Consider the following 60,948-nt stretch of genomic DNA (forward strand, 5'->3'; position numbering starts at 1 on the left):
AGAGCATGTGTTACACTTGCTCAGTTTGATGTGCTCTGCCCTCGCACAGGCACCACTGTGGGTGGCATAGCTATGTGTCATAATCACCATCATCCTTTGCTTTGTCGGATTTCTCCTCATGTGTGCCTGCCTGTTTGTGTGTGTGTGTGTGTGTTTGTTTATGCGTTGCTATACTGGAGGTCCATTTGTGGAGGTGCCGCGCAGTGGGCTCATTCACAGTGTGGGAGCCGCTGTTTTACAGTGGCACTGATTCATTTTTTCCTGACCTGTGTGTGCCATTGTGGCAGTTTGACGGCTCGTGTTTGACATCATGCAAGTCCTCAACGAATACTCTGTGCATTCTAATGGGATTTACTGTGTGCGGTGTATATTCAGTAAAGCTCATTTAAGAATATCGATAATAGAATAACCCACAGAAATCACAAGGTTGTCTCTCTAGCTTTAAAATGCAGTTCCTGGTCTTCTTCAGTGGCTGGAGGGGACCATGGATAACTAGATAAATCCATCTGCTGAAGAAGACAGTGAGGAGGAGTTGACAGCCCTGGAAAGCCACTCTTGCAAACTTGAGGTCAGCCCCAGTTAACCCACTGCCAACCAGCCAATTTTCCCTCCATTAGTTGCAATTGCACAATGTTATAAAGTGGCAATAATGAGCCGATGAACAGTCACATCATAACAATATAAAGATGTATAAAAATTACCTAAAAGTTTGAGTAGCTTTATGCAGAGAAGATCTCAATGCTCAATGATCTCAATCAAAGAACTTTAACGATCCTTTAAGTTTTCCTGTAGCACCACTAGAAGGTAGATTTGACTATGTCTAATTCTTCATGACCAAATACCTGCAAAACTAGTGATATTCCCATCAGCCTCTTCTGCACTTTGTGTACTTTATGTTCAGTGCTAATTAGCAAATGTTAGCATACTATCACACCAAACTAAGACTGTGAACACCGTAAACATTATACTTGCTAAACATCATAACATTAGCACTGTCATTGTGAGCATATTAGCATGCTGACATTAGCATTTGGCTCAAAGCACCACTGTGCTCAAATGCGTGCAATCTCACAGAGCCGCTAGCACGGTTGTAAATTTTTATTTTTGCACTGCAGACTGTTAGGGTCACATTATCTGAAACTCTTCAGTGTGTACAGCTGGTTGAAACACTAAACGGGTGGAAACAAAAATGTCATTGTTAACTCGTGCCTAAGACGGCCTGCAGCCGGTGTTGTACTTGCACTTGGGCGTTCTGGATAAAAAAACGAAATACTGATTAAATACATTTTTCTGTACGTTCTCATGATGTTTTGGTCAGCATGAGAGGAGCTTTAAATCAGTGAACAAAATAAAAGTCATCATCTGCAAGACTGTGGGGAAGAGAGGAGGTGTGAGTGTTATTATGGAGGGCTTCTCTGGGCAGTGGGAGCTCTGGGTGATGTGTCATTCAGGGGGCGGGCGGCATCCCTGCTGTGCCTACTGTTGGTGTGTGTTCGTGTGTGTGTGTTTCTGAGTGACGTTCAGATCCCTTAACACTGTTGTGATGAAGGAATGGAGGAGGCACTTGTACTAAATGACTGTCACATCCTTATCGCTCCTGAAGCGCTCTGATGTTAATTTCCATGGAGTGTCGGCATCCTGCCTTCATTCAGGTTTTTGGCATTTTATTGACAAGGTGAAGGCAGAGGGAACGACAGCAAAGATAAGAGGAGGCGGATAAGAGAACCGCGCCGCTGAAACATTCAACATATCCACACTCACACCGCGGCATATTTGCGTGATGCTGATTATGCCATTGTTGTGGATTTAGCCTGAAGCGCTAAATTGTAAACACTTAATTGAAACTGAATAGCTGACAGGAAGTCAAAGAACAGCTTTAGCACAAAATGAGAGTTGCGGAGCTAAAGCTTTAGGAAGCATGCCTTGCTGCAGACAGTTGTTTCTTTTTTCTTCATGTACCTTGAAAGTGATTGTCACTGGCATGGCAAGACCAAATCCAACTTCAGTCTATTCAAAGAAAGCTGTTGCACGAATGTAACATTGATTAATTTTGTGTTTTCTCAAAAGGACTTCTGCTAAAGTATTAACAGCTATTAAGAGAAACAAGCAGAATAAAATTTTGTCAAAGGATTGAAAACAGAGGCGTTGTCCTTATCTTACCTGCCGTGAAATCGACAGAGATGTCTTTTGATTTGTGCGAGACTTTATACAGCCAAACTGCAGTGGCAGAGAATAAGTAACAACAAAGAGAAACCGAAAACCTGGCTGAAAAGTAGCATTATTGGTTAAAAGTAGCGATACAGACGGGAGACATGGGGGGAGATAGAGGGGTATGACATGCAGCAAAGGTCCCTAGCTGGAATCAAACCAGGAAGTTATATGGTGTGTGTCATATAACCACCAGGCTATCAGAATGCACTGACACGATAATTTATTCATCATTTGATTATGAAGCAAACATGGCAAACAATCACCAATTCCAGCTCTTCAGGTGTGAAAATGTGCTGCTTTTCTCTCTGTTATATAATTAAAAATTGAATTTTTGACTGTTCGTCAGACCAAAAAATCACTAAAAAGACATCAGCAGGGAAACTGTGATGGGCATTTTTCACTATTTCTTGACATATTTAAACATCATCAGTTAACAAAACTAAAATTTAAGAAAATAAGCAGTCATTGAAACCCTGCTGTAATGCATGTTGAAATGTTAATTAACATTTCTGCACTGTTATGGACCCCCCCTTACAAATAACTGACAGGTTTTCTAACTTGTTACTTGATGTGATCATTAAGAGGCACTTCAAACAAATCCAGGCCTGAGAGTGACCAGCTGTATTATTTGCAGGGACCAGACTAAAATAAATACGCGAGATCATTTTCCAAAATGAAGTGAGTTCCTCCTGCCTGAATAATTTTCTCACTGAGCACTTATGCACTTTACACCAATGCTCTCTCCATGTGTGGCTTAGGTGGAGGGCTGGAGGTCGACAGGTGAGGCAACAGTGGCTTATACTGACATGCAAAACACACAGCGCTGTAACCTGCACAACAAAACACACACGCACTGCTGCTCAGGGAGGGAAACCAGATCTGTCTAGTGGCACTTCACCGCTGGCACTGTCTCTCACTGGCACCAAACACACACACACACACCCACCCCCCCACACACACACGCACACACACACACACACGCACTGGCAGCGTTCCTGGTTAAACTGACAGCTGGCATTCTGTCTTCTCGTACCACTGACACAGCAAGGCCTTATTTGTAGCCAATTCCACCTTTACTGGGGTTCGTCCAAAGCCAGTAGAATTGTGTTAACTGACTCCTCACCTAACCAGATATGTTGCTCTCCAGTTACCCGCTTCATGCCATAGTGTGCTTTTACAGTCACGGAGAGCGACTTCACGGGCGTCATTTCCAAGATCAAGCGTTTAGTGCTCCAACAGTGGCACGCAGAAAGTTATGATGCCCATCAGTGCCACAGCAAGTAATTTGCTCCCCTCCAATAATAACTATCTGGAGAGACCATGACATTTTGACTCAGTGCTGTTACATAGCAACAACATTTGATCCAAGATACGTACTTGTGATTATCTAATTTTGGAATGAAAAAGAGAAATAACAGCTCTTTGGAGAGTTTAGCTTCCTGAAAAGAAACAATCACATGAATATGTGCAGTATGGAAGAAGCACAACATGTCAGAAAGCTACATAGGAGATCTAGTAAGTGGCCTTTGAGCTGAGATTTTAGTATATCCAAGGTCAAGAATGAACCTTATAGCTCATCCAGAGGCGAGATTACAAATAAAAAATTGTTTTTTTTTTGGGTGAATTACAAAAGTATGAACAGTTAAATGTACTTAAAATGTCAAACGTAAAAGTACTTCAAATGTGTCCTGAAGTACTTGAGTAAATATACATCGTCACACTCTGCCACTGATTATTGAATTTTAGAAATATATCAACATCAACAAAAGATATCCAACATTTTGAAAAAGAACAAATGCTACACATCTATGCGACGACACAGCAGCACAGATCTACCCGAGTCACCCTGGTGATAGGATCACATGCTCACCACCGCCGTCCGTGACTCAACTCGGAGGTGGGTGTCTGAAAGCTGTCACACTTACACACTCCAGCATCCTACCTAATCATCCACCTACTGTGCCACACAGCAGGGGGGAGCAGGAGCGAGGGAGAGGGAGACAGACTGAAGGAGAGGCAGCTAACAAGAGAGGGGGGGACGATGAACCGGAGGAGGAGGAGGCCGGAGACAACAAAACAGTCAGACAGAGAGACAAACATGCACTTGTGGTTGAGAGGAGAAGGCCGAACGTATGCGATGCTGTTTGTCAATGAGCAGATGTCCTGCTGAATCAGCTGAGAGAAAATAAACGGAGGGAGGGATGAAGATGATGTGGCTCCTCTTCTCCCACCCCGACGAGTCTGCTGGCTGAGAACTTCTTTGCAGGGTGTGCGGACACAGGATGCGTGCAGGATCTCGACTCCTCAGGCATGACATTTTGTGGCTTTTCCTGGTCTTGCATCATAGTACCGTGAAGAGCTTTGGGCTTTTGACTGCTGATCAGACAATACAAAGACAAATCAGTCACCATGGGATGTAGGAAGCTGTTTACTGTTTTAAAATTTTGTGTAGACCAAATCACCAAATGATAATCGAATAATTGGAAAAATAATTGTCAGATTGATCATTAGTTAATAATAGATACAGTGTCAGACAGGAGCTCAAGTTTTACCTTTAAACTCTCAGAAGTTTATTGTACAAGAATACAAAGGAATAGATTATAACAGTTTGTAACCAGTGGTTATTTTCCTTATCAAATAATCTGCTTATTATTTTTCTGATTAATCGACTAATAATTAGATCTATAAAACATCAGAAAACAGTAAAAGACAAACACACACACCCATGCAATTTCCTGTTGCCCAAAGCGACATCATCGAACGCCTTGTTTTGATAATAAGATAATTAGTTTACTACAATGCAAGACAAGAAAAAGAGACAAATTCTCACATTTTAGAAGCTGGATGTTTTGCTTTTTACTTGAAAAATGACCTAAATAATAAACTAATCATACAGTAGTTGCTAATTAATAGATCAATCGATTAATGGTTGCAGCTCCAAACCATGGCTTGATTAAATAAGCCAACAGTAATATGAGAAAACACTCCTGACGTCTGTCAAACCAACCCATTGTCATCACTGTAGTGATCCACTTTTGGCCCGGTTATCTCAACACTTCCATCAGAGCTTTTGACTCATTCATGTTGAATATGGATTAGAGTATGGAGGACCACAAGTGTCATGAAGATAGTCACAAATGAAGTGATATCCAACTGGACAGTACAGACTGAATTTACATACAATACAGAAAATTAATGCATTTAAATGAATTCAGTCTACGAGTTCAATTATTCATTTTCTCTTTTAAAACTTCATTTGCATCTTGAAATTGCATTATTTACTTGGGGTATTAATTCGCACCTATTTCAAATGATGCACTTATTCACTGTTATATTCATTATTTAATTTAATAGATACATTTTTTATGGATTAAATCACCAATTTGTAAAACCTTTTATAATTGATTCCTGCTTTTATTGTCCAATTGGACATTTTTAGATGCATCTCCTTGACCCTTGTTGTTCTCCACAACTGTGCAGGTCAACAGCAAAAGAAGCATCAGTCAAGAGTGGGAGTTGATGTGGCCTCTGTAGGGAAAGATATTAAGTCTAACAGCGCCCTCCTCTGGTTAAATATCAGCATGACATGTTGAGGTAGGTTTCCTGTTTCGGATGTGAGGTTTCTGCAAACCAAATGAAACCTGAGGTTCAAGATGAAAATGGAGAGAAATATGAAAGAACAGAGAAGAGAGTGCGATGAAAGAAGACAAGAGGCAGCGGGAGGATCATCTGTACAGTTTTTGTCTCCTGTTTTATTTGGATGAATGAAACACTTTCAGTTACAAAAATGACTTAAAATGAACAACACTGTACAATGAACAAGTAGAGTTATTTTTCTTCTTTTTTTTCCTTTTTTTTTTGGTTTTCAAGATAAATACACTAAAAGGCTAACTTGCTACCACAAGGGAGAAGAAGGGGGGAGACAGAAAGGGAACTGGGGATTTTGGGCGGGGGCGCTGCTCACAGGATGGAAGACACACAGGGAGAAGTGATGGCAATACAACCGTACCTGCATGCGCGCATACACACACACGCACACACCCACACGCACACACACACACACACACACACACACACACACACACACACACAAACTGACTGTTGTGACGGGGAATTAAAGCTACATGTACTAGGAAGTTGGCAAACAGTATGTTACAGTTGACAGGACACACCACATGTGTGTGGGGGGGCCTGCCTGTTGTTGTCCACAGAACAAGGAATCTATTTGTCTTTTTTGCAGACTGCTGCAGTGAACCACGCCCGTCCCGCTTCCCAGCAACCCCCACCCTGTCACGCACACACTCGCTCGCTGACTGGCTCACAGGTGGAAATGTAGCAGACTGAAGCCCTCCCCTCTTCAACAGCTAACGACGAGAAACCACTTTCCAGAGAAAATCTTGAACTTCCCCTCGTCAATGTTTGACAACTCACGCTTTCACAAACACATGCACGTGTGCGCGCACACACACACACACACACACACACACACACACACACACACACACACACACACACACACACACACACAAGCACAGGCATAGACAAACACCCAGGGGTAAAGGCCAGACAGGTAGACGTTAGGACCAAACATCAGGTAAACCAAATGAAAGGGGCGGGAGGGGTGGGGTGGGGTGAGAGAGAGGGCTGATGGGAGTCAAGCAGAACTCTCTGGCAGCACGAGCAGAAAAGACAAGAACTCAAGAAGGATCAGAACAGCTACAAAGATACCAAGAGAAACTTCATTATCATCATCATCATCATCGTCGTCCTCATCATGATCATCATAATTATGAGAAGCTTAAGATTATTTTTCCAATGACAAATACTTAAAAATATACATTTCATCATCATCATCTTAATTATCATCATTATCATCATTATTATCATTCCCCTTTGGATAGCTGAGGTTAACGCTTCAAAGACCGGCTCGCTAGGTGACAGAGGAGTTAAAGGAGTGCGGACAGGAAGGGATGGATAGGGAGAGGTGAAGGGTGCAGTGGAGGCTTTGTGTTGAAGAGAAGGTCAAGTTAGAGCTCTTTGGTTTTATTCTTTAACATCTGACTCGCTTTGCTGTGTTGCTGGAGAAACCTTTGGACTAAAGCTGTATTGTAGAAGAGAGAAAGAAGGAGGGGATGGAAGAGAGGAAGAGCGTGTTCGTGTGGATGAGAGTGGGCGGAGGAAGAAGTAGCAGCTTGTTTTTCTCTTTTCTTGTTTGTTTGTTTGTTGTTGTTTTCTTTGCTCTGCTCTGCTCGCCATGTCTCCCGTTCTCCAACAGCAGTTGCATCTCTCATGCCTTCATGTCCAGAGATATTTCTTCTTCTAACATTCCAAACACTACTTCAGACATTTTAAAGAAATAGGAAGGCATTCAGGAAATATGCTCATTTTCTTTCTTGCTGGGAGCTAGATAAGAGGACCGACACCACTCTCATATCAGTGCAGTAAATGTGCAGCTACAGCCAAGGAGGTGGCTAGCTTAGCTTAGCATACAGACTGGAAACAGGGGGAAACTGCTAGCATAGCGCCGTCCAAGTGAGGTGGAAAATATGAATCACTTTGCTGATTCGTATGGTTTTGTTCAGTTCAGTTCATTCAATGCTTTTCTGAGTTAAGTGAATGCATCATAGTACAAATGCACTTCAGGGACACACAGCATTAAACACACACATCGCCATTGGTGACTGTGTTTGTTCAGTTAGTTGCTGGTTAAAGTCGTTACTTTCACTTCAGTGCAAAACAAGGCCTAAACGGGCTGTTTTTCAGCTTAACAGCTCAGAAGAAGACGCTTCTTTGCAACAGAGCAATCAAATCTGAGTCATTAAGTGACTTTCAGCGAACTAGGCAGTAACGTACTGTGAATCCGAGCTGAGCTGAAAACACTGCTATCAGTCAGCAGTGAGACGAGCCCCACAGCTAAGAGCTGTCTAGTTAGGTTTGGTTTGAATGTGCTGTTACAGCTTCATGCACTTGTCCACAGGTATCAGAATCCAACTAGCAGCACCTCTAATGCTCAGTAATTTTGATGCTACAGAATATATTTACACCGTTCAAATAACTAAGTGCCCCCGCTGGCTGCCGGCTGTAGCTTCATATTTACCATAAGACCTTCGAGTGGTATCAATCCTCTCATCTAACCTTCAGAAAGAAAATGAACAACTGTATTTCTCAAAAAGATAAGCTTCAAAGCTTCTTTTATAGGAGTACATCTCCGAGTCTGTCTGTCTTGCCTGTGGAGACTCTGATGGCGCGGAGAGAGAATGAATCTGCTGGTTATATGGAGGAAAGTGGAGTTTCTGAACACCCGGGTGAACATCAGGGTTTGAGGGAGCGTGTATGTCATGCTGGATCTCATGGCAGGGCATTGACTTTGGTATCATTCACTAAGGGGGTATCCCCACCACAGAGACCTACACTTCACACCCGGTCCCTCAAACCCTGAGGTTCACAAAAAAAAGTGCCTCGTCAGAGGCTTTAGTTTCCTCTGAATACACAGAGCGAGCAAAACAAGACATGCACACCTCTCCCTCCAACTTCCAACGTCTCAACACACGCCGAGATCATGAGAAGTGTCTGTGTGTGTCACCTAGCAACCCCGGTCGCAGCCCTTCCCCGGCTACCTGCCCCGCGGCACTCCCTGGATACACATGGACCTCAACTGGTCTATATGCCCCATCATCAGGCAATGAAGACCTAAAGGCGAGAGAGGGCTTTGCGACCTTGGTGATAAAGTTGCTCTGAGGCGCGAAGCTTTTTTAAGCCAAAAAATTGATCCAGATTTGATCCTTGATCTGCGCCAAAGAGCAGCTTTAAAGCCACAGTCTGTGTTTGACAGGGAGGAAGCAGAGAGGGTCAGATATGAGGAGAGGGCTGTGTTCAAAGCTCAACACAGACAGCGGGGGGTGTTTCCAGGGGGACAGGGTCTGTGTGTGTGTGTGTGTGAGTGTGTGAGTGCAGGCCGGAGCATGAACCAGTACGGCCCTTTGACCTTAAATGGCACCTTCTGAATCCCATGGAGAAAAACTGCAATCTATTCGATGATCTGTTACTTCCCAGATCAATCCCAAACCTCTGTGTTTACCTCCATTAGGACAACGACCTTTGACCTTCGACCAAGCCTTACTGTGTCTGCTCCCGGCCGCACGAGCACACCGTCCACACGTACCGTCCCGGCACCCTGATCCCCACTCGAACCCCGCATTTTAAAGCATTCATCTATTTGGTTTATCATCAAAGAATATGAGGTATATGATGAACTATCTCTCTTTTACATCCTACAGTGGATGAAGAAAAAAGTTTAAACCAACTCATAGAAAAGTGGAAACAAAAAGAAATTTTAAAAAAAGAGACAAAGGGAGAAGTTCTTGGGCGATTTACGGCTGGGAATCCAAAATCACCCACTTTTCTCTTGCCTCCTTGTTTCCTCTCTATCATGTAAAAAACTTTAGCCTTTGCCCCAGTTGATCTTCTTCTTTTGTGTTTTTGGTTGTGTAGCTGTAAAGCTTTCAGTGTGTTCTCCCTGTGGAGAAAATATAGAGAACAGAAGCAGCGCTGTGTCTCAAAGAACACCTCATGCTGTAGCTTTTCACACATAAATCATATTTATGCGTTCTCCACTGAAACAGGATTTCAGCTTTTTTCGTCTTATTATCAGGAGACACCGAGGCATGTGTCTGTCCGGAAAGCCTAAACCAAATTCATCTTCTTTTCTCTTGAAAAGTCCTGCAAATGATGAGGTGTTCGTCCACACAGTGCTGCCTCTCACTACTGTGAGCTTCCCCTCCCCTTTAAGAGGAGCGTCGTCTCAGTGAGGACGAGAATATCTTCATGGCTGACCATCCCATCAGCCATATTCTCTGATTAAGTCCCTATAGGACCATTTCTGGTATTATTTGGTTTAAAGAAGTAAGAATGAACTTCAGCAGGGAAAACAAAAAAAACAACAACAAACAAACAAAAAAAAAAACATCACAGATACATCCCAGAATATGAAAAAAGCACCTCTAGAAATAAATTAACAAATAAATAGCAAGGCAAAAAAGATAACAAGCAAATAAATCAACCCTACCCTGAATAAATAGTACGATCGAAAGTCTAAATCATCTTGATAAGGAGAAATAAAAAGCCCAAAGAGAGATAGTTAAAATTTTTGGTCTAAAATCAAGTTATTATCATCAATGTTTTTTAGGATCTTTTTTTTTCTCAAAGTCTTTTTTGTACGTTTTTTTTCTTTTTAATACATTAGCGATAAGTAAGCAGTAGAACATAGATCTTTTTTCTACAAAATCTATAGAAGCACTAACAGATACATTCCGTCTAAGAGTCAATGTGGAGAAAAGGTTTCACCCTCGTGGTGCAGACCCCACATCTAAAGTTTGGTTTGTGAAACGATTCTCGCCTGTCGACTGTTTGTCTGGTGTGGATCAAACCAAATATTCTTTGGATATGTTTACGTCCAACTCCCAAACCGTCAACTTGACTGAGGCCCCTGCTGTGTGTATTATTCTGTATCTGAAGCGAGTGTTACGTTGCTGGGGTCAAAATCAATGACGAGACATCACCGCTGACCCGATTCTTTTTTCTTTTTTCTTTTTTTTTTTACCGTTTGGCCTCCCATAAACACTTACATACAGAAAAACGCACAGTTTCACCTCAGACAAATTGACTTTAACCCATTTCTGTGCCCTCGTCCAGAGAAGGCAGCTCCTGTTCCTCTCTACTGTGTTTGGTTTGGTTCAGTATTTGGTTTGACATTATTAATTAAGGTTTGCTATTCATCTCTTTGTTTTTGGCTTTTTGTGTGTCTTTTTTTCTGCCAAGACAGTCTGTTTCTTTATCTAATAAAAATCTGGAAGCTAAATTTTCACAGTATTTTTTTCCAACCACCTGATAAAAATCTCTAGCACGACTACGAAAAAAATAAGGAGCTCTTGTAGTAATTAAGCGAGTACGTTATTCCAAATGAGTAATAAGCACTAAAGTACAGTACATAAAACGGCATCAAGAGACACAGCAGAGATAAAACAATCAGAACCAACCAACAGAAAAATAAAAACAGATTCTTAGAAGATTTCAGTTCAGTGAGGTCATTTGCGTTTAGCTCCATCCAGGACCAGAGAGCCGAGCTGGAGAGAGTGAGAGGCAGAGGAGGGGAGGAGTTGTCTGTCCTTCAGTCGCTCGCCTGTCTTTCTGCCTGTCTATCCATCCCTCCAGACATGCTACACAATTTCAGAGTGGGGCGAATGCTGCAGCCCTAAAGCTAACAGACAGACAGACAGACAGACAGATGCGACGGTTTCGCTTCTTTCAACGCCCGCGCTTTGTCCTCCTCCCCTCCTCCCTCCAGCCACATTTGGTTCGGGTTCTTTTTGGTTTGCTTCTGTCATTCCTTGGGCTGTGTGTTTGTTTTGGTTTTTTGGTTTTTTTGGTCTGGGTTTATTTTTGGTATCCTCTTATAAAAAAATGTGATGCCTGCTCCCCTCACGACAGTGTGTCCCTCCTTCGCCTGTCCCAGCGTACCCTTCTTTCTGGGGGTTCAGAGTAAAGGATCAGTTCCCTAAATAAAGCTTCCCCCGTGGGTTTTTGGATGGGCCAGGTGGAGGGGATTACACCAGGGGGCTTCCAGTGGTAACGTCCTGTCCTCAGCCCCCCCGCCTCGTCCCCTCTGTGTCTTTATTGTATTCATATGTCTTGGCTGAGGCCCTTTAAGAAGAGCTTGAGACAGCCTTGAGAATGCTTTGGTTTCCATTTGAGAATTAATGGCAGTCTGAGGTGGAAAATGACAGTGAAATGTGATTGATGGAGTGATGATGGAAACAGACAAATATCAGTAAACATGTCTAGACAGACAGGTGTCTGGGGCATCTATGCTGATTGACGAGGCAGGAATGAGAGCCGGCTGTGACTAAACTTGGCTTTATTGACTTATTTAGCCTTCAGTCTCAACAGTTATTACTTTAAATCTCCAATCACAGCCCTATTTCATACTTTCAAAATTGTCCCCACTCTTAACAAACGTCGTTTTCGGCGTGTGGAGTTTCCAGGGCATGTTCATTTAGCCACGGCCTCACCGATAATGGGTTATCTTTAAGAGTGAGGAAAGAGTGGTCTGATTAAGAGCACAAAATGTCCCATGTTTAGGTCTTAATAAATTCACTCACACCTTGAAATCAACTCGCAGTGTGCCGACTCTGCTTTAGATCTATGGCACTTGGTGAGGACTGAAACGAGCATCTTTCCCCCCTCGCCGTCTCTGTTCCTGCAGAGCAGGCACAATAAAAACAAAAAACTACGCTGACAGCACAAATGCGGGCGATGAAGATGATGATGATGATGATGATGACACTGATGATGACTCAAAGCCCAAAAGCTAACACTAAAACGGCTGCAACAATAAATAGGAGCTGGATTGCAAAAAAAACGCTAATAAATAATTTTTAAAAAAAACAACAAATGCAAACTGCACTTCTCAAAGTGTAAAAAATACATAGCGAATAACAAACCTCTGTCAAGGAAATGTGAAATAAAAGAGAGAGGAACGCTATTCTATACTCTTAGAACCAGAGGTAGGTAAAGAGACTAACACATGAAGATACAGCAGAACTGGCATTCATTCATTCACGAGCTGTTCACTCGTTCAGTAACAATCTTTTACAAAATTATCCAAAATATCTAGCGTGAAAACCGACGAGAGACACATGAGCTGACACAGACGGGATGAGTCGATGGCAAGATGGATTGGCTCTTGATGTGTGTGTGTGTGTTGGTGTGTGTGTGTGAGTAGCAGTAGCAGTAGAGTCCTGGTCCTGGATAGCTTCAGTATTTACACGTCCTTTGAATAAAGCTTTTCTCTCCGTATTTTTGGTTTTTGGTATTTGGGATTTTGGTATGGTTGTCGTTTTTTTTTTTTTTTTTCATTTTTTGTCATTGTGTATTCGTCCTCCGCCTCCTCCTCAGGTAAATTTTTGGTTTAAACTTATCCTCCCTACTCCTCTTCCTTCAGACCCGCAGCTTTTCGAAATAATAAAAAAGAAAGGAAAACGTAAGCTCAGTCCTCCTCTCCATTTTTTGTCCTTGCCGCCATTCCTTTGTCACATAGTAAAGTTATCTTTTGTCATTTTTGGTTTATGCACTCCGACATGCATCTCCGCCGTCTCTTCCATCTCTTTGTTAAAGAGTCATTGGTTTGTTTTCCTTCAGAGAGAAAGAGTGGAGAGGTGCCATGTCGATATCACGTGTTACTGACAAAAAGGTCCCACGTTGCCTCCTCCCCGTCTGTTTGGATAGATAAAGATTTTTGGTTTCAATCTTCCCGTTTCCCCCCCTTCTCCCCTCTTTCACTTCTTTCCCTCCCTCTCTCCTCTTTCATTCTGTGTATTTTTGGCATCGAAAGACTGGGAGAGAAAGAGAGAGAGAGCCATTGCAAAAAAAAATAACGGAAGAAGAGCACAAGAGAGAGAAAGAGATAGCTTTGGTGTGAAAGGCGAGGTTCTCGTTTCCTCCTTCCTCCTCCTCTCTGATTGGCCCTTGGCGCGGTCACTCCATCTTGGCTCCGCCCAGAGAGGTCGGGCTGTGTGCCATTTCGCTGGAGGAACAGGAAGAGGCGGGGCTGGAGCAGGGGGAGGGGGAGCAAGGGGTGGGGCTGATGCTGCTGACCGAGGGGAAGGGGGAGGGCTGGGAGGCTTTGGCTACGGCGGCGCTGATCAGTCCAGCGCCAGGGTTCTGGCCCATGTGGAGGAGGGCTGGGTGGTTGAGGAAGAGGGAGGAGGGGAGGCCCCCTGCTTGGCCCCCAGAGGCCAGCATCACCTTACTGGCCCCCTCAAGACTGGAAAGAGGCAGCTGACCACCACTGGCTGCTAGGGCTGCAGGATGGAGAGAGAGGAGAAGGTTAAAGGAACATTTCGCTGTTACAGTATTTCAGAACTAGAATTATTTTGATTTTTGTGTTTTGGTATTAGCTCGGTGTAGCTTGGTGTAAACGTGTCTTTCCTATTTAAGAAAACTCAGCCGTCCACTATATCGAAAGTGAAATTCAGCGCTTCTGAGTAGTTTGTCAAAAGTGAGTCAATTTATGTATCACGGCTCTATCAGGCAGCCTCTCATCTACAACTATTCAAGTTAATGATTTCCTACAGTGCACAGCCAGGCCAGAGAAAGTGGCTGAACTCTTTGTATTCAGCAGAAGTAGGTGGAGAATAACCATCACCACGTCTTGTATATGGGGAGCACCGGGAGGGGCCGCAAGGTGCTCAGAGTGCAGCTTCTCGTGCTGAGAAACATTTAACTTATCCAAAAAACACGATTTCAACACGGTGCCAACAGATAACAGCTTGTCTAATGTCTGTTGCAAGCTAATCTCATAGGATCAGATAGAGCGCTGCAACAAGTAAGCTGAGTGGTCTGTTGTTATGGAAACAAGGCTGACGACACACAAAATGCTACATGTGAACACAGCCTAATAATATTTGTGATCACATAGCAACAGCAAAACAGATTTTTTTTTTTTATTCATTTTTTTAACGCATTAGGAACCCAAACTACTCAAAGCTCAAAACGTCTTGTGGGTGCTTTGCATGACAGTCTGCTGAGGCTACTTTTGGTGAAGAAGCTCTGTTTTCTGCCTCCTCAGTGATCGATCTCTTGGTGTATGAGTGTTGAGCATCAAAGTGGAGTGATATGGTGAGTCCAAAATGGAGCTCTTGCTCTGTGACTCTGACACTAAAACCCGATACTTAAAGTTGATGGTTTGAACCTTTTATGTCATCCTGGTACTGGTGCAAATATTCACATACAACCCTGATCTAAAAAAAAATTGGGACGCTGTGTAAAACGCAAATAAAAACAGAATGCACTCATTTGCAAACTAACTGTGTTCACAGAGAAATGTTTTCCAAAGTGTTCCCGAGCTCATGTAGTAATCATGTGTTCACAAAGTGGTGAACCTCACTCGATCCTTGCTTGTGAACAACTGAGCCTTTCCAGGATGCTCCTTTTATACCCAATCATGATGCTATCACCTGTTACCAATGAACCTGATTACCTGTGGAACGTTCCAAACAGGTGTTTTGTTGCTCCTGTCCCAACTCGTTTGAAACATGCTGCTGCATTAAATTCAGAATAAGCAGATGTTCACAAAAATCAATGAAGCTGATGAGGTGAAACTTAAAATGTATTGTCTTTGTGCTGTTTTCAGTTGAGTATATGTGAAAAAGGATAAGCAAGTGATCACAGTACGCTTTATTTATGCTTCACACAGCATCCAAACTTTTTGGAATAAGGGTTGTAAGAATAAATAAAAACCTCCAAACAACTAGAAGTGCAGCAAACATCCCCACCAGCAGCGTACATTTTGGTGAATCTGACTTGACTAATGATGAAGTGAAGAGATGAAAGGCTACAGATGAGTGAGACGGCACAGACACGCACACAAAAACGTAGCCCACTCATTAACGTAACCATCGTCAGTCACACACAGACACTTGATGGGATGGATTAATGGATGTCGATGGCAACATATATGTCATTCTGCCTCTCCGCAGCTGTCCTCAGCCGCTTCACACTATGGATGAGCAAAAACCCTCCACTGCCTATTCATCCATGTCTCCAGCCTGCAGTCTACCAGCGCAATTTGATTCACCTACCGTGCATAACTGTATTACTCATCATCACACTTCTCTTTTTAATACATCTCTCTCCCCCTTCTCACCCTCGCACTGCAAAGCATGATTAGAAATTAGCTCTGCTGACGGTGGTCGGGACTGTTTGCTGGTCATTTCAGCAGGATTGTGCACTTGTTTTTTTCTCCTGTGCTATTCTCGTGTTGTTCTCAAGTGTAGGAAGGTGTGTGCGCGAGGAGATGTGTCGTGTGCAGTATGTGGCTGAGTTTGAGCATTTATGTGTGTGTGTAGGAGTGTATGAGAGACAAAGGTTTGTGTAAGTGTTTGAGAGGAGGGAAATGTATCGCCAGTGCGCTGCTGAACATAAAAAAAATATTTTCTGGGTATTTTTATGTATTCTGTGACCCTGAGATTTTTCCAGAAATGAAATTAATAAAGCGCACTTACACCTCAGCCTTGACCTCTAAATTATATTCTGCTTATCAGCGGTGCTGATGCTAAATTTTTTGTCTTTTCTTTTACACTCTCCTGAAATAAATCCAGTGTCTCTCTTTCTCACACGCACACACACACACCTTGGATAGTGGCCAGGGGATTGTTACCGAGGAGGGCTTGGCTCATCCCTGTGTTAACTCCCATCACAGTGTTCCTGTTGTGTCACACACACACACACACACACACACACACACACACAGCACCATACATGTGCAAGCATACGAACATACATATACGAACACAGACAGGCAGAGGAGAAAAGGTTAGAAAAAAGCAGGTTTAGCAGCAAGGACAAGCGGAGGGCAAATTCAGCAGATATAAAGAGCAGCAGTTTGCTGACAGTTGGCTATACAGGTGTAAACAATAGGTTAGAAATGCAGAAAGAAACAGGACATCTTGGGAAATGTATAGAACTCCAAAATCTCTCATGAACTGTGCATTCATGTTGAAGGACAGAAGTGATTCAATACAAGAACACAGCATTCTGCGCTGAACCAAAGTGTATTGTACTGTGTATCTGCACGTGTGTCTCTGTCGTATTCACCTCAAGTTTGCAGCAAAATCGGTGATGTAGTTAGACACGTCACCGTTCTTTTTACCCATACGCCATAAGCTGTGAAAACAAGAACCACACACACAAACACACACAGGGTTATAAAGCACTGCTGCACAGGGGGAGCAGTGGCGCCCAATGGCACGTCGAGATATCAGTGTGTGTGAGCACAAACGATCACTGTGTGCGTGTGTGTCGACCATTTAACTACAAACTGCAGGTGAACCGAGCATGGTGCAGTGCAGCATTCATGGTGAGCGTGTTTCTGGAAATGTGTGGTTACGCGTGTTCAAATGTTTTGTCTAAAAATATTCGGTGGAAGCGGTGATCTTTTAATATATGTTCATGATTCAGACGAATGAACAGACAGAGCTGTCACACATAAAGGGTCAGTTCACCCAAATTACAAAGTGGTATCTTAAAATGGAGGTACTGTGGGTTGTGCTTCATTTATTCAGGTTTTGCAATATCCATCTCTGAGATTGTTGCCGCCAAGCCAGTACAATGAAGATAAGTATGATTTTATCAGTGAAAAATTTGATGAAAAAAATCATCTGCAACACGTTTTATATTAGTACACAGTTTTAATAGGGACTATTTTTTCTGTAGAAAGTACAACCCTGATTCCAAAAAGTTGGGACGCTGTGTAAAACATAAATAAAACAGATCCTTTCTGACATATACTCAATAGAAAACCGTACAAAGAAAATATATTTTAAGTTTCACCTCATCAGATTCACTGATTTTTCTAAATATCTGCAGGTTGATTGGTAACAGGTGATAGTATCATGATTGGGTATGAAAGGGGCATCTGGATGGAGCGAGGTTCACCACTTTGTGAACACATGTATAAATAAATATGTATAAAGAATATTACTATGAACACATGAACACAACCGTTTGTTTGCACATGACTGAATTCTGTTTTTTCCACAGTGTCCCAACTTTTTTGGAATCAGGGTTGGACATAGTGTGTTCTGTACATTAGCCAGACATTTTTTTCTGAAGAGAGATGGTGCTCTTAACTTCACAAATGAATTTCCATTCACCTCTGCTGTATGCCAGTGGAGGCAGAAATCTCAGGGCCAGGTTTGCTAAAAAGAACTAGTTCGTATGACATGTTGTCCAACCAAGGAGGAAGATTAATCTGTGTATCATTGTTCCAAATGGCCACACGTGAAGGCTGCCTGAAAGTCGTCAAGCTGTCATTGAGAGAGGCAGTAATTGTTTAAATATGAAGGTAATGGTGCACATTTTGAGACAGCTTCTACTGGAAGGCATTCATAGTGCACAAATAGATATGATATGATAAAAGAGGGACTAGGGGAAATTTCTAATCCTGCCAACTCTCTCTTCTCCTCATACCAAGACGACGGCTGCATGAAGTGGACATGAATGTTGTATAGTCAGTTTCAGAGAGTTGTGGACATTGTTAGTGTGGGGGGAGGGGTTTCAGAAGCACATTGGCCCTATTTAGAGACAGATATCTGAAAACCTGGAAAATAAAACAATAAAACTATCACTAAAGGTAATCAGGATTTTTCTTTTCATAATTTGAGTGAACTGATGATTTCAAATTGGCCCTGACTATAACCGCTGGAAGCAACCAATCCCAGGTGGCGTGTTGTGAGCGTCTCTTGGTCGCTTACCCTGTGTTAAGGTTGAGTGTGCTGTGGCTGGGAGTGGCGGGGCTGGCCGTGCTGCGGGGAGGAGGAGGAGGAGTCACCGGGGAGGGTGCAGAGCTGAGGGAGGGGTGGGTGGAGGTGAGGCTGGAAGTCAGGGGGCAGACGGAGGACATGGTGGTCACCGTTGTGCTGCTGAGACTGGTCACGGCCTGCGACAGCTGGCTGGACATCTGGAAGATAGAGAGAGAGACAGATTCAGGTCCCTGAAACTGATGCCAGCTGAATTACAAGGTTTATTATCAGCTGTTTATTAAAAGACACACCGCAAAACATACTGCAAACACACTCCGAGGACAGTGTGTCCATTAAAACTACATAAGCGTAACAGTGAAGTCAAGGTTGGATATTTACCATGTGAGGGCTGTAGCAGGGCGGTTTGTGCGTTGGTGGGGCAGCGGGGGGCTGGCTGGGCAAGGGAGGGGTGGCACTGCTGGGGTTGATGCGTTTCTCTTTCTGCCGACGGTTGCAGAACCAGACCCGGATCACCTCCTTCTCCATGTTGAGCTGCTCGGCGATCAGCAGGATCTCCTCTGAGGTAGGCTTCTGGTTCTGCAGGAAGGGAAGGAGACAGGAATTCAGATCATTTCGTCAGTGCAAAGCTTCAAAAAAACAAAACACCAGGACATAAATCACTTGTTTTAGGACAGAGAGCAGAATCTGAGAAATAGTGACTTAACAGATGACTGTGCAGTATCTAGATGAGGCTTAAAAATTTCATAGAACTCCTACAGTCATTACAGTATTTTCTGTCACACAATCGCTATAATGTTGTGTGTCCTTTATTTATATTTAACAAACCCGAAAAAAACATTATCAAGCAGGTAGAGATAGATACTCTTAAAGGAGTCTGCCTCGGCCACAAAGCTGTTTTGTACTTGGGCAAAAAATCCATCCAAAATAAGCACATGAATTCATTAAGAGTGAAGAATAATCTTTAATCAACTTTTTGAAAGTTCTATAACTTAATGAAATAATAAGGTTGGATATCTTACCGTCATGAATGCGCGTTCCAGGGCCACACGTACATTCGTCTCGATGCTGGTTCTCTTCTTTCTGCGGCGACCAGGAACCCCATCAAAGCCCAGAGAGGATGAGGACAGGGAGCTGGGGCTGGGCAGGGTGCTGTCTATGGACATGGTCTCTGACGAAGGAGAGCAAACCCACACAAATGTGAATATCGGACTTACCGTCATGCACGCATGCACGCACTTTAAACGCATGACGGTCTTAAAGTAAACTACTGTCATTTTGATGAGAGCTCACCCGCATCATTGAGCCACTTCTCCAGCAGTGGCTTCAGCTTGCACATGTTCTTAAAGCTCAGGTTGAGGGCTTCAAAGCGGGAGATTGTGGTCTGACTGAAGTCATTGCCGTACAGCTTCCCCATGGCCAAACCCACATCTCCCTGGTAAAGAGATAAAAGGAAGAAGTGCAGTTTTAGACAAGTGACAACACAAAACGATCAGTGTTAATGTAACCAGCACATGCACACCTACACAGTAGGCGTATCTCCTTACCTGTGTGAAGCCCAATTTGATGCGTCTCTGTTTGAAAGTGCGGGCAAACTGTTCCAGCTCCTCCAGGTCACTGGGCTCCTCGGGGTGAGAGGTCACTGAGGGCACCGTGGTCACACCTCCACCGGCGCTCACCTCCACACTCTTATCTCGCTATAGCAGGTACGACGTCAGAGGAATGAAAGTGAGAACGGGAGGGAAAGAGAAGAGGTGTTTGTTTATCACCGGCGCAGAGAAGGGTTTTCCTTTTCCACTGACTAAGGCTTGAAAGTTTCCTCATACCTGTGCTTGGAGTCCCATTCTAGGTGGAGCAGACAGCAGGCTCCCTTGGTTTTGCTGAGGTAGCGGAATAAGATTTGGTGTCGATAGGAGTCCTGAGAGGGAAAAAAGAGAAAATTATCAACTATAATTATGACCAAAAAAAGCTGATTTTATGTTAACAACTCATCTTATTTCTGACAAAAACACAGAAAATAATCCCAGTAAGAGGCCTGCCCACCTTGCTGGCCCTGCTGTGCCTGTGGGAGGAGGAACTGGGCAGGAGACGGGAGCGGGTGGCCGGGCACCAACACAAACTGCTGAAGCTGCAGCAACTGCTGGATGTCCTGTTCAACAAGTGAGAAAGGACAGATCAGAGAGAGAATAAGACTTTATGAATCTCTAAGGATGGAAAGAGGGCTCAGTCAAAAATGCGTTAGGGTGTTATGTTTCTTCAGCTGAGGAGAGCAGCAGATTTGGACTTACAGAAAACATAGAAGTAGGAGGAAAAACGTTGTTATTGCATAAAGTAAGAGAAAAGAAATGGAAAATGTGTGCATTCATGCAAGGCAGAAACTGTGACTCATGAAATATACAATTGACATGCATGAAGAATTGTTCCATGACGAGTTCCTCAATCAAGCCGCGCATCAGAAAGTGGCTTTGATTGGCAGTCAGTACCTGGGCGGTGAGCTGGATTGGCTGGGAGAGGGTGAGCTGGGGTGGAGGAGGTGGGACAGGGACACTTTGGGCTGTCTGGTCCTGTGTGCTCTGTCCCTGTCCCTGGGACTGCGACTGGGCCTGCTGCCCTGTTTGTCCCGCCTGCTGCTGCTGCTGGGCTTGCTGATTTGCTGCAGCGGCTGCCTGAGCTTGCTGATTGGCTTGGGCAGCTGCGTGGGCAGCATGAGCGGCGTGGGCTGCGCTGGACTGCTGCACAGCTGCAGCCAGGAGCTGCGCCTGAGCCTGCTGCAGCAACAACTGCTGCTGTGCTGGCAACAGAGCTGTCAACTGGCGAAGAGAAAGAGGAGAGGAGAGGAGAGGAGAGGAGAGGAGAGGAGAGGAGAGGAGAGGAGAGGAGAGGAGAGGAGAGGAGAGGGGGGGAAATGAGACAAAGTAGAAAAAGAAGGAAAGATCGGAGGAAGACAAAGAAGGAAATAAAGTGTTCAAAAAGCAGCATGAGAGAAGCAAGCAGGGTAAAAGCAAAGCAAAGAGTGTGTCTGTGTGCACATATGTTGTGAGTCTGTCTTACTCCTATTTGGGAGCCGATCAGCTGTGTATGCTGCAGGGCCGTCTGTGAGGGGGTCGGGCCGTGAGAGAGAGGAAGGGCCGGGGACATCTCAGCACACTCCTCCATCTTAGTCTGTGTGGAAGATAACAGAGGGGTAAATGTAGGGGTAAATGCTGATTTAAAAACAAAACAAAACAAAACAAAAAACATACATGCATCCAAAGCACAAGTCCACCCATTTAGAATCTATATAAGCTTACCTGGCTATTTAAGGTCATGATAGGCAGCGCTGGTTATTGAAATTTTATGTGAAATTATGTGTGAGCTGATCAGAAATGTGTCTCTAGTCTGTCTCAGGGAATGAGAGTCCACTAGTCTCTCTTCTTCTTGCACAAAGAGATTATCTTTTTTTTTTCCCAGGATCAGGCATGTTTGAACTAGCAACAGGGGGGGGGGGACTCTTCCAGCTTACTGATTTGCATATCTCATGTGGTATGCAAATTAGGACGATGTCACTTTTTGTAAGTTGTAGCATTATAGATTTATGTCAGTTCTGAATGCGCTCGGCGAAGGGAGAGTGCCATCATGCTCTCTGTGTGTTTGTTTACATTGAAGGCTGGGCGGAGAGTCGCCACAACCTCAGCGTCAAACACAACAAAAGAGCGGCTGAACTGTCAATAAACCTGCTGTGTGACGTTAAAAGACAAAAGATCCACAAACATAGACCCAGACATATGCAGACATGCAGAGGCAGCTCAGTCGGACACACACACACACACACACACACACACACACACACACACACACACACACACACTCACCTTGCTGCTGCTCAGGGTTGGTGAAAGAGGAAAGGGATTGACTTTCATTGATTGAGCCTACAGGAGGAGAATAAGACACAACTTCAAATGCCTTCTATTTTCTTTTTTCTCTTTTCTTTGCTCCTACAAATAGTTGACTTATCAACACAAAAGATTTTTTGATCAATTTTGATCTTTTTTAACGATAGTTTTATTGATTTATCAAGCAACACTCACTGCTTCTAACTGCTTCAGTGTGACGGTTTTCTGCATTTTCTGTTTTATCCCTTTGTCAATTGAATGTGCTTGCATTTTGCACTGTTAATCGAACAAAACAGGGTCTTTAAGATGTCTCCTTCGCTTCTGAGAAATGGTGTCGTGCATATTTTCTGACATCATCATCATGCTCTGGAGCTCCCTGCCTGAGGATCTGAGGCTAGCAGAATCAGAGACATATATAAATCACTTGTACTTATTAATGCTGTTTTATTTCCAACATGTCTTATCTCTTTTATTTTTATCGTTGCTGTTCTTATCTTTGTTGTTGGGTGTTTTCCCTATTTTATCCTGTCAACCATATGAAGCACTTATTTATTACATAGACTTAAGGATTACATTACAAACAATGGACAAATTAATTGATAATGGAAATAATCAGTCCTACAAATATCTGACTGGCACTGTAACTTTTGTTGGTGCATCATGTAGATGAAAGAGGTGGAAGATAATCGTAATAATCACAGGAGTCAGACGTACCTGGTGATTTGATTCAGGTCCATTCCGCTCTGAATCTGCGTAGGAGGTAAAGGAAAAAGTGAGAAACTGATCACGTGTTAGAGCACAAACGCACAGAAGACTGATCATGTGAGTGCAATTATGTACATACGTATATATACGAAACGTATATGAACCTTGTGTATTTGGTGCCACTAACAGCAATACATCTTATCTTACCTGTGCCCTCCAATGGTGAGTCAGCCCCTGCTTTCTCCACCTCTACTGGCTTTGACATCCTGATATCTGCGGAAGGAAGACACGCAGATAAATAAGTCAGCATGGCTGATTCTTAAATCTGTGTCAGAGAAAAAGTGCAGACAGAAGGAGGCCATCAGAATCTCGATAACGAGAGGGGAAAGAGGACGGCCAGGGCGCTGATCTTAGATAGACTTGGGTTGAGTGTTTTCAGGTCACAGATGGAGCCTACACACTGTACGCTGAGCAATGTGGCTGAATCATTCACATGTTGAGTCCCTCCCACACTCATTCATTCTTTCCAATCAGAGGTTTAACATAAGAGTAGGTTGACCCAAGGTGTTTGCTTGTTCTAATTTTAGCTCGTGGTGTTTACGTGGGAGCAACTAAAAATGTCTCACCTTGTGTGTCATTCATTGTAAGACCACATGACTTCCTGGTTGATACTGTATTGGGACAGTCCCTATGGCAACAGCAGTGCAAGGAGGAACGCAACAAATAAAAGTCTTTAATGCTATTTATGACAAAAGAAATGGGGCATTTTGGCAGCAGAGAGTTTAGGAAAGATGGGAAAGAGGACAATCTGAGTAAGAGTTTTGAGAGATGTGTGTGTGTGAGCATGTTTTAGATGCCTCTCTCTCTCTCTCTCTCTCTCTCTTTGTGTGTGTGTGTGTAGTTTTGTTTTGTTAATCACCTGGCTGTATTATCTCACAGCAAGACTTTTTATTTGTCTGAAACCACAAACTGTAAGACAACTTTTTTGTTGTGTCCATTTGAAACCTTTTTTTCTTTCTCCTGTTCTCTCTCTCCCTGACACACACACACACACACACACACAGACACGCAGAGTTACTTCCCTTTTGTGAAAACATGCAAATCTGCCCAACGACCCAACTAATTATATCTGCCACCTGCAAAATAAACTCTCAGTCTCCCTCCTCCTTTTTCTCTCTCCCCTTTCACCCCCTCCTCTCCCCTTCATCTCTCCGGTCTTCATCCTGTTTTTTTTTTCTCATGTTGCAGATGAGCGAGTACTGACACTACAACAAATGGTAATTTTTCCCATCAATTTATTGCTTTTATCAATATGACACACTCGATACAGAAAGTACTCTTATTCAACTTTCTGCAGTGCCAACAAGCATGTTTTTCACCATTGGGGGGCAGCAGTGTCACATGGAGAAGATGACAAACCTGATCCTCTGACCACTACTGACCTGATGCAACTTTTCAATAACCAAACCATCAGTCCTGCGCAGCCATTACAAAGACAAGAACTTATAGATGAAAGAGCCACTCCCTGTTCAAAAGCACATTCAGCTGCAGACACACTTTCAGTTAAGCAGATGTGACAACAGTGGACTTAGTACATGTAGTGTCTTTAGGGGAAGGGGGAAGTGGCAAACAGCTAGAAAAGCTCCAGTCTGCCGCCACACTGCTTATAACTTGGGGTCAGGGAATACACACACACACACACACACACACAAACTGACCGCAGGATTTTCCTCCAATAAACGGACTTCTGCAAAAAGCTAATTTGGTCACCAATGATGCGGATGCAAAAAGTTGGCTAATCTATTATGAGGTTCAATTTGTGGTTATTCCAGCATTACATACAGCTCCTGTTTTGGAATTACGGCTAAAACTGTCCAGTGTTGCTCAATTTGTGGTGAAAAACCACTGAATCTGCACCAAAATGTAACATGCATTCACATCAAGATGCACACATTTAAAACTACCAAATTGGAGTGCAAAACAGAATTAATAATACGTGTCACCTGTATTACTATGGACTATGCTCACATCATCAGCGTGTGCAGTGTGCAATACCAAAGCCAAATCCACCATATAACATGATTGTCCAACTCATAAAACAGCTGTAATGTTAAGTTCCCTTACTGCTGCCTTTTGTACTGTACTGCCAGCTCACGGGACACCGGTGTGTGTATTGATTCATGATTCAAAATTGCCTACATACAGTAGCATGGTGGATAATGTGGTCAGTAATACAGTGGTGGGACAGTATATCAAGATGCTCTGTCTTTTTCTCACTTCCCCTCCCGACTTCCCCTTGCACCGGGTTGAACGCGGAGTGCTAAAACCCAACACTTACTGTCAGCGAGGCTATTAATATTAGCCTGCACTCTCTCACTCTTTTCCCCTCACTCTCTCTTTTAAAGCCTCCCTCTCTTTTAACAACACATTGCTGCATACACAAACACAGCTAATTTTACTTGGCACAGAGCAGAGATACATGTTACGAATGTTTTCACAACAGTAGTGGATTTAAATAAGTATGAGATTAAGAAGCTCTACGTATCTCTGACCAGGGGCTCTTTGCTCGTCTTTGTACATGGAGAAAAAATTTAATTCACAGTAGCAGTTTTCCAAGTACAAGCTTAAACTGCTATGTCTATTTCATCCATCATTAAGCTGTCACAGCATATGCTAATCTTGAGGCAAAGCTCAGGGTTTATCTTTGACCCCGTGTGACCAGCGAGCACACTCACTGTATCTCAAACAGACCAAATTTCATGCTGTATAATCCTGTGTCATGAATAAGTGATGCAATAGAAAGGAACAAGGAACAACAGTGTCTGTGCTCAGTCTGGACTGTTTCTGTTATTGTCCTCTGGGTATTTTGGCTGAGATGAAACTCCGCTGCAGCCATCCCAAACCTCCCTCCAACACACCCCACTGTTGAGCGGGGTGTCTGGGAACTGGAGTCATCACATACGGGTACAACTGTGGATATCAAAAACCAACCAATTTTGATTGCAAACAAATATTTTCCACTGAAAGCTCAACAGCTTAAGAACATCTGAGGATGGAGAAATACGTTCGAAATATGAAAAAAAAGAATAAATAAATAGATGAAAAAATAAGGAATAAAGCAATGAACAGAAGTGGAAAATCTAACGATAAAGTTAAAGCTAAAGGAAAACCTGAGCTGTCGCAGCAGCAGCAGTCTGACCATCAAGGCTGTGACATCTCATTATAGCCTGTGCCGCCGACATTGTTGGTCATTTTATCAGTGTTAAGTGTTTCCTGCACAAAAATTACTAATGTCATGCTACACGTGAGCTCATACAACACCTTATGAATATCAGGAAATGCTGCTTGAATACAGACAGATGTCAGTGTGGCAAGAGATTGTCAATGAGAACTATATGCAGACTTATGTTAATTTTTCAGAGTAAAGAAATATTTTTTTCACTTCTTGCATTGATGTACTGTGAGCATGATGAGCAAGGCTGTAAATACTATATTGACTGCACAGTTAATTAACTGGGGAAATGTTCCTCTGTAGCTAAAGAGAACACTTAATATTCCTCATTTATTCATTTATAATTTAGGTCACAGATGGAGCCTAAATTAGCTAAACCGCTGAACTGCTTAACAAACCTTAAGATGACTCAGACAGTAGAATGTGAAAATAAATGTACAATCATTTTCAAGTGAGGAAAATTAATTATGATTTTTTTTTTTTGCACTAATTTTGGACCTCTGTTTTATTTGCATCCTGGAATATTCTTCTTTGTTACAGTTTGGAGCTGAGAACGTTTCACTCTGGTCTGAGTAACTTACGGAAGGTCACAGCGGTGACCACAACAGGTTAGGGGCTCAGTTAGGATGTGACTCAATGATTTGTAACCCATGAATCACTCCACGATAAACAGAGATCGTCAAAGAAACTTGTTATATTTCAGAAATCATATCAGCAAACCAAAGACTGACACATATGAGCTAATTGACATTTAAAAATTAATTTCTGGCAACTGGTGAGTCAGCTCACAGCCTGCACTGCTTTCCTTTGAGACTCGTGGCCGGTCAAATGAGACTGTGTCTGCCACTTCTCTCAGCCCGAGCTGACCACTAAAACAAGGCCGCAGCGTAGAGACAGCCATGTTTTGTTCTACTCCGTTTTCACATGAATTTTCAAAAACTGAGAATGACTGAAAATGATTATTTTAGGCATTCCGGCTTTCAATTATCTGTCCATTTTTTTAAACAAGTATTTTTGCATTTGACCACCTTAAAAATGTCTTTTGAATTAACTGACATGACTTTACATTTAAAATGGGCTAAGTAATAATCAGTGCAACACACATTCACATTTTCTCAACACACACGCATGGACGCACGCACACACGCATGCATGCATGCACACACACACACACACACACACACACACACACACACACAGAAAGTTAACAGTAGTTTTAAAGTTGCACAGGAAGATACCTCATCAGCTGAATATTAATAAACTGAATGCACATGTAACACTACCGGAGTGCTAGACAATAAGAAGAAAAACTGTTTAAGTAGGATAATTGAAAAATAACCACATGACAGAAAGATACAGGTGAGACACATTAGCTGCAACGCTGTTTTCTCGTCACCAACATGCTTCCAAAGAAAAAAACTTTTTTTACTGTATTCTCCTCAAGTTTTTTAGCGTTCAGAACTCAGTATAAACAAAAACACATGCACACACACAGAGGCATGCTGTGGGCTGACGAGGTGTCTGACCTTTCTCTCTGCTGTGACAGGCGTCCACCCATCTGTCCATCTATCCACCCACCCATCTATCCATCCATCCATCCATCCACATCTTTCTCATACCACCTCTTGCTCTTTGATGTTCTCTAATTAGCTGAGCTTGTTAGACCCAGTGGCATTAATCAACAGTGTAGACACAGTTCTCTTTCTGACACACACACACACACACACACACACACACAGACAAACACAGACACACACACTGCCCTCTTCCTCACGCAAAGCTTAATTGGTCTTGGTAAATGAGGGCCAGCAAAGAGAGGGCTGCACAGACAGTCACTCACCTGGCAACCACATACTGGAGAAGTCCTTTGCTGCTATTGCTGCCGTCTTGGTCATATCTGTGTCTGTGTGAGAGTGTGTGTGCGAGCTACGTTAAAGAAAAACTCTCACTCTCCCTCTCTCCGTCTCTCTCTCTCTCTCTAACCAAAAAGGAGGAGTGTATTAAATCATATGGTTGAGAGAATCACTCTCTCCCTCCTTCTCTTTCTCTCTCTTGCACATGACAGTCCACACGCCCAAGCCCCACCTCCTCCCCCACATCCTGCAACATGACAGGAAGTAAGCCTTAAAAGAATAGGAACTCAGCGCAGAGGAGAGAAAAACACAAGACAAAAGATAGAAAGGGGGACATGCAAGAGGTTAGAGAGTGGGAGAGAGTGAGTGAGTGAGCGAGGAGATAGAAGAGATAGACAAGGTGAAAAAGAGGGGGATGACGGGTGCAGACGGAAAATGATGGCGCGGCTGGAAACAGCCACTCACACACACACGCTCACTCACCCAAGAGAAAAACAGCAAGCTTGACATTCTTACTGAAGAGCGTGAAACGTTTGCACGACACATGACCCACTGTACCTTCAACACCTATCCAAAACTCAACTGATCAGAGTTTTTCCTCAACTCTAAGTGATTTTAATAAGCTCTCGTAGCCTGCTTCATCTGCCATGAGTCATGACCACCTCTCCCCGGTCATATCTGTGGTTGTATCTGACTGCAGGGCTGTTGATAGTGAGCACGTCAGTGGGTGTACGGTGGTCTGTCGAGGCAGGTCGGCACCAACAGGAGAAGATGTGAGACATCCTCAGCTAAGTTTACCAGCCACAGCTCCACTCTAACCGAGCGGAAAGAAAAACTCAGTCACTCACTGTACCACTGACCACCCCACACTGTGGGCTACACCACAGAAAGCCTCACCGTGAATCCACTACATGTGGTGGGGAGATGTGACAAGGAAGTGGAACATTGCAGATAAACTAGATATGACCCACTATCAGTGCCGCCCACTAGGATTAACAGACTAAGAAGCTGCTAAATAGGTGAAAATCTGAAGTCGGGGAATGATCTCGAGGAAGCAGAATAGCATGTTTCAGCAGAACTACTGCCTAGATTTTCAAATCTGAAAGCGTGGATGTGCTGCTTCGACAGTGGGCCGAGTCGACCACAAGGTGGCACTCTTGATTCTATAATCCTGATGAACAAGCAGGCCCCATTTAAGATGAGGCAGACCACTGATCACCCCCTCCCTCCCCTTCCTTCTCCCTTGGTCCGAGTTCACTAATTCAAAAGCTAACGGCAGCAGAGTTCCCAAGTTTAACCTTATAAATACTTTATGTGGTGATTTACAACAGCCCAATGTACTGCCGGAGAGACGCTCGCTCAGGAGTGCATACGGCACTGCACTGGAGGTGCCCTCAGTTAAACAGAGGACATCTTTTTTAAACGTGTCCACACATACATACAAAATACTGATGTTCTGACACATGTGAATACATATTTACCATGAAAACAAAATATCAGCATTGAAACTTTCCTACAAAATCACAAATGCACAATATTTAATGCTGAACACCTGGTTTTAGAGCTATAAACTAATTTGATAATCGATTCATTTTTTCAGCCATTTTTCAAACAAAAATGCCAAATTCCACGTTCTCAAACATGAGGATTATCTGCTTTTCTTTGTCATGTATAAAAGTAAAATTTGTGTCTTTTAATGAGGACACCACCTTCGATTTTGGGAAATTCTGATGGGGTCTTTCACCGCTTCATGACTTTATAGGCAACCGATTAATTAACTGATCTGGAAAATGATCGTTAGTTACCGACCTAGCAGGATTTGCTTGTCCAGTTCTTTCTTTTTTGTGGCGCTAATCAAACAAACAACTAATATCATAATCCAACACCTGCAGGCTGGACACCAAACAGACTCAAGGCCTGAGGCAAATCTTCAATTTCACCAATTTATTTGGCCACGTTATTTTCATGATAATGCTTTGGCCTTCATCGAGGCATGAACGGACAGATTTTTTTTGTCTACCTGCAAGTAATCAGCAGAGAGTGTGTTTGTGGATGTGCGGGTGAGTGAACCCATTGGCCAGGCCTGTCCAAGGACGGTGACAGACTGTGCATTCGGGAGGGGGCGTTTCTCTGGGTCATAGGTCGTCTGGGCAGCCAGGCTTTGGCCGTGACCTTTGTTCAAACTCCAATCTACGCACATAACTACCGCAGGGTGTGTCTTTGTGTGTGTATGTCTGTGTGTGCATACTTGTTCGAGTAGCTACAATAGGTGGCTAAGTGTGCTCTGGGTGTGTGAGTGTGTGTGTGTGCGTTATACAGTTCATGGCCATGGGGGGCCTTCCTGCCCCAAGGAGGTCTGAGCCTTGGTTACCATGGAGACCAGACCTAGCAACACTCCAGCCTCGCCACTTAGATGATATTGGGCCGACGTCAAATGATCTCAGTTGAAGTCGACATATTAACACATCACAAACTGTAATAAAATTAACTTGGAAAATCTGATAAATAAATAAAAAACAATAAATTAGCATTACACTGATGATCTTTATTAGGGAATATGAACTAGGTTTGTGCAGAGTGTGTTTTGGTCACCATCAGAAGTTCTGTCCGTAAGATAATAAACATACAACACACACACATTTATACGCGCACACAATCTGATAGTGGGACCCCAGGGAGGAGGATGGGGGGAGGCTGGGGCCTCTAGAGCGCCATCAATCACTCCACTGTCAGAGAGAGAGGGAGAGGCAGGGAGGGAGGAAAGGGGGTTACTAAGAGAGAGAAATGGTGAAGGAAAAAAGGAAGGGAATAAAGGAGAAGGGAGAGAGTGGCGGGAATGAAGGTGAGAGATAGAGACGCAGGAATAAAACGATGTTAGCTGGGGGGTGAAGCAGGTGGGAGGAGACTGTGTGTATAATGGGTCATTGCAGGGACAGTTCTGAGGTCTCCAAACCAGTTCAGTATCCCTCTACGGCTCGGTCCTCCTATATCTAGTGCAGCCTCGGGCCTGGAGCACAGACTGGCTCTAATTCATATAATCCATCATATTCTTCTTCTTATAGAGGGGACAAAGCACGGCTCAGTGATGGACCCACCAAGTCCTATGCACAGTCAAACAGCAAGACTCTATTCTAGAAGGTGAGAGATTTAAAATCCAGTGTAGTGTATAGGTGTGTGTGTGCAGGTGTAGCCCCATGAGGAGCTGCAGGATTATAAACAGTGGGTCTAGCAGTGTGAAGACTACAGAGGTTGAGGTTTTGTATGAGAAGCAGCAGGGGCTAAAACACACTCACACTGTTGGCTACCACGGGACCTGGGCCATATCACACACGCATACACGCCGCCAACACCTTTACAACACCTATTCCTCTCCTGTCCTAATACCTCTCAATCGCCCCTTTTCCTCTGGCCCCTCCGCCCCTCCATCCTTCTCTCACACCGTTCCCCTCCTCTCTATATCATCTCGGCAGCCCATAGGGAGCCGGGCTTGTCTAGACAGACACCGCTCCCTCTCCCACGGCGCTACCAAGGTTGAAGCTCAAATCTTTTTCTTCGCTCCTCTCACCCCCTCTTCTTCTTCTTTTTCGTCTTCTTCTTCTTCTTCTCCTGGCACAAGAGCGGAGGGACTACGGAGAGGAACTGGTGGCCTTCATCGCTGGCTCGAGGAGCACTGAGGCCACTTCAGACTAAACTGTTCACTTACACTGACAAAGCAGGCTGTTGTGTAGAATTAGCCTTCATATCCCCCCAATTAAAATACAAAAAATGGGAGTACTTTAGTTATGGCAACCGTCATCTCTCTGCTCTTTCCACCCACCTGTCTCCTCTTTAACCTCCGCCTGCTCTTTACCTGCTCTGCCTCTTTACCTTCAAACCCTCTCATCATCATCCCGCTCTTTTTTCACGACCTTCCCCCTTTTCTTTCTCCAATTTAAACTTTCTCTTCTCTTCCTCCGTCTCTCTTTCTCTCTCAGACCTGCTGGTCAGCAGCAGCTGTGACATCACTGGCCACTGTTCTCCGCTCGGATTGGACACTCGGCCACGTTGCCAGGCAACAGCAGGGAAAGGTCTCAGTGTGAGCGTGTGTGCGGCGTGCGCGTGTATGTGTGTGTTTATGTCTGTTTATAGCTACGTGAGTGAAAGGTGTGTGAGCGATTTTCCTAGCCTTGCCCTTTATCTGTGCATGAAGAATGATCAGAACAGATCTACTTCTATGCTTTATCTCAGATCAAAGCATGTAGATGATTGGGCTGCCTCGCCACTCTCCTCCACCACAGAAGAAGAGGGATGTGTGTGCATTGCGTTAATGAAAAAGAAAGATGGTACGAATGTGCGCGCGTGTCTGCACTTGCATCGAACCAAATAAATGTGTATGTTCGTCTCGAAAACGGGTATGTGTCTGTATGTTGTGTGTGTGTGTGTGTGTGTGTGGGTGTGTCTAAATGTGTGTGTGTGTGTATGTATGTGTGTAAGCCCCCGGGAGCGGGTGGTTATTGTATCTGACACAGCGGCTCTTTCTCGCGCCTCATATTTCTGGGCCGATCGATTCCTCTGACTCCCGACAAGACAATAATCGCACCTCCCTCTCTCACTCCATCACTACCATTATTACTGACCTCCCCAGGGAACGAACAGGGTGGAGGGAGGGAGAGAGGGATGAGGAAGGAAGGAAGGATGGAGGGAGGGTGAGGAATGAGAGGGGGACATAGAGTTGACAAAATGAGCCTACGATGATGAAAAAGCAAAAAGGGACAATGTTGAAAATGAGACAAGAAGAGTTGGCCTGGAAAAGGGACGTCAGTGGGGTGGCGAGGAAAAGGAGGTGAGAACGAGGAAGTTGAGATAAGGTGATGGAGGGATGAGGTCCTAAGGAGAAAAGAGAGGAAAAGATAGGGCTGTGACATCCGTGTGAGGTGATAGAGTGAAAGAAAGAATGAGAGAAAGCTGAAGCATAACAAGAAAGGACAGGAAGGAGGCTGGGGTGAAAAAAAACAAGCAATATAGATCATGGAGAGAAAAGAAAAGGAGGACACAAGTGAAGGAGTGCACAGAGACGGAGGGCTGAACGGAGGGACAATAACGGAGAGAATTAGTGGAGGAGAGATGAAGGATTCGCACTATCTTCTTCTAATAAAGGAGAGAATGAGAGACAGGGACCGGGGGAGGAAGATAGAGGGGGAGGGAGGGGTGGGGGTTAGACTGAGGTGAAAGAGGGAGAGACAGAAAAATATATAGGGACACACACACACACATACACATACACACATACACGCACTTACAGAGCGACGGCTGTAGCGTTGTGGAGGTCAGCGCTCAGAAATATTATTAAATTGACAAGAGTACAATAGTTGATTGACAGGCTGACTCCTGCACTGCCATTCAGCGGAGAAGAATGGAGACAAGGACTCACACACACAAAATACATGCACATCTGTAGTTTCACTGAGCAATCAACACAGCATGCAGAGCTGCACACACACACACACACTGTCTTTTGTCTGTTTTGTACGTGCGTGTGTGTGTACACTGTTGCCTGTCATTGCTTGTGTCTCTACGCTTTGAATCCAGATTACAATTACAGTAATTGGCTCTCAATTCAAGGGATTGCTGTTTGACCCCCTCACCTCTCCCTCTCTTTTCTCTCTCCTTCCCGCTCACCTCACCCATCTCCACACATTTTGCCTCTACCTCTGCACCTACCCTCCTCCTCCTCCTCCTCATCAATATTCCTCCACCTCCTCTCTACCTGTATCGCTACATTCATCTTTCTCTGGGTGAAATCCCTCCCCACCCCCCTGTCCCTCCCTCCTTTTCTCCACCTTATCCCCAGTCTCCCCCCACCCCCTCCACACACACTCACACACTTTATCCCCAGATATAACTATCCTTCCTTCCTGTTTTCCATCCATCCTCCTCCCTGGCTGTTTTACTTTTTCCCCCCTCACAACACCATTTTTGCCACTTTTTCCTCCCTCGTCTCCCCCTTTCTACCTTTCTCTCAGATAGTTGGGGAAAGAGGGAATCTATTGTATACTTTATTCATGCTGTATTTATTATGGAGAGATAGCTGTTCAGCTATACAGTCAGGGGGATATATTGTGCATTTGGGGAAGAGGTGAAAGAGTGATAGATAAAAAGAGGGAGGTAAGGAAAGGGGGTGATAGAGGTAGTGGTGATGGTGTGTTGGGGGAGCGAGGTGGGGGGGGTTAGGAAATTGGTCTGGCTAGCGGAACAGCTTTTCACCTCTCTCTCTTTCTCTCTCCCTCTTTTTCTCTCTCTCCCTCTCTTTCTCTCTCCCTCTCTCTATTCTGCTTTGTATTCTGCAGAGATGACAGGGGGAAAGCTTTATTGCTCCGAGTTTGTATCGATCGGGGCCCCTCTAAGGGGGGAGGCCGGGGGACGCGCTGAGCAGGCCCTTTCTCAACGACCGCTGCTCCAGCAGCCACCCCACCCCTCCCCCTGACAAGCCTCCCCTCCTCTCCCGCTCACCCCCGTCTCCTCCTCCTCCTTCTCCCAAACCCTCCTCTTGCTCGCTAGCTCGCTCTGAAATTCAAATTCAAGGCTCTTATTCTCAAAGGTTAGGAGAGGGAGAGCACGAGAAAGCAAGAGAGACAGAGAGATTGAATGAAAGAGAGATGGAGGCGTCTGGCTTCTTCCCCTGACTGAGGCCCTGAATGGAGCTGGGATCTGATAAGCAGAGCCCACAAACACAAACAAGGGAAGAAATAGAGAAATGAAGGAGAGCAAAAAAATGGCTAAGAGGAATATATCAGCCCCCATCCTCTTCTTTTCTTCCTCATCTTGCCATCTCCATTCGCCTCTCACTAACTGTCGCCCGTCCTGTCTTCGTCCCTCCTGTATCTCAATTTTTTCCCGAGGTGAGAATGATTTTGTTGACAGGTGAGGAATGAGATGGGTCCAAACATGCATAAACCCCTCTGCTTCTGTCCTCGTTAGAGGGACACTAGGAGAGCTGGATCCTCGAGAGACAGAGGAGCCCCTGTGGATCACACCAAATACTCTAGATAACTAGATCAATGTGCAAAATAAAATACAAAAAAAAAAAATCCCTCTAATGACGGCTACCAAAATAGAAATCTGAACAAAGCAGAGACCAGATGCAGGGAGTTAAAATAACAAATCGCTGCGCTTCAGGCTTCTTTTTTCACCTCTTCTGTTTGACAAGCATTAAATAAAAGTGGGGCAAGACCCAACGTCAAAACCATGGCCAACTGACCAAACACTTAACTCATACATGGAAGTGTCCACACACACACACACACACACACACACACACACACACACACACACACACACACTCACACAGACAGCCTATTTATCCGTTAATGGCATGCACAGCGCTGCAGTGAGGCTGAGGAGAAGAACAGATTGTCCATCAGGGGGTTACAGGGTTCAAGTCCATGACCAGAGGGCTAGAGGAAGGTTAGGGGGTTGCAGGTTCAACTCCCAGGGGGTGAGGAGGATCCCTGCTGTCTCCTGTCCGACTCCAGCCCACCCCCCTAACCCTCCTTCAGGACAATATAACCCCCCTGCTTCACCTCCCTCCACCCTTCTTTTCTCTTCCCCATCCTGCTGCTGGCCCTTTTAAGCCCTGCTTAGTCTGATCACACACGTGTAAACCTGAGCCTAGCCTCCAGACTCTCTCCATCGGTCTCAGATGTGTACATGCAGGCCTGCTCATAAACAAACACACACACATTCACATACGATCATACAGATAACTCAGTGATGCGCAAACATATTCATAAAACTCCAATACACTCTTACAATTCAAATACAAATGATTTGCTCTTGCTATCTTTTGTTTTCCTATATTATAGCAGATCATTTCATGTTCGACCTGCATCATGATTGAAACGGCTTCTTCTCTTTTCCAACTCCATCTCACTTACTCCTCTTGTGGTAAAGACCAAACAGAAACACGGCATTGCCTCAGCTATCAGCTGCAGCAGATGTGAGTGGATATGAGATATTTGTGTAAACACTGGATACATATACTGTATATATATTGTCATTGATATTGCTTGTGTGGTTTACGTGCAGCTCCAGATTGAGTTCAGTGATAGAGTATACATCAGAGACTTCTGCTGGATGCTACACGTGTGATTCACAGTATACACATGCAAGCCTTCATGTGCACGCTCCTGCGTGCACACACACACACACAGAGTACAATAACCCGCGGGCCTATAACCTGCCTTGTTGGCTGGATGGGTGAATGCATTATTAAACACACAGGATTTCATATGTAGAGAAAGAATATGATTGCTGCACTGGGTCCAACTGTGTACATTCACTCCAGTTTTCACTCTTTTACATTTTTCTTGAGACTCTTTAACTTATTTCACTTCAGGTTTCTTAATACATTCAATTCAATAGTGTAATTCCGTTTCTCCAGATAGTAATTCTAACACTGCCTCTTTTGTTTACTCTGTATATATAACACTTATATCCTTGAAAATTGCTCTTCTTGAAGTTTCTCCCTATCTTTCCTGTTAAAGGTTTGTTTTCTGGAGGTTTTCCTGACCCGTATCGAGAACAAAGAATAGAGGGTGTCGAACACTATACAGATTTTAAAGCCCCCTGCGAGAAATTTCAGACTTTTGGCGGTGTAAACAAAATTGACTTGACTTACTTTATTAAAGGCTCTAAATCTTTTTTATTTTACTTGTCTATAATGCAACCTGTGGTGACACAATCTTTTGTTGGAGCCATGTTTCCATGAACACCAGATAATATCTGTGTGGGAGAAAAAAAAGAATCATTCAGGATATGGATTGGGGCCTTCTACTGGTCAAGAATGTCTGCCTTGATGTCACAAATTAGACTGATGAGTGATCATATTTTAAAGATGACAGGCCACAGGCCAGATGATGAATGTACAACATCATCCACCTGACGATCCCGGGTCTCAGTCAAGAAAGCGTCGGAAACCAGATGAAAACCACTGGATCCCACTGATTAACCAAAAGGCCCGCACACGAGGAGCGGTCCAATGGCAACTAAACCACAACACGAGCGCTGTGTGTGTTTACATCTGTAGGGCGGGCGGGCCGGGCCCCGACTCTCACGGTAATCGATGAACGAGGGAGGAAAGGGAGGTAGCGGGCGAGGAAGGGATGTGTGTGGGGGAGGGCAGGGGGGAGAAAATCGGTAAAGAAAGCAGGTTATCTCCCGTCATTAGGGGAGGGGGAATCCCTGTCTGGGGGGGTGAGGAGGGGTGAGGAAAGACCGGGGTTCATTGATAAAATGGGAGGGAGGGAGGGAGAGGGGAGAAGGGGAGACTATGTTTGGCATCAAGAGAGAGCAGACAATTATCTGTATTGATTAGAGCGGCCCAGTACTGTGAAGACTGAGAAAACTATGACTGGATCAATAGAGAGAGAGAGAGAGAGAGGGAGAGAGGGAGTGAGAGAGAGAGAGAGAGAGAGAGAGAGAGAGAGAGAGAGGATAGACAGACCAATAGAGAGAAACAAACGACAGAGATAAAAGATACATATAATGACAAACATAAAGAGATAGAAACATAGTTTATGGTGCAAAACGAAGTCAGAGACCCAAGGTGGCATAAACGGTAAGAGGGGAGTTTGGGGGAGACAGAGAGAGTCAATGAAAGCACAGGGAGATACATTACATTGTTGATGTCATTACTCTTTATCATTGATTTGTCAGCACAGCCACAGAGTTCATTCAACAAGCCCACCAGAGTCCTCCCATCACCACAGCACACAGCTAAGCAGAGAGAGAGAGGCAGAGAAACTGGAAAAGACATTAACTAAACACACGCTGAGTGACCACAACTTGACCTGAGACCGGAGGACACGGACAAACCTGGCAACCCAGAGAAAACTGACAACAATGAAAGGGAGGGATCATTGGAAACCACGTCCAAACTGGTGCCCCACTTATTCCAAAGCAAGTCGCTCACAGAGAAAGTGTTCAGGTTTCCTTGGTCTTCTGTGTTTTTAGCCCTTCAGAGCACGCACTTATTAAGAGCCTAAGGATGTCTAAGACATCCTCTAGTTGAGTTGGCTGACTTCCTGTTGGCACACATGAAATATTGAGCACGTACGTGTGTCCACCTGTCAATGAGAAAAAGTCTCTTTTGTGAGTGTGGTCACTATATGCTGGATATCCTGAGCTGTTCCACTTCCTGCTTTGCTGCAGCATGTATACAGACACAAGACCCAAGTTCTTTACAAAAATAAAACTGGATGGGGTTTCAAAATACCAGTTCAAACAAAAACAGTTTTAAAAAATGTACTTAAAAAACTGACCATGTCATTGATGCAGCATAATACAAGGGGTCTCCTATTGTTTTATCTTATCGTATTCATTATTTGATTAATGTTGTAATGATTTCTTTGGAATAATTTCCTTTTGTGTCATTATAGTATACTACACAATAATGTAGTTGTATAGTATTGCAGTCTGTAGTGTGGTAATATGAAAACCATTTCTTTTCTCTTTCTTACATTGTGATTTATTATACTTAAATTGTTCCGCGCGTACAACTTGCTTTGGCAATGCTGTGCTTAGTTATGGTCATGCAAGTGGAGCTCATTTGAATTTGAGAGAGAGATGTGAGGAGGGAAAGGATTTCAGACGAGGGAGGGAGTGCGTGTGTTGGAGGGGAAGCTTTGAAATGTATCAGGAGGGAGGCGGTGTTCAGGTAGGGGGCCTTGCTGTGGGGCCTCTTTTTGTCCAGGATAAAAACCAAAATGGTGGAATAGGGGTGGAACAAAAGGCGCACAGGGGGAAACAGGAGAGTGACAACCTGTGCTGAGTAAAAACATCCTGCTGGCACACGCACATGCGCACACACACACACACACACGGGTGCATGCACACATGCACATGCATTAATCCCTAATCAGACCCCATTGGCTGTGTGTGCAAGTACCCACTCACTACACTTCCGGTTGCAACTTACATTTCATGGAATCTTTGGCCTCATTACCCAGATAACCCAGACCCACACTACATACACACACACACGCACATGAACACACACCCCGACACAGGGGACCTCATCTCTCATTCCTTACTTTATTGAACATTACAAGATGATAGAATTCAGCCTCCCACTCTCTTGATATCTTCTGACACTGAAGAGGAACGCATTGTCAGAAAAGGTTTATACAAAAACAAACAAATAGATGAAAAAAACATAAACTCTGAATGGGGGAGCCGGGCTGGATATTGAGGAAACCTTTGGTAAGGGCAGAAAATGTCAGGTTTGACAAATGACCTTTTAAACATGGAGCAGATGTAGAGAGTCATGTACACTGTGGACAGAGGGCAGCTCAACTGTCTGTCTCTTAACAGCTAGTGAAAAGATAAGCGTCACTGTTCTGATAAAACACTCGCGTTACTAAAAGTTTAAATCAAAATCTGGAACAAACCAAAGCGATTCCTAAATCAAAAGTGAATTTTATTCTAGCGGGAAGAGGGTGGAAAAGCTGGTTCGGCTGTGTAATAAAGCCACAGAGGCAGGAACAAAAAGAGAGGGGGGAAAGTGCACAAAAGCATTTCAAATGGGGTGAAACAGATGAAAGAAAATAGTAGAGCAGAAAAAGAGGAGGAAGCAGGAAGGAAAGAAAAATGTGTCAAAGGCAGAGAGGAAGGGGGAACAGGACATGAATTACAGGTGTAGAGTTATGCATGCATGACATCACTGGACCCCTCCTCCAGCCCTTGGGAATGGGCACCTTGGTAACGGTCGCTAAGGGAACAGAGTACTGAGTGAGAGAGAGAGAGAGAGCTAGAGAGAGAGAGAGAGAGGAGTGAATGAGATGGTTAAAAAAATCAAGAGGTACAAGACAGCTAGCTAATGATACACTGGATTCAGCCTCAGTAAGAAAACTGGGGGTGGGGGACAAAGTCATGTGGTCAGGAAAAATGTTCATTCCCTAACAAACCAGCATTTACCTTCCACATGTCCCATTCAGCAAATGGGCCACCTCTGCTCATAAAGGGTGAAAAAGCATCACAGCTAAAGCCTGCATTGTCCTCCTCCCCCATATACTGTGACCTCTCATCCACTCCAGTCATTTAGAGAAGGGAGATTTAGTGCAGCAGCGATGCAGCACGATGGTAAAAACCGGCACATGATGGAGGGGCAGAGATGGCCTCGGGTCTCCGGTTTAACACATGGAGAACTATTGATAGAAAAACATGTTGATGGACAAAGGGAAGATGGTATAGTGAAATGCTGGCTGTTAATGTATATGGGTGTTTGGAGGTCATTTCCACCAAGAAGCTAGAAGCTTGGTAAGTGGATTGACAAACTGAAGTTAGCACACGGCACCCACTTAGGTCTTTTGAGGCGTCGGAGTAATGAACACACGCCCAAGCCCACAGGAAAGAACCGCCGTGCCATTCTGACCTCGGCAAACTCTCTTCATCCCCGCAGACGATCCAGTGTCCACACATACACACGCACACCCGCACAGTAGCTGAATAGATGCTTACCTCTTGCCCTCTCCTTTGACCAGTACACAAGTCATTCTCAGCTCCCAGCTTTAATGGCTGATCAACAGTACTGCATACTATCACCCTGTCAAATAACCACAGCTGCAATATATATATATAAATATATATAATAATATAATATATATTTTTTTTCATCACCAAAACATTGCAGAGTTTATGCACATAACACCTACTTTCTGCATGCAGCATATTTGCAGTATCATATGCATATCAAAGGCTTAGATTTGGTATGCAATATAGATTTGGTATGTATGCATAATATGTGATCAATATCTGTTGCTGAATAAAACATGGTGCCGGCTTTTGACAGGCCGATTTGAAATGGAGATGCTATGCGAATACAAAAGGCTTCGGTGAGATTGGCCCTGAACCCTCCACATACCAGCAGTTCACATTTAGACGCTCTCACCTGCACTCTCCATAATGCATGAGCTGCCTGAATATATATCACCCCCCTGCACAGCTCGCACACACGCACAAAAATGCAAGAACACACTAGTGTGTGTGCAATGACAGGGCCTTATACGCACAAGATAGCCATGCACACTTACATGCTGGCACATACACTGACGCAGTCCACCACAGCTGAACAAAAAAAGCAACCCAAAGACACAGATTCCATGGTGAGAATCTGATAGCAAACATATATACTGTAGAAGACAAAAATATAGCAAGAAAAAAAAAACGTTTATTTTGACTCAGGAAAAAAAAAGGAAAAAGAAAGAAAAACAAAACTTTTCTGTAATTTAGAAGTAGCGTTTGGCAACCTTAAATGATCTGTTTTCTATTTACTGACAGAATTTTGCCAGCAGAAAAACAACATAACTGTTTTAAAAGCGTTGATTGCTATGAAACATTGAGGGGCCACATCCAGTGAAAAACTTAAAAAAAAAAAAAAACCCAGCCATAAAAACCCACTGTTTTTCTTCTTTGATCAAGTGGTGTGAGACACACAGGCAGTGCTTAATCAAAACACTGGTAAGCCATCCTGAACTTCTGGGCTTTCAGCAGCAGGAAAAGGGGTCAGGGTTGCTGAACAACTCAGTGTGAACTGGCCTGTGTGTGTGTGTGTGTGTGTGTGTGTGTGTGAGAGAGAGAGAGAGAGACGGCTTGTGTGTGCTTGTGCACGGGTCCGCAGTTTGTTTGTGAGAGACCGTGTCAGTGGTGTTTGTGGGCAGCCAATTAACACACACACAGTTTTTGAAAGGTAGAGTCCGCTGAAGCGAGGAATGAGGAATGGAAAGTTAGAAAAGTAAAGACGGTTGAACAGTTGATATTACAGCAGGAAGCATTACAACAGAACAGATTATGATTTAAATTACATTACATTGTTGTGATGGCCAATAGTAAACATGCATTTACGGGGCAGTATGTCTGTTTTAGAAGACAACTGAATTTACTTAGTGCTTCTATCTCTCTGCCTCTCTGCCCCTGCTAGTCTTTAACCTTGGCCTCTGGTGCTTCTGCCTATCGCAATAAAGTCACCCCTCCTCCGCCTTACCTCTCTCTCCCTCCCTCTCTCTCTTTTTTCTTCCTCCTCCTCTCCCTCCTCCTCCTCTTCTCTGTCTCCCTCTGTCCCCCCGGCACCACTGTTGTCCACTGTTCCACTCATTCATAGTAAACACTATTGATTTTCAGCAGGGAAAATAAAAAAAAAGGCCATGAATTTTAATGCCCCTATCTGTCCCCTTCTCCATCTCTTCCTACCCCCCCACCCCCCCCACCCCTCCTGCCTCTCCCCTCTCTTCACCCCCCTCCACCTCCACCCCTTCTTTCCTGAGGGGAGGATAAAGAGATGGGGATCGTGTGTGTGTGTGTGTCGTATGTGTGAGTGTAAGGTGGTGGTATACGGGGAGGGGGGTTGCATTTCTCATTTCCCAGCTGTGCCTCTCTCACACACAACTACTCCCCCCTCCTCCCCTTCACCCCCATACACCTCTCCTTCTCCCCATCCTTCTCTTCTCCTCCGTCCCTTTCCTCGTCCCTCTGTCGCTCCCCTCTCCTCTTCACACTTGCTTCGACTCTGGGGAGTGGAAGCAAGAGAAGCTCACACACACACACACACACACACACCGATTGTCACACACACATGCAGGGGCTGTCCCATTCTGCTGGTGCTTAAACAATCACATGCACACACACCACAAGTGATGCAACCGCCCCTCGGTCAAGGCCACGTACAGGCAAGACAAACATATACATATAGATGCCGTGATTTACACGCACATAAACACACACAGGCACTGTGAGTGACATCAGCCATTCACCGTCACCACATTTCAGCAGCGCTGTAGTCAAGTATTTAAACTTCCTCCCATCGCACTCTCTTCCTTTTTCTTTACAATTCCTCGCTCTCTCTCCTCTCTACCTTCGAATATCCCTCCACCTCCTCCCTCTTCTTTCTTTTCTCTACCTCCCTTGCCAGGCCTCTCTCTCCCTCTCTGTCTCTCTCTCCTACTCTGTGTATTGATTTTGCTATAAGCGGTGTCCCGTTTGCGACAGGTTAGCACAGACGGACAAAGGCAGACTTCATCAACCAGCGTTAAACACAGGAGCCACGTCCTCAATAATCACTCCATCACACAAAAGAGAGAGGGGGAGAGAGGAAGAGAGTATTGACGAATAGCGTGGAGAAGAACTGAAGGAAAAAAAGGCTGCTGGGAGTATTTTCAAGGTTGTCTTTTTGTTTTCTTTAATTTGTAGGAAGTGCAGGGAAATATTCCACCGCCTGGATTAGACGCTGGAAGATTCATCCACACACACATGAACAAACTTGTTTTATGTCTGAAAATGTGTGATTCTGTTCACCTCCTCTTTGTTGCATTTGTCCTCTTTTTCTGATAAGCACTCTCACACAAGCCTATCTTATTAAAACTTGGCACTTGGCACATGCATAAGTTTGAGGGATGTTCATTGCAACACTGGCTTCAATTAGTATCTTTCTATTTCTGGTTGGTTCCAAAGGAGGAATTTTCTTCTACTAACCTCATTAGAACAGCGAGTGTATGTTAGACTTTGCAGGTCTTTTTAAACCAGCCTGAATTTATGTGTGTCTGTGTGTATGCATGTGCACGCATGCGTGTGTGCATTTATCTGTGTGTGCACGCAGACAGTTTTCATCTCCACTTAATCTCCCGCTCCTAATTCAGAGTGTACATTGAGCCGCCTAATAGGATGTGACTGGAGCGCCTGCTGCAGCGCTAGCTAGCTAGCCGCTAATGAGAGGGCCGCCACAGCCGGGGAATCAAAGCGCTTCATCAGCACTCCTAATTACTGTAAACCTCGTTAGCTGGCTGGAGAGCCAACATCTGCTCTCGCTAACAAAGTACATCCAAATATAACACGGAACAGGCCTGGTGTGCACAAGTGAGAATCAAAGACCGTACTGCCACCACACCCAGTGATTTCATTGTTCTAGTCTGTGTTGCAATTGTAATGACAGCGGAGAAGCTTTGCTGCTATTTGGGTCCAAGTCCAAGTTCAATACTATTTACATTGTTACTACACTCAATGCACATTTTTCCCATTAACTGTGGTTACAGAGGGCTGTTAGAAAGCTTGTCTGTGATGTTCTATAGTACACTGAGGTCTGAGGGTGCTAATGTGGCCCGTCTATGAAGCAGCAGGTGTGTGGACAGCAGGTTTCCATGTAGCTCTGTCTGTTTGCCCGCTCACCCCCTCTCTATCTCTGATCAAAGCACTTCCTTTCAACCCCCCTCACCACCTTCTGCTGTTCCTCCCTTCCTCCTCCTGGCCTCCACCTTCGTCCCCCATCATAATTTGACTGATGATTACACTTGTCACTCAAGGCAGCATGTGGCCAATTAGGAAGAGGGGTGATGGGGAGGGGAGGGGCGAGCAGGTTGTGATGAACTTTTCATTGCTTGCTCCACTCAGGTAGCCTTTTTAGCTCTTAGCTATGGGAGAAACAAATATTTGTTTCTGTTCAATTTTCCTTAAGAGACTCAAGAAACATCCAAGAGCGGCTCTTTCTTCCCCTCTTTCCGACGCTCTGGCCTTGTCTCACACTCTCTTGGCCACTTCAGTATCTCTCCGTGTTCCAGGGTAATCACAGACTCATTTAAAGTCACTTTTGTACACTACCTCTGACTGGTGGTTAAGAGTGCGACCGCAGACTAGGCTTTTATGGGCCTTAATGTGTCCTACAGACACTTTGGCAACCAGGCTGCTGCTGTCGAAGATGCGGGTAGAGAGAGAGAGAGAGCCAGAGAGGGAGAGAGAGAGAGAGAGAGAGAGAGAGGACATACAAGGCCAACAGCCATGGCGACTTAACCAGGCTGAAAAAAGGGGGAACGAAAGAGGATGAAAGAGGAGGGAGGGAGTGGGACGTGTGCGACAAAATGGACAGAACACGGGAGCGTCAAAAGAAAGGGGAGAGAGAGGTCACTTAGTCACTCCTTCGGCACCCCCGCTCTGCACCTCCTCCCTTGTCCCCTTTACAAGCAGACAAAGGGACAGAGGGGTGCAGCCCTTGTACAGAGGAAGGAGGGGTTTTACGCCTCCCTGTGTCCTCCCCCTTTTTCTTAACCCCCTAATATTTACAGACAACCAGTGATATTGTTGGCATGGATAGATGCAGGTAGAAAGGGAGCCTATCTGGAGTAGACAGCAACAAACATCAAAATCTAAAATGTTAATTATGACAGCAAAAAAAAAAAATCTATTGGAATGCATTTAAGTTTAAATCAATCATATGTCATTTTCTGTCAGCTCTCGAGTATTTCTAATATCCTGGCACTTGCTTTCACGAGCAACTGGGAAAAAGACTGGGACTGTGCACTTACAAAAGAAAGGCAGAGTGAGAGAGATTGCACAAGGGAATGAGAGGGAGAAGAGGTGGTGGAGTACAACAGATTAATTTCAGAACAGAGCGCTCCTGCCAAGAGAAGGATGGAGAGCAGGAAGGATAGAAGGGATAAAGAAAAGAGAAAATGCCGAGAAGAGAAAGAGAGGAGGGAGATTAAACATGCATTCAGCTCTCTCAAAGGGCTGCGCTGCTTTTGGAGAGTCTCTGTTGTGTACGTGTGTGTGTCAGATGTGTGTGTGTTTGCGTGTACGCACTCCAGAGGGTGCGTTTGCGATGATGTGACATTGCTTATAGCTGACATGTTCGCCGCCTCCGCCTCAAAGCCCAATCGGTGAGCACTCTCATACACCCTCACTCTGAAGGACAGCAGCGGAACCCCAAAGGTTAATAGGACCCCTTCATTACCATAAATCTTATCAGCTAAATGAAATGGAGAGACGGACCCCTGATTTAGTCGTCCGCTCTTATGGGCTAAGGGGAGACACCCAATCAAACCCCAAGATTTTATTGGTCTTTTTTATTATCTAAATGTACTGGCACATGAGCGGGGTGGCAGAGGTGACAGCCTGCGGCAATCAACAACAAGAAAAAAAGACAGCGGCTGGCGAAAACACATTGTTGGCCTGTTTATGAGACCACAGTCATCTCAGCAAATAAGACTGTCCAGACGTTGCATGTTTTGCTATGAAGAAATGCATGAAGCTTTGGTCCCTGTGACCAGGGGAAGGTAGGGAGTCTGCCGCTAATACTTTGCGCTGGCGCTTGAATAAATCAGGCAAGCTTGCGTGAAAAACATCACTAAAATCAACTAATCAAGTGTTCAATATGGTCAGCGGGAGTTCAAAGGCTTGTTTTGACTGCCTAGTCTGATGCTGGTGATTGGCGGCGTGTGGTGAAGCCCACTCCAACCCTGATCACAGCCAGGCCACCACTGACCGAACGTCCACACACACACACTCAGAGGTCCCCCATGTAGAGGTCAAGTATGCTCGAGTTCTCAGTGTGTGCATCGTCTGTATGTTATTGAAAGAGAGCGAGAGAGGCAATGAGAAACACAAAAAAAAGGTACAAATCAATACCCAGAATGGAGTCAGGTGGTTTGTATGTGTTTATTCCTGCTGATGTGTTGATTAACTGCCCGCAAACACACACCCACACATGCACATACACTCCATCTATCCCTCTCTGTGTGTGTTCTCCAGGTGATAGGTCTGATTAAGTGGCCTGCTCACCCGGCCTCTGATTAGGACTAATGCTGGGCTGTATTTCAGTGGACACAGCAACAAAATGCACACAATTATTCCTCTGAGTGTGAGTCCATGTATATGTGTGTGTGTGTGTGTGTACAATCCAACAATACAGTGTGTTGCAAACACATTCAAGAACAATGGATGCTAATATAAATGCTACTCATCAAGCTCTTTAGATTTAGATTTAGCATGATTTTCTAGCTGTGTCCTGCTGTGTATGCTCCAAGTGTCTTTGTTGGAGTATGCATATTTAAAAGCACATTTGTAAAGGTCATTGTTTGGTGAGAGAGTGTGCGTGTTTACGTGCGTGTGTGTGTGTGGGGTAATGGTTATTAATACGCTAATGGCTGATTAGGATGTACTATGTGTGTGTGTGTGTATGTGTGTCCTGGTGTGTCCTGTTCCCCAGGAGAAACTCAATACCACTCACTGTTGCTAATGAGCTATGGGACCTCATCAGCATTAATACTACATTAGTCTCAACCAACACAACACATCAGTGTGGACACATACACACACACACACACACACACACACACGCACACACGCACACACGCACACATGCACATGCTATATATAAATGCAACCTACTGGCGCATATGCACACCTGTGCAAATCCATAAAAAAGGTTGACAGTTAATAGGATTAAAAGGAATTTTCAAACCTTGACTATAACACAAACAGCACAGTGTTATCATTACACACTTAAGAGACTGGATTTGTTTGGATTAATCCAAAACCATATAACAGGTTTAATTCCCAAATGTTACGTATAAATTTAAACAGAATATTGTCACCTTATGTACATAACTATAAGAGCGAGCGATTACACGCTCAGAGATGATGAGAAATTGTCATAAACAAGCCTTTTATTTTCTTGCCAGATGATTTCAGTAATAGCCAATAATTACTTTTCACAATTTTTTTTCTCGGACCGGGTTTCCAAACGTTGTCAGTTTCATTACATAAATGCATCAGTTAAGCGCAAGACGTCACTGCAGCGGCTCCTTTGGGCCTCGTCGTGTTGTGAAACTGTGTCGGGGACGTCTACGTGAGCCTAATATACGTAAATAGCCGGGCCCATTAGCTCCTGAAGCATTCTGCCATCAGCCTGCTGCATTCAGAACCCTGTGGCTGGCTCATATACTGCAATCTAATTCTACTACCACGGGGAGAGGAGAGGAGGGAGAGAGAATTGTATTGTGACAGAGAGCAGGAGGGAGTGGGAGGGAAAGGGAAAAGAAGAGGAGAGAGAGGGCTACAGAGAAGGAGAGAGGTAGCTTAATGCAATAAAGCATGTAGTATTGACATCTTTCTCGTGTCTATTGATTCCCCATTATGTTGCTAACAAACCCAGGTTGACATTTTGTCATTTGCAATCATGTTAACACTGCGACTTGCACGCTCCCCTCCACAAACCGATCTATACCTACACACACTAGTTTGCACGTGTGCTCATGCTTGCGCACACACACACACTCTGTCTTTCTGCAAACGGGTAAGCGCATGCACGGCCTCCGTCATGCAGCTGTCGAAGGCATGTGCCAGAGTCCTACACACATGTAGAAATGTCTCGAAAGTAGCCAGGAAGCGCAGACACAGAACTGGAGTCATAGTGATTAATGGATTAAGACTGAACACTTTACTGGAATACGCTGCCTCGAGTAAAAGCATCAGACTGGCCCTATATGATCAGGAAAAGTTATGAGGAGTACAAATACCAGGAACTGTATGGTTAATGTTACTCAGTTTTAAATTTGGAGACAGAAATAAAGCAAGTCTAAAATCAGAGGTGTGTGTGTGTGTGCGTGTGTGTGTGGTTGTGCGTGTGTGTGTGTGTGTGTGTGTGAGTTAGACAGTATATGGTAGGAGATGGTGCTTAATGGTGTGTGACAGAAGGTGCATAGCTGAGATGAACTGAATCTTGGTGTCTGTGCAAGTGTGTGTGAGAAAGAGAGAGGGCGAGAGAAAAAGCAGCCCCCAGTCTCCTTGATGTCCCATCATATCATATTATATCAATCCCTGCGCTGTGTGGGAAACCTGCGGTTTCTCCTCTATGTCCCATTAAACTTTCATACGCCAGTTAATGCTGATGGCTTCACAAACCACTTTACTACACACACACACATCGTTCACAGAGCAGTGGCCTTGACCCGTACCTTCACAGACACAATGCCATTAAAAATAGAACAAAACCTGGATCAGTTAGAGAAGCTTGCAATCCAGGTGGAAAACGGTCCAACATGCTTGTTTTATGCTATATGATGGTCCGTCTGTTTCATGACTCTGTGTGTGTGTGTGTGCGTGTGTGTGCGTGTGTGTGTGTGTGCCCCCACAGGGGTTGTGCATGACTGCTCGAGGCCTGTTGTAACATGAAAGAGAATGAAAACACAAGGGGCAGAGAAGGGTCAGGTGGGGCTGAGTCAAACACTCCTGCTGTGACCTCTGAACCCGCACAGAGCTCTAACTCAAAGGCGTCAAGGAGCTCCCACCAGTCAAAGAGAGAAGTTAACTGAGCGCTCAAGTCAAGAGCGCCACAACTCCCTGGAAAACCTGAGTGTGTGTGTGTGTGTGTGTGTGTGTGTGTGTGTGTGTGGAGGGGGGTATTCAAATGTTGTGTGTGTGCTACCAGTGGAGGTTGGGAGAGCACAAATTAGAGCTCAGGGGCAGGACGCCTGAATTAGACAAGTTCCTGGAGACACCTCTCTGGGGTCTCGACTCATCATTTCTGTAAGTAAAAACTTTCACGTGATGCCGTCCCAGTGCACGACTCCTGCAGAAACAACAGCGCAGTCCCTTTTCAGTCCTGAGATGAGTCGAACTGACCCTGCACCCTTTTAGCGACAAACCCTCTGAGTCTGAAAAGGACAACACCTTGTACTGTGTTATCAAAATAGACTAAAATCAGCATAGCATTGTAAATCACTGTTATCCCACTATCTAAGGGATCCAGCAGCCTGTGTACACATCCCATCAGTTTGCCTGCTTATTCAGATGCTGGCCCTGGCCTGGGACACTGCAACATAATGGCTCATCCGTGGTTTACTCTCACCTCTCAAGCTCAAACTGGGTTTTCTTCTCCCTCCTCGTTTTTCACTCTGTCATCCACTCTTACTTTCACCCACTTCTCTCCCTCTCCCTCTCTCTCTTTCCACATTTTTTTTATCTCATTCTGACATTCGCCATTTTTCAACGTGCGGAGCGCGAAAACTCCTCCTTCCCGGTCCCTGCTCCTTCCCCTCATCCTCCCTCCAACCCCTCTCCCCTCTCTTCAGTCTGTATATCTCCAGAGATATGGAGGGTTAACAGGTCCCTCTCATCCCTCTACACCCCCCTCTCTATCACCTATCCCTTCACTGTCACATGCTGTGCACTGCTGACTGAGTATGTGGAGTGAGGGTGAAGCCTGGCATCTATGAAATCAAATGGGCTTGAACTGATCGGGAGATGAGAGGGGAGCTGTGCACTGGAGGGGGAGTGGGGGGTGGGGGTGCCTGGCCCTTTAAGAGTCCATCTACCGGCTGAGGTGCACGCCAGCCACATTTACGCACCATTACGCCCTGATACGCAAGTTGCTGTATGTATATGCAATAGTGAATACTGAAATACATCAGAAATAAAAGCCCATTGACCTCATGTGGTATTTTTCCCTTACTTCCCTATACTCCGCAGTCATTCAGTGTGCACACTGAGGACAGAAAACACATTAGAGCCTGCGCATCCTTGCCTCTCCAAAGACGTACTGGGGGGGGGAAGGGCTGAGCAGCTGTTGCATGTCTGAGAAACAGTCGAAGCTGGACTGAGCTGGAGCTCTCTCACCGCGACAGTCAGTGACACACTGAAGCCAGCCTGGCTGCTCCCACCATGCGTCCTTTTATTCCGCTTCAGCGCAGATAAAACGCAGACGGCGCCCCAGCCGGCACCCTCCCCCTCCCTATCTCCACACTCCCTCTGCTGCTCCGCTTTCAACCGTGCAGCAACCAAGCAGCAACGGGACAGAGGGATGGAGTCGCTGGAAGTCTATTTCCAGCGGTGTTTACAAAGATGCGAGCCCTGTCCCTTAAGCAGCATGCGAGTCAGACCAAAAGCAGTCGCCACGGCGGAGTCACAGATGTTCGGCAAGCTCAATGCCGAGTCCCTTGCAAATTATCTACATGAATAAAGCACAATCGCAAAACAGCGTGAAATAAAACGAGAGAATAACGGTGTTTTTCTCTCTCTCCTCTCTCCGTTCGTACTCCTCCGTGCACCTACTCTCTCCTTCTATCTCCCCCTCTCCCTGCTTCCACCGGCCCAGGAATCGATCTCCGCAGGATCGATAAGTTGGCATGAATATTCCCTGCCTGCCGAGAGTCTAGTTGGGGAGAGACGGAGGCTGAGGCTCAGGCGCAGGCAGTGGAGGAGAGTGGAAGGATGGGGACGGAGACAGGAGAGAAAAATACGCGGAGAAAGGAAGATAGGCGGCGTGGAAATTAAGCAACGCACGGGTGGAACAGTGGCGCATCGTTCCACAGAACGGACAGCAAAAAACGGACATTTTACGCAATTATTTTTCAATCAGCCTGGACTCTCCGGCGCGCTCGGGAAAGCTTCTTTGATTTGACCAAACGCCCCGCAAGTGTGAAGGACTCTGTTTAAGCCTTCGAAAGGAGCCGGAGGAGTGTGTGTGCGTGTGTAAGTGGGTGTGTGCGCCGACAGCTCTCCCCGCTGCAAGTGCATCGGCACCGAGCAAGGCGGGGCGGGTCTGAATGGCCGAGTCTGACCGACATGGAGGATGTGTAGCAGGGAGAAGAGTGAGGAAAAAAATGTCTTACCGGAGTTGGAGCGGAGAGCCAGAGGGGACTTGAGACGCCAGGCGTTGAGGTCAGGGGCAGTTCTCTGAAACACGAACGGCACCGGCAAAGGAACAAACATGATCTTCCTCCGGCTTCTTGTTTTGATGCAAATAATCTGACAGAAGTACTGTAACAAGCTCTGTCCCCTTCTGAAGCTTCTTCGTCCGTTTCTCTGGTAGACCGCTTTGGCAGAATATTTGGTATGGAGAGCTCACAACATTCGCCGTTAGGTGTGTACACATGTAGCCCAGCTGCGCACTTTTATTTACATGTGTGGTTGTCGACTGGTGGCCGGCGTTCGTTTTGTTGGAAATGTGCATAGAACATATATGTAGGATGGTCCCTTGAGTGCAGCAGTTAGCTTACAGTCCAGACTAAACACACAGACGGACAGACAGGAGATCGGACCTCACAGGCTGCAGGAAAAGTTGTGTTACAATTACAGGCCTATCGGAGTAGTTTTAGAATAAAAGGCTGTGTGTCACCTGCCCGGCGTTGATGCACCTGCGTCTCTCTGTCACCTTTGCGCTGCTTAAGCGGTCTCCTTGAGTAAACATAGAGGCCCGGGAGCTTTTTTTGATCCTCTCACTCCTCACCAGTAATGTTTCCTATAGGTGTGAAAAGGCATGAGAACAGTCGCTAGCCTACTCCTGTAGCATCACCGGCCGGGCTTCGCTTTGGTATTCGCTTCGCAGTTTAAAACACCACAGTAAATTATGACACATAGAAACACCAGACTGTGTAAAAGGCCAGCAGAGTTAGAAAGTCTTATTTGGATTTCTGTAGTATTTGGTTTGTTCTATTGTATTTGGTCTCTAGCTGCACGCGCTCCTTCTCCTCTCTCCTTTGCATGAAGGCTACATGTAAGACATTCATCCGCTCGCGCGAAGCAGCGGATCGCGTCACGAGCACATTTAAAACAGCTTCATTAAAGGCTATCATCGACAAATAAATAAACAAGTGGGGAAAAGGCTACACGGACACACGCGCGCGCACACACACTCACACACTCACTCTCTCACACACACACAAACACAACGCGCGCGCTTGGCCCTGACGCTCCTCCTCCCTCGCTCCCTGTCACAAGGCAGTAATTAAAACGCAATCAATCGATACATAAATAAATAAATAAATACAGCGAATAAATAAATAATTAAAAAATACTAAAAACCAAGAAAGCGTACAGAATCCGGTTATGGTCTCCCGTGTTATCGGAACACTTGCCTATCTCCGTCCATCCGTCTGTGTGTCTTTTTTGTCTGTCTGTTTGTCCCCGTTATTATTTGGGAACCCCAATAGCTCATTCGACCCGGCTCCCTCCAGGATTGTAGCGATCTGCCACTAGGCTGGCCGCAACATTGAGGCGAGAGAGGACCCGCTACTACTCACACATCACCACCCCACCCCCGCACCTCCCTCCCCTCCATCCCATCCCTCCCTCCCTCCTTCCTCCCACCCACCACCCACCCCCAGCTCCCTCGTTTTCACTACCGCTGCAAAAGGTATCCTGTATTGATTTCTGGATTTTTCCCCCCTCTTAATAATACCGGCTATAATGATGCCAATGGTGATCAGTGCATTACTACCGGCCTGCTTGGGAAGTGATGAAGACCCGACAAGAGAATCCATGGATACCTATAGGTGCTTAACGCTAATACCTACCAGGATACCCAGCATGTACACAATTAAGTTATCTCATCACTGCTGCTTTTAATAAGCCCTCCTGAGCGGACGAGGGTGTGTCATTAGGTTATTCAGATATGGGAGGAAAAGAGCGACCACTGCTGTTCCGAGAATGAGAAATATGAAGCCGTTTTGCAGGCTACAAGTACATTTTAGTGAATTTAACCGGTGTAAACTAAGTGACATAAATGCACAGCATGCATGAGCTTTGTGGATGTTTGCATTTCAAATGCGTGTTCAAAACGCGCACAATTCAAAAATAAGAATGCACAAGAGAGCCTGGGTGTCGGGGGGGGGGTCCTCCGTGACAGAGGTGATCACAACCTCCCTCTACCTCCTCTCCTCCCTCCTGCTCCCGGATCTTGTTTCCTCCGTCCCGGCCACGCATGCCGGCCTCCCCAGCATGCCTCCTCTCTTCGCCTCCTGCCCTCTCCCTCCCCGGCACCGACATGTTACAAGCTGTCAATTACAGGCCAGCATCAGTCAACGCCGGGCGCTTACACACCAGATTATTGTCGATATAGATTTTTAAATAGAAAAATCTATACCTTAAACATCGCAGTCAATACGGGCAAATCAATAGGAATGAGCGAGTTCTTGCTCCTGTAGGGCCTGAGAGCCCCATCCCGCAGGACTGTTTATACCTGCTCACTTAATGCTGCGGGTGATTAGGACTGTTTTAATGGAAATTGCTCATAAAATAAATGATTTTGCTATCATCACCAGTCTTGTCATTTTCTCAGTCATCAACAGACAGCCATATTGTTAAGAAATGCCTGCTGCACACTAAACTGGCATATTCTTAATTATGAAAAATGTGTCATCCTCTGTAGTAGACAACCAGGTTTTATTGTCCTTCTCCCTCCGCTTCACGTATGACAGATGACATCCGCAGGTCCAGTGAGCGAGAGGAGGGGAAGGGAGCAAGAGGAGGAAAGAGAGGAGAAGAAGAGGAGAGAGACAGAGGAGGGAGATGAAGAGTAAGGAATGGGGAGGCAGGAGAGGAGAGCTAGGAGGGAAAACTGAGAGAAAGGAGCAAATGAGAGAGAAGGAGGGGAGGGGAGGTGAGGCAAAAAGGGGAGAGCGGAGAAAGAAGGAGGGAAGGGAGAAGTGACTAGTTGTCCTTCAAAGACCCCCTTCCCTCCACAGAGGGAGCCATGCGCGCCCCCTTTCCCTCCTCCCTCCACTCCTTCCAGACAAAAGCAATTATTTCTTGTAGAATGTAGTGTGGTTGTGCGCGTCTGTGGAAGAGAGGAATGGAGGGAGGGTGTGTGAGATTGAAGGAGGGGAAAATAAGATGGTGTTGGAGGGGTAGAGGAGGATGGGGAGGTGAGGGGGAGGAGGAGGGATGCTAACACCTACAGCATCCACCCCTTCGTCCTCCACGCACTCCTCTGACCAAACTCTTCTTTTTCCTCCACCTGACACGGCCGCAAAGGCAACACAACCATCAACTATTCACACGTGCAAAAAGACACCCCCATCAAAACACCTGCGCATGGATTTCAGATGAATTCGCAAGCGGGCAGAGGATGCTTGAAAGTCATCATCCTATAAATGTTAAGACCTAAAAACTTTTAAGGTAGAGACCAGCTCTCCTTTTCTCTCTCTGACTGGCTTCTTCTCTCTCATACAGGTAGACAAGTTGACAAGTAAAATACACCCACTCAAACACACAGAATACAAAGGCTATGATACCTGGAGACGACATCTATCTCGTTTATCTTTGATTCTGTCCATCTGTCTGTCTGTGTCCAGGACCGACCACCTAAATTCAGCGGACTGCCCCCCTCAGTGTGCTTTTTGCTTGGTGCCTATAGGGCCCCTGCAGCGACTTGGTCTCTACAGTTTCGCTCCCCAGGGACCCCGAGAGACCCATGGGCCCAAAGAGAGAGAGAGAGAGAGAGAGGGGGGGGGGGGGGAGAGAGAGAGAGAGAGAGAGAGAGGGAGAGGAAGAGAGAGAGAGAGTGTGTGTGTGAGAGAGAGCGCTCCCCCGGGGGGCTGCTCCAGCCAATAACCCCTGCTGGACCGCTCTCATCGGGGGCCCACATGGTCCTGATTGTCCACCTCCCTCCCTATCAAGCCTCCCAATCCATACAGAGATATATAGCGGGTTCCATTGTTTTCTAGGCTATATCTTTCCCCTGCTGTATTGAAAAATGCTCTCCCAAAATTGTCTCTCTCTCTTTGCCTCTATTTTTTCAGATAGAGAAATACTGTAATGGATGTAATATTGGACACTGGATACTAGCAGTAAAGTCCAGTGATTAGGGATGATTATTGTATATTGGATGTACAATATATACTTTTTAGCATCGCAGAAATGTACAAAATCTCTATTTTTATCAGAGTGCCCTCTCTAAATCTCTATTTTCTTTCTACCTGAACAGTTGGCAATGGTTTTCTATAAATTTTTAAAATGATTACGACTTTTACGTAGCATTGTATTTCAGCACTTTCAACATTATGTCTATGTTGGGCTTTTTCAATTTACAACTACTTTCACTACATACACACACATTTTAAAATATGTCGTAATGCCACATTTTTAACATTTAACAAATTTTAGATTTAAGGAAAGGTAGAGTAGAAATTATTATAAATGTGCTTTTAATGCCATGTGTCATATTTGAGAATATATGGAATCCCTGTATATTACCTTACATTGTACTTTAATGTCTGAACTGCTAAATTAAAAAGTCTAAAAAATGTTGCAACCTTCCTTTGCTTTTTTGTATAATTGCAAAATGGGAACAATTATTAACAACTTCTTTATTGTCATTTATTTTTCTTTTGTGCTGACAATCGTAATTCAGTATTGATCACATGGGAATTACACATTAATGTAATGCTTTAATAACAAAAGTAATGTTTGCTTGTTAAAAAGTGCTGTAATTGCAGATGGTGGTTTGGTGTTGTGGATTTTCTCTCCTGCACCAGTTACAAACAAATTTATTCATAGAAAACAATTTGTTCAATTCTTCACCACAACATGTTTTCCATGTCATGTGCTGTAGGTCAGGATGTGGCATGAAATATTTATCCAATCAGAAAGAGCCAGAAGTATCCTTAGGCTATACATTAGTCATAACATGGGCCATGCATTAGTCATATAGTTTATTGCACTCTTGGTAATTGCCTGTTATTCATTTTGAATGATTGATTTGACTGGTTGAAAACGCATTGTTTGAATATTGAACAAAATTATTTTTATTGTAAATGATGCAGGAGACAACGGCAGGTTCTAACTGAGCAATGACTCGTTCGCCTCCATGAAACGCCGTTTATCTATCAGACTGCGAGTGTGTGCTTGTGCAATGGTTTCTTGTGCACCTTTATGTATGTGTGTGTGTGTGTGTGTGTGTGTGTGTGTGTGTGACCGAGCTCATCCGCGGGTGTTCACACCCATGTCATGGTCGTAGTTAAATGGTGATGTCATGTTGACAAACGAGCTGGTTGAATTAAATTCTCACTCATCAATAACGGCGTCGGCCGGGAATCAATAGCAGCCAACAGTGGCATTACTGGCTCTGTCAGTGGCCTAACAAGGTCCTATTAGAATGGACAACGCTCTCTCACTGTCGCCCCGTCCCGTCTCAACCCAGCAGCACGAAGGGCCAACGCACTCTTCTCATATCCTCTCTGCACACACACACACCACTAACACACAGCAAAATGCAATATTCACATAAAGCCATGCTCTGACATGATGTATAGATTTGTCAAGATAATATGGATATGATGCATGGGCTTTTATGAGGTTTGTTTGTTGGTGTCTTTGCCACTGTGTGTGTATGTGTGTGTGAGTGTGTGTGTGTGTGTGTGTGTGGGTGAGTGGGTAAGTATTGCTTGTGCATCTTGGTTAGTGCCAATGGCAAGGTTGTGCAGGCTTTGGATCCCAACCACAGAGTTCAGATCCAACCAAGATTCAATCAATCCAAGAAGACAAACACGCAGGAGAAGAAAAAGTGAGCCGTGTGTGTGTGTGTGTGCGTGAGCGTGTGTATGTAGATGTCAATGTCAATTCGAGGCCACGCAACAAAAAAAAAAGTCTCACATGCACACCAAGAGTGATAAAGCTTAAATTCAGATACACACCCACATACACAGATAAATATGTTGAGACAGAAAGTACAACAAGACACACACACACAAACCACGACTGTACACCACTATCTCCTTCCTTTCACTCCCTGCATCCATACTCTCCCTTTCCTTTAGCGTACGAGCAGCTGATCCAGCTAAAGCCCTTGTTCTTCCTGTATTCCTTGTCTTTTTTATTAGTTTTTATTAACTTTGCCTCCCTCTCTCTGTCAGCACTCTCAATAATCAATGCTGATATATTGCCAATATCCAGCTCAGTCCCTCGTGCCATCTTTCACCAAGGCTCTGTTATTGGGGGAGATTGGCCCAATAATAATGATATTTATTATAGATATTTATTATCTGGGTTTGTGGCAGTGCTGCAGACGCACCCTGCTGAAGACTTACATGCCGGCAAACTCACCACACAGACACATAAGCGCATACACACACAGACGAGGACACACATAAACACACAATCTCTCTGGGACTCTTTAATTTACGCTGGTAATATCAGGCGATTATTCCCCATACAGATAGCGTAGGGTTATCAGCAGTGTTAGCGCACAGTGGCCATAACCGGCTACGTATTCACTCAACATTATAGAGTCCACTGCACCTGTGTGTGTGTGTGAGAGTGTGTGTCGGGCCGAAGGTTCACCTATGGCAGCCTACCGGTGCTGAGCAGTGTTTAGAAGCTAAGGGAGGGTTGATGGGAGGGGTCAAGATTCAAACAGCGCTTGGTCAGGGGAGGGGATGCAGGAGAGAGGGGACTGGACAATCTGGCCTCTCACCCCCCACCCCCCCCAACACACACACACATACATACGCACAGTCTCCAACCCCCCCAGGCCTCATCTACACCCCCTTCATCTCCCTCCATCCCTCCAGTAGCCAGGGCCCCAGACGGTAATCCACCCCAGTGCTCCTCATCCTTTCATGTATTGATTTCCTCTCCTGCGCCACGGTTACATGTCGCACCCACGTCATTTGGTCCCGGCTGCTTCTGCTACCATCCCCTCCCTCTCCGCCTCACCCGTCCACCCGCCCTTACCCCCCCACCACCACCATCCTCAACAACAACAACAACTAAAAAGGGGGGGGGGGGTTGTACACCCAACCCATCCAGGGGAGAGAAAGACCGAGAGGGGAGGAAAAAGAGTGGGAGGGGGGCTAAAGGGAGGAAAAGAGGGCAGATAAAGCACTGCAGTATTTCAGCAAAGCAACCAGCATTTTACAGGGATAGAAACAAACAGGAGAAGATGGAGAGAGAAATAGCAGGAAAAAAAAAAATCTGCCCCTGGGGGTTGCAGAGGATATTGTGGAAATTATCAGAGTGCGACACACGCTGGAAGTCCATGGCGAGAGATTTATTTCGAATTTGTCTTTGACAGTGAAATTCATCACCGAGTAGGCCTGTATCTGCTCTAATTCTGTAGACACATTTGGATGAATACAAGGAGCCATGGTTCCATTTTATGCAAAAAGAAAATCTCAAATTCATTTTTAGAGCTTAGTTGATTAGTCAATCGACAGAAAATTAATTTGGAATAATTCTAATATTGTTTTGAGTCATTTTCTTAAAAAAGGAGACAAAATTGTGTGAATATTTCCTGTTTTTCTCCATTTCATATCCTTGTCACTAATATATACATTTTATAGATCAAACCGATCTATCATCATCAACATTATTGCTAATGACAACAATTGTTTGACGCAGCCCTATTCTTTATTCACCATCAAATACTCTTATAATACATAGTATCCAGTCTGCTCAAAAGATCCTAATTTATTTATAGAATTCAAGACCACCTTTTCCTCAAATGTCATTTATTATGGAGGTGTTCTCTTTCTCAAATCTCACACTTTCTGACAAAATCCTTGTCATGAACACTGATATGAATTTGTGTTCTTAAACATCCACGTGATCAATATGTGCTCAAAAGAGTTTCTCAGTGTGTGTGACGTCTCTGAGTGAACGGATGAAGTATGTATGAGACTGCAGGCTGGGAGTACGACAGGTCAAGGTTATGTTTTGAGTGTGTATTGGACAAAGTGTGTGTCTGTCTCTGTGAGTGTGTGAAAGGTGTCTGTGAGCCCAAGGACAGCGTGTGGGTACGAGTCGTGCTGTTGTGTGTGTGCGTGCCTGTCTCTTGTGTGTATACATGTAGCTGAGAGGGACATGTCCGTGTGTCAGATGTGGTTGCATGTGTGTGTGTGTGTGTGTGCTGAGTCTGCAGGTTCCTGCTTCTCATCTAAAAAAATCAGTCGGCAAGAGTGACCATCAGGCAGTTGGAGCCTTATTGTCTCACATGAGTAAAGACACGTATTCTTAATTCATCCGTGCATGTGTATGTGTGTGTGTGTGCGTGTGTGTGCATGTGAGAGCGCGTGCTCTAAGGCCATCCCTATCACCAGAGCAAACACAGGTCCCATCACTACAAGGCAAACAGCAGCTCGGCCCGGCGTCTGCATTTCAAACACTTTATCTCTCATTGTCTCACCAACACACACTCTGCTATAAAATGTTATTTTACATTTTCTGCAGATGCAAACTACCAGCAGAAAAAAATGTAAACACTGAAAGCTTAAGCAAAACAGTCTCCTCTGTCTGTATTATCATCATCATTGTCATTGCCAGCTTCACCATCGCCATAATAATGCAGCCATTAAAAAGCACTCTTTAAAATATCATACATTTAATGTCACCGCAGTGCACCATCACATTACCTCGACGATAGTGGTATTGAAGTCTTTCCCCTTCATGTTGCTGACAATAGTTGCTTTTTCTTGCTTGCCATTTGAAAGCACTTATCTTAAGTGGATCTATGGAGAGTAAATTGTAATTGCAACACAGTAATGCTACATATGGTCCATACATTGTGTGTTGTGCAAGACACTCAACTGGACGCTGAGAGAGAAAAGCAGCAAATGACTTTAGAAAAGGTTAGCGCAATTTGGTCAAGTACGGCAGCTATAAAAAGAAAATGCTATCAACTGAAAGTCTGAATTCGAAATTCAACACTAAAAACAAGAAAAGGTCAAATGCACACACACAAATATACAAACAGGTGCAAAAACGCAAGCATGTTCTTGCAAACGTGCTTAAGGAGACATAGTTTAGTTCATATATAGTTTAGCTCTTGTGCACTCTCACATGCGCACGCACGCACGCGCACACACACAGACTCGGATACAGCCAATTAGGTCCACCACCTTCAGAGAAACACCAGTGGGCATGTAAGATTCGGAGTCCAGCGGGCCTCTAAAGCCTAACACAGTCATAAGCCAGAAATAACACACACACGTCTCCAGTAGGCTCTGCAGACCATGTGAAATAGCAAGGCAAAGACAAAACACTCCATTCCATCTCTGACATTTCCAATATCTGTCTATCCCTCATAAACCTCTGTTCACCCATAAAGTGACTCATTCCTCACAGATGAACATGTTCCATCTGGGCGGCTACCAGGCCGGCAACTCGCTGCCAGTCCCTCCTGATGCTTGTTATAATTACAAAATTATTGATTCTCTTTACATTTTACAGCTTCTAGGCTGGGATAC

The 60,948-nt window shown here is 44.8% G+C and overlaps 1 protein-coding gene across 1 annotated transcript; it reads right to left on the reverse strand.

The window, feature by feature from the left end:
* Positions 1 to 13,620: 13,620 nt before the first annotated feature.
* Positions 13,621 to 51,697, reverse strand: pou2f2a (POU class 2 homeobox 2a). The gene is given in 14 exon segments (XM_041941929.1): positions 13,621 to 14,069; positions 16,400 to 16,473; positions 18,522 to 18,727; positions 18,909 to 19,106; positions 19,550 to 19,698; positions 19,821 to 19,962; positions 20,075 to 20,445; positions 20,571 to 20,676; positions 21,011 to 21,337; positions 21,579 to 21,689; positions 22,379 to 22,435; positions 23,114 to 23,148; positions 23,312 to 23,377; positions 51,598 to 51,697. Coding segments are annotated over 14 exon segments (2,268 nt in total). The 3' UTR covers positions 13,621 to 13,743.
* Positions 51,698 to 60,948: the final 9,251 nt, after the last annotated feature.

The sequence above is a fragment of the Chelmon rostratus genome, chromosome 8, assembly GCF_017976325.1.
Source record: "Chelmon rostratus isolate fCheRos1 chromosome 8, fCheRos1.pri, whole genome shotgun sequence".
NCBI lineage: Eukaryota > Metazoa > Chordata > Actinopteri > Chaetodontiformes > Chaetodontidae > Chelmon > Chelmon rostratus.